Here is a 60,948-nt window from a genome sequence, read left to right as displayed (position 1 = left end):
TGAAACGACCAAGTTTTTAAGAAAGAAAGAAAAATTATAATTATAGTGGAATTTGTGATATATTTGTATAGTTCAGGGGTTCTGAAACTTTTTCGATCCACCGCCCGATAACTTTATGGAACAAAGGGGGCCCTTGTTCCATAAAGTTATACCCAACGCCCCCTAACCCATCTTTCTTTCTTTCTTTATTTGTTGTGTTCATCTGGAGCTGGCGCCTGGTGGTTAGAGAAAGCGGCCCGTTTGCCTTATGTCTCCTAACCCGTCAGTGATGCCAACTTTTGTCTTTGGTCACCGTTCAGTACCCTGCCTCCAGCGCCCCCTAGATTTACTCACCGCCCACAGGGAGCGGTAACGCCCACTTTGAAAACCCCTGGTATAGTTTAAAAAGACATTAAGACGCAGCGTACAGAAATAAATGCTCATATAAAAGAGATTTTTTAGAAAAAGAGAGTAGTGTTATAAGTAGAGAATTAGGACTTCGACGTCCAGTAAACAACTAACAATACGTTTCTTTTTCGTAATTTATTAAAGGCTAATCTTATTTCTGAACATGAATTATACAACTTGACTTTAGAGAAATATCAATTTACCTCTGAAAATGGTAAGTAATTTTCAATTAAATTTAGGGAAAAAATATGAGCGCTCCAATAGGGATACCAGGGAATCTTAAAACCAAATGTGAAACCCTGAAAGTACATTTATCGTACCAAGCTATCTTTTGTAAAATACAGGGTGTTTATAATTATTAAAGTTCCACTTTGAAATGGCCATAAAATGAAAACTACTGGACAGAATGTTATCAAACTTGGTAATAGTGTACAGGACATCATGGGATTTTATTTCCCGCCAAAAAAGTTCAGAAACTCACCACCAGCGGGGAATGGAGCTGTATAAAATATTATTAAACGAAATAAGACACGAAGACATCGGTTGAAAATGTTTTTAATCGTTTCTAAAACGTGATACAAAGCATGTTCAATGTGATGTCCACCATTTTCTGAAAGCAAGTTAAATCGCATTACTATGTTCTCAACAGTAGCTCTTAGCATATCAGGAGGAATTTATATAGTCTTTAAACATCCCGATAATCAAAGCATACTGGATATATTTCGCCAGAGAAGCTACGGGCGGTCTCAGCCAGCCAATGTGTTTCTGCAGCTAGACGCTTGTCGGCATGAGAGTATTGGTTGGACAGTTGTTGGTGCCATCTAATGGCGATAGTATTTAATATATTCTCGGAAGTAGTTGGTTAAGATTATGATGCATGGCAGAAAGGGTTGTAGATGTAGGCAATCACTTAATTTTTTGATGGGTTTGTGTTAGGTTGATTTCCTGCAGGTGATTCTGACGGGTGTCTTGAAAGATCGTGCAGTCGCCGATGTGGTATAGGGAGCTATCGATGCTATTTGAGTAGTACTCACGTTTGTCAGATTGTGTTAATTTGCGGCGGTAGAGGAATTGATTGGTTGTGAGGGTATTAGTCTGTGCTCTGTTAATTAGTTTGGTGGTTTGCCAATCATGGTTATCGAAGCTGTGTCTGATTTGTTGTTGGTTTAACCACGGGAACTCGTATTGTTTGTAGTACTGTCCACTGTTCTTCCATTGTCTTTTCGTTCTCTGTTTTTACGAGTTTGGTTAGGTCTTCCGGAGAGATAGTTTCGGAGGTTTGAGTCGCGGGCGGCTTTGTTTTTGACAGCTTGTCTGCGTGTTCGTTAATGTATATGTCCATATGAGTTGGAGTCCAGGTAAAGATGATTTCTGTGCCTGTTTGCTGACTCTGGAAGATGGTATAGCGTAGTTGAGTGATTATGGTCGGTGGGTTAGTGCAGTAAATTGTAATGCGGATTGATTGATAGATTATAAAGGCGTCAGTTTGGTGTTCTGATATCCGGTGGTAAGTGTTTAATGATGATGATGTGAATTGATTGTCGCTGGAACGGGAGCGAGCGGATATAAATTGTGGGTGTGATGGGGATGGTGTGGATATTTATAAATTTAAGTCTTTAGTTATAAGCAGCAGTCATCAAGTGACTATTTGGTGTCTCTAAAAAACCAATCATATGATACTACAGTGGTACCTCAGAACGCGAATTCAATTCGTTCCTAGAGGGCGTTCGAGTTCCAAAAAAGGAGCTTCCCACGAGGACTAATATAAAATGAATTTATTCTTAAGCACCAAACATACCCATTTTAATCTGAAGAGATTGTAATTTAATTAAACAAAAATAACAGAAGTAAATGTTTAATTAATGAATAAAACAATAATAATAACAACAAATAAAAGTAAATAATGCAATAGAATGAAAATACAGTACTATAACTTTAAATTGGTTAAGAGTGCACTCACGCGGCTTTCACGTTTAGCGACGAGTCCCTTTTTTTTTACCTCAATCGTCGTTCTTTCAAGCTTTCCTCCGAGATTTCTTAGCCTGAACACACTTTCAGGTGAATGCACTAGGATGTTATTTAAAACAGTGCCAAAAACAGCGAGTAAAATATCAAGTTATTTGAGGATGCTTTCGGAAAGAGAGCAGAGAGACTACTTGATGACTGCTGCTTATTGAGAGTGGTTAGACTCGTTCGTGTCCAGCCACTCTCAATTCTTCCGTGTTCCAAATTCGTATCAACGATGTTACAATTATCGTACGTAACATTGGCCACTATGGCTTTCTTTGTGTCCGAGTTCCAAGACAAGTTCGACTTTTGCGACAAAATTTTCTTCAAAAAAAGTGCTCGGATTCGAGTCTTGTTCGACCACAGTACGTTTGAGTTCCCAGGTACCACTGTGTTTAGTTTTACTTACAAGTAGCTCCATCAAGCGGCTATTTGCCCTTCCGAAAACCACATATATCATACTTTAGAAGTCGAATATCGTTATTCATACAATGCATTTGAAAAATTGGATGAAAGGCCTGCAACGAATGAACACTTTATTAAAGATTTTTAAAATTAAAAATATCCTATCGGCTCAAAAATTAAGCGAAAAGTCTAACGGAATCTTTGAATGAAACAAGCTATTTTACTATAGCTATTTCATTCGAAGTAGACTGCGTCTACTAAACGCAGCCAATGACAATAGTTAAGTATTTTTCTGCTGAACGCCCTCTACAGTAGTTATTTCGGGAAATGTTTGGTTTTGACATCCTTGTAAGAGACTAATGACATCATACATCAATATACGCCATTCTTAAGCATTTGAATAGTTATTATTGAAAAAATATCAGGAAAGATGTACTCATCCACTGCAGAATTGTCTTTCAACTTTTAACCTACGACAATTTAGGGCTCTAACTCAAACTTGCGTTTCTAAAAACAGGTTCAGGACTAAACCCGTGTTTCTAGAGCAAGATGGTATCAAAATGACGCCATCTTGTTGAGTATTTTGGCATGCGTACTCCACAAATGTCATTCTTACTCTAATGGAATGATTTTAAAATGGAAGATGGTGGATTGTACCCCAGTCAAAACAATTAGGGGTGCATGTCTGTTCTCATTAAATGGCAAGAAATTCTCCAACACCATCCATTCGGTAGCGCAGAAACGTGCAGCAGTTTTGGAACTTGTGAAAATCATATACCCTATTAAAGTTGGCAGAATGTATTGCAACATGCAACATCAGTACACTGCGTAACAATTTGGCACAATGCACATTTTTTTTTACATATTGCTGTATATTTTACTATATCTTACATAAAAACATGGTTTTCTACATGACATCTGCTTTTCTGTTTATACATCAAATTACATGGCATCTTCTAGCATGGTATACCATGTGAACCCACCAAACATTTCTTAGCTGGGTGATTGATTTCTCGACAAGAATTATTGAATCAACAAAATAAAGCAAAGCAACACATGGGCAATCTGCATATGGAAAACTGATCTCAGTTTAGTGGAGAAAACCTAGAAAATTCCATGTGTCCAATCTGTTGGCTCACGTGAACCTACGACCGACTAAGGTTGCCCCGCACTTTGATTTTAATAAAAATACATCAAATAATAAAAACTGTCTTTATTGTAAAAACCAATCGGAACGGCAACTCATACATTGTTCACAATGCGGATGGTATGAAACACGACACTGAATATTGTTAAAAATGGAATGAAGGACTGAATTGATTTCATGGGCATCTCTCTGTGATTGTCAATGGGATAAAGATTTCCTTCACTTCAGTCATAATGTATAACAGAAAACACCATAATCCAAGTCACCTGAAAAAATTCAAGTAGGAATTAAATACACATAAATAATATTACATAAAAATGTGTATGGGGTGATCGTAATCAGTGATTGCATTACCGATATATCGTAAAAATAGGAAAATTATACCCCGTAATGGGTCATTCCATTTGTAATTTAAGATTACTAAAAGCAATTCTCTAGTCTGTTTATAACTTGATTCCCTATATTATATTCCAAAATGGGTCTTGTTTTTGTTTTCAAAATAGCTGAGATACAAAAGGAAACTTTTTACAAAGTCTTGATAGTTCATAAATATGTGCTGACTGAAAACACGACTTACATAGTAAGTAATATTCTTGTTTATTGGTTTGTGCTTTATGAAGCTTGTGGCAGTACACCATATTATATATATATTTATTTATTTATTTTTAATTGAGTATATAGCTCCTATTATTTCTTCTTTGTTTCATTGTTCTATCCCTTTTAGAATGTTCCTTCTTAACTCACTTCTTGGGGCTGGTGACTAATCCATAAAACAAAAGAAAAGAAGAAGCCCCGAGGGCTAAGTTGGGAAAGAAACGATCACTTTTTGACTCGAGTGAAAATAGAGACTAATAGAAAACGCCACAGATTTTTGTAGTGAAGACAAGACAGCGATGATATTTTTGTGTAAGAAACAAGAATCAGGATTGTCACCACGCCCAGACTATCTATAAGAACGGGTACCCACTTTCCTATAGATTTAACTCTTAATCCTCTTTACGTCTATCATTTCCCTTCTTACTTAGTATTTAATTAGTTTTAAGGCCCTAGAATTAAATCTTTTCTTTGTGTTATCGCAGTCCCGAAGGTATCGATATATATTCTTTGTCGCAAACCTAATATAAGTTGTGGATTTTTCTAAATCAAATTTTGTAGTTAGCGTAATCTGTAAAAATTAATTTTTTGACTGAGGAGAGTTACAATTCAAAAAACCTCGTTCATCATGTGAAATAACGACATTTTTTTTTGTATATGTATCTGTGTGTGCACCCTTTTGCGACGAACATCACACATTGGATTCAGATTTTGTAAAATTCAGTTATTGGAATCTTTATTGTGAAATTAATTAAAACAGAAACAAAAGAACGCATTAATATAAATATAAAAATAGTTATAGATAAAAAGATAAATAAAAATATAAAATACCATTTTCCCTAATACAATATGTTTTACATTTATTGTAGTAATGAGTAAAAATTCGCCGTGGGATTACTTCAATCGCACGACAGAAAGAGATGCTGGAGTGTGCAAAATGTGCTTTAAAACAATCAAAGCAGTCGAAGGAAGTACTAGCGGGCTGCATAATCACCTCATACGACGTCATGATATAAACTTACTGAAAAGAAAATCTGAGGAGACAGCTGGAAAAAGTGCACAAAATGAATATAATAAAAAAAACAACTACGTTTTTCAAGAAAGAAAATGAGTCTTTGCCTATAGTATTATCTCGTATGGCTTCAGTTGACGGACTGCCATTCTCCAAATTTTGCACGTCGAAAGACCTAAGACGACTTTTCTCTGCAAGCGGATATGTGAATCTTCCTAAATCTCCTCATTCGATTAAAAAAATGATCACTGAATTTGGAAAATAAATTTATGATAAGATTATTAAAGACATCGGAACGAAAAGTTCGAGGAGAATCTTTCAGTATATCTTGTGACGAATGAACATCACTTAACAACCGTCGATATATGAATGTCAATCTCCATGCAAGTAACAAATTTTGGAATCTTGGTTTGATTCGCATACGCGGATCTATGTGTGCTGAAAAATGTGTTGAAATTTTAAATGTCAGATTAAAAGAATTCAATGTCGATTATAACAACCTAATTTCAATTGTCACGGACAGAGCTGCAGTGATGAAAAAAGTGTCAAGATTAATCAATGTAAACAGCCAAGTGCGCTTTGCTCACGGCTTACACTTAGCAGTAGCGAAAGTTCTATACAAAAAAGGCCATGTTAAAGAAAACAATCCTGAACCCATACATTCGAAACTGGATGAGGAAGATTCCGAAACCTCAGACAACGAATCTGATTATGGAGGATTTGAAGTAATACAGGAAAGCCTTGATGACACTATGTTTCGCAGGGATGTTTTTCAAAATGAAACTTTAAATCTTTTAATTAAGAAAATACGAAACGTAGTTAAAATGTTTCGAAAATCACCACTCAAAAATGACATTCTTCAGAAGCATATTAAAGTTGAATTAGAAAAAGAATTCTCTCTACTATTAGACTCAAAAACACGTTGGAACAGTATGTTGACCATGCTGGAATGTTTTTCAGAGGTCCGAAATTTTGTCAGAAAAAGTCTAATTGATATTCGTTCAGATATAACCTTTTCTGAAGATGAACTTGAATTGCTGTCTAATACAATACACTCATTACAACCTATAAAAGTAGCAGTCGAATCATTGTGTTGCGAAAACACAAATTTGTACGTTGCAGATCTAACATTAAAATTTCTGATAGAAGAACTATCAAAGCAGGATTTCTTTCTGTGTAACGAACTGGAGATAGAAATTATTTTTCATGTGAGAGACGAACCATTTACTCTGATATTTTAATGTGTCTACATAACCCAGAAAAATTAAACATAAGTCACACGAAATATTCAACGATGTTGACAAAAATACAATTTTAAATGGAATTGTAGAGATAATTAAGCACTTATCAGAAAATAAAAACGAATCAAGACCTGTCAATGTCGCTGAAATTAGTTCAGACTCAGATGCTGGTGAGAGGTGTTCATTGCTTACCACACCATCAACTTCTCACGTCGACACGAGAACAAAATCTACAATAAAGAACTCAAATTTAACAATGAAAGAGAAATTGGATTTATTCATTAAACATCAAACAAGCGTAGACACTGATAACAGTAATATTAGTAAATTTAAAAGTGTGAGAGATATAGTTAAAAAAGAAATGAATTATTTCGTAGAGCAAAAAATACAAGGAACGCATCTTAAAAAGGTTTTCAATGCTCTAATGATAGTACATCCGACTAGTATTGATTCCGAGAGAGCTTTCTCCAACGCAGCTGACATTTGTACGAAAATTAGATCTAGATTAGATGACGAGAGCCTAAATGTATTATGTTTTTTAAGAGCCTACTTTCAAAATAAAGAAAAACATGATTAATAATTAACATTATTTCAATGTCTATTATGTCATAATAATTACTATTATAAGAATATTGTTTGTGTAAACCAGCGGTTCCCAACCCTTTTTTGACCAGGGATTTCATTGTTGTTAGCAGGGACCACAAGGTTTAAGAAAAATAAACTTTAATCAAAACTTTTAACATAAGTAATCGTTAAACTCAAGAGTAACATGCTTTAACAGTACTATTATAATAGAAAACATAACATTTTTAGTAAAAATTAAATTCAGTTTGTATCAATGTGGGAATAATAATTTAAAATGAATAAAAGTTTTAAATCTTTCGCGGACCATATTTTAGCTTTGCGGACCACTGGTTGGGAACCGCTGGTCTAAACTGATAGAAAACTTAAAAATAAATGGTTGTTCAATAATTCTGTCAGTAATTCAGTTTTGTTTTAAATCATTTCTTAATACGATTTTACCGGTAAATTATTGATAAACCGGTAATTCCGAATATAATTACCGAATTACCGGTAACGTAATATCCAGTAAATTTGCAATCACTAATCGTAATTGAAGAGTAGGTGTTCGGAGTTCTCTGTTTGGGACGAATCTCAACCAAATTTAAGTTACATTAACTTACTCACAGCCCCGAGTATGAGATTTCAATTTTCGAATACAATTATACTTTAAAATTCAGCCACTAGTGCCAAATTTGGTACTGCTGTTCTCTTAATGTACACGTTGTTTGTTTTCTAAGCAATTTCTGGTTTAAAGAGTTGCAAAACATTCATAATTACTCTACAGTAAACAGTCGTAGTGCTCACTTTGCTTGATCATGCATTATGCTTACTTGTTAAGCAGTGGTGGCCTTAGGGGGTGGCGAGCAGGGCAATTGCCCAGGGCCTCGTGCAACAACTCAAGTAGAAGAAAGTTGATATTTAAAACTTTTTATTTTATCCTTAGCTATTAGTTATAAGCTGCAAACATCATTTTTAAATCCCTGCATATATCTTTTAAGGCATTTATGTACCTTAGTTTATCATCATTACTAATTTGTCGTCTTTATGATTGTTAACTTTTATAAATCTTCTAATATAATATTTTAAAACTCTAAATTCATTTATTTATAACTTTTGCATTTCTCGTCAATCATCAGAAATATCTATTTTCAATTCACATACTTTGCACAAAGAACAAGGGCCTCGCAAAGATCTGCCGCCCAGGACCTCGCAATCATTAAGGCCGCCGCTGTTGTTAAGGACACAAACATGGTACAATTTCCTTAGAAAATGTATTGCATTTTCACTTGTAGCTGAGAAAATCAGAGGAGATTCAAATTGACCAGTCAGAATCAGTATATTCTGTACTTGTGCTTAACAAGATGTTTGCACCCATATTTTAGTGGAAGCAAGTCAACGAGTAATGAAAATGGTAACCGAACCAACAATTATTTGAATATTGCATTAGAGAAACCATGATTTTTGCAGAAATTAATTTCAATGTACGAGAGCGTATATGGTCACACATAAATTGTTTCATTTCTTCTTTGCAACCAAGGGTTGTGTCAATGTTTCCAACAGTTCTACCTACAGAATGCTCTGAACACATACATGTTGATCATTATTGAAGAGTAGATGTTAATCAATACTTAGTGATTACATTCTAATTAGAATAATGTTTACTATAAATTAAGATAAATACAATATTTTTTTTTGATGAAAATCAGTTTTGTATGTGAGCCATGCAGTCAGGTTCGATTCACTCTCCACGACATGGTTCAACAGGATGTGGCAATGCAATACGTGGGCAATCTGCCGAGAGGGGGTGCTTCTTGGGTGGTCTTGTCTGATGGGAAACTGCTGTTAGATGCAGGTACCAATCATTTAAGTAATAGCAGCATTTTTTGGGTTAATGGCAGCTAAATTCTGAAATGCAATGTGTTGAAGGCAAAGCGTCGAAAATCGGAACATAAAAGATCAGAATTCGGCCATCAAAAAATGGATATAATACCTTTGATGACTGGTAATTTTGTTGTTGTGTTCTTTTGACCTTGCATTGTTTGGATTCTAAAATTCATTTGAAAATTGGAATTTTTAATTTTGAGATTACAAATAATGTATTTTTTTCTTTAAATATTGTAATTCTGAAATTTTTATTTTGAATCTTTGTAAGTACTTCTATGACGAAATACTGGCTTGAACTCAGAACACCTACACTTGAATTACAGTGTATTTGAAGTTTACAGTACTTAAAATGCTAATTTATAAATATATTTTAAAATAAGTATAGGGTATGGCCCCAGTTGGTCTGGATTTTACAATGCTTTGCTGTGGTTACAATAATTAATTGATTTGATATTTTTATAGGATAGATTCATTCTGCAAATAGGCTGAGGCAGACAAGAGATGAAAACTGCTATTTTGACTGAAATTATATGTGAAAAATAACACAAAAATCCAGAATTTGAACTAAGTACTCAGTACAACAAGAGACTAATTCATTGTACAGTAGACCCCCCTATAACATGAGTTCATATAACACGGATTCGTATAACATGCTAAAAGACTCATATAACACGATAAAACGTCATTGCCGACTCGTGTCATGACAGGATTGGTTGAATCTCGACCAATAGCGGATATTGTACAAACCGTTGAGTTTAAATGAGCACTGGACCTACTAAAAAACATTTATTATTCAACGGCCATAAAATTACATTTGTATTAATGATGTCTCCAAAGTTAATTTATTTTACTGCGAAAAATTCGCTGATCAGGAAACACGCGTCCGCCATTCGACGAGCCACTCCACGACAAAAACAAGCTTAAGCAATGGCGTCGTCAAACGCTGTACACTCGGTAAGTAATCCTACAATTTTTTGTTTATAGCATAGTTTATATGGATTATTCCCAAAAAATTATATGTGATTTGGAAATGTTGAGTCAAATTAGTCTAGAATCAATTAATTTTATGGAAGAAAACCTTACAAACAGCCATAGCCCCTAAACTGCACACGTGCCGGGCTGTGATTGGCTCATGTATTTAAGTGACTCGTACAACACGAATTCATATAACACGGAACGTATCTACCATGTTATAGGGGGGTCTACTGTACAACCAAACCAATAAATTTTTGTTTTTCTTTCAACTTCTTCCATTCCATAAGCACTAAGGGTCCCTTTTTCATAAGCCCAACACAATTTCATTCAGATTGTACCAGAAATGGCCAAGTTACAAGGACAGATCATAAATGTTCAGGCAAACTTATCTGTAAAAACTTCCAACTCAAATTTAAACCCTCCAGCATGGTCGACTGATGCCATTAGCGTGCTTGTTACAACTGATTACCAATTTATCCTAAGGCTAATCTACAAGAAGTATCTAGTTTCATTAAAAATAAATCAATGACGTATGACTTTATGCTTCTTTCTTTTTCTAGATCTGATATGTAGGCTTCTGACAGGACACATGCACATTTTTTACGGAGCTGCAAGTTTTAAGCCTATCAAGTATCAATATACACTGTAACTACTGGTACACCAAGTGCTAAATTAATACATACTAATGATACCCAAACTAGTAACATTTAGTTAATTCTCATCTCTTTACAGGTCAAACTTAGTTTGAATGTTCTTTGTCACGAATATTGGCTTAATTAGGCTTGCATAATGGCACGAGGCAAAAAAATAAGAAAACGAATTACATTGCCAAAGCTCTGGGGAGACCAATTAAGACCTCATGGGCCACGTGTCCAGGGATTGCTTGCGACTGCTCTAAGGAATCTGAATTTGAGTCTTGGTCATTCTCAAATTTCTCTAGAATGTCCAAACTGATCAAACCCCATCTCTTGCCACTTAGTTACTCCACTGAATGCCTAGCTGAACCCAAAACAGTTAAGCCAGAAACCTCTCTTAGTGCTGAGAGGACACAATTTAAATTATAATGATAAAATAAATTTTCCAACTTTTCTAACTTTAAAGACAGAAGATCCAAAACAAATTAAATCACAATAAATAAATCTTGTAGTCGAGCTTAAAAAATTAGTGTCAAAAGATACGTAAGACGTTTAATTGTTTATTAAATCTGTCTCTATATTATATTTATTATTTTTATAAATAAATTGTAAAAGATAAGTAAGAGAAAACTACATTATGTTCAATTAAATGCTATCCTTTGTCACAATGAAAATGACCTTGTGCTAATACGAGAATGAACAACGAACATTTTTACCTTCCCAAATAAAATTTAACTTTGTTTACGTCAATGTATTAACTTCTTTTTGGCATTTATGACATTTCAACAAAGAAAAACTGCACAAACCGAATTTTTCATTGAAGCTAGATGATCTGCCAAGTTATTGGAGTATAATTATAGCCCAATAATTCAGCAGATTGCCCAGTTTTAACGTTTACTCACATTAAAATACAATTATTTTATATTGAATCTGTTATTTGGAACATCAATCAAAATAAAAATTTTGTTTTTAAATTGCAAATGGAATTCTTACCAGAAAACCGGCAAATGATGTCATAAATCCTTCTTTGATTAGTTCCCAGATGCCTCCGTATTCTTCGGCGTCCACTTTTTGAAAGTTACTCGAATATACATAGACGCAGATCGCATTTACAATGCAGAATCTATTGGAAAAAAAGGCACCAAATTTACACATTTAAGAGTACTGAAATAAACTAACAAAGATTACAAATATACCTTTTCGACAATGATTTTGTCTGAGAAAAAATTCACTCTTTTGGCACAATTTAAACAACCAAGCCACTCACAGTGCCATCAAATACTTAACAATCGTGTACAACGTAAATATTTCTGCTATGAGTAACATTTAAGTCTCGGTCTGGCATGTCACATGCAACTGCTAAATATATGACAAAACCGTGAGCGGCTTGGCCCTTATACTATACAAATTATGCTATATAGAATTTACAGCTCAGAAAAACATGCAGAATTTATTATTATACATTCATACCATTTATATATTTTTATATATCAATTGATCAGTTACATTGTCATAAATGATGAAATGTTCTTCTATACAAAGAAGGAAGAATATTTCAATTTGTTAAAGTATAATCAATTTTTACAAAATTATCGATTATCTTTTGTCTAGAAAGTTCTGGAGTGCATGAACACAAGAAACCAAGAGGTAAGGCTAAATAGAGTGGAACGATATCAATGGGTACACTCAGGCATGCATCAGTCTCGTCCACATCAGTGAATATGGTTTAATAAGCTTTATCCAGAACGTCTGGCAACTTAAAAATATGGTGGAAGCAAACATCTGTGGACTTATTTTGTCAAAAGAACTTTGAGTTAATACATGTGTAGTAAAAATGCCAATAATGTAGCCGTGGATGCAGCCGTATTGCTCTGTCAGAGCTCACCCAACGAGTGCTACGTGCATCAGTTATTGCAGCGACAAAGTCATCGGTGAATATCGGAACAATTTAGTACACTGCAATTCACCGATGCACAATTTGACACACATCATAATGTAACCTAATATCACAGCTAATTCTTTGGATGGAGAAACTATAGTATTGAGAAAATTCTAAGGTAAGGATACAGTAAACTATTAAACTAATAGCTATTACACAATAACAACATTAACAACCAGCTAAATATTGTTTGCATAACCTTTTTGGCTTGTATCCAGCCATCTTCAGACTACAATACTGCAGGCAAATCATGTCTGAATTTCAAGTTCTTTTCTTGCATTCGTTTGAATGCATTTCCCTCAAGTTCTTTCCAAGTTCAAATGCGTTAAAATAATGTAATATTTGAAACTTAAGCATGATTCGCCATGGAATGATGTGGCTTTTAGATGACCAGATTTAAAACTGGAGATATTTCTAACTATTAAAACATTTAGGCTATTATTAAAACTATTAGTGTTTATTACTGCAATTTGCATCAGTTAAAATTATTACCCGTAAGTTCAAGAAAGCTAACGCAAAAAGGTTGGGGTTTATACATTTATGCAAACTGGACAACTATGCAACATACTAGAAGAATGTGATGCTAGAAACAGTAAAGGAATCCTCTTTTTTATTTGTCATCTTTGTGTGTGTGTTTTTCTGTAATTATTTCTTTTATTGTTTACTGGAATACATGTATTTAACCAAAACCCTCTTCGTTCATGATGCGATACTCATTCCTCTACATCGAGTGCTTATTTTTGAACTTTCCATTGTGTGGCAGAACTCAAACAATTATTTGATCTTTCAAGCAATTGAATGTTCAATTGTTTGAATGCATTAGAAGACATTAGTGATGTTCACGTCCCATTTTTTAATGTCTGTGGATGTGGATTTTGGTCCTGAAAAACATTTCAGTCAGAATGAAAATCGATTCCTTATCGTTTCTTATATTTTCTTCCTGTCAGAGTTTAATTAGATGAAATATTTTTCAAAATCAAACTCTTGTCACCAGCAGATTGAATGCACATATATTTACTGTATATACAATATATATCACACATACACAAACAGGTACATTTACTACTCACATCAACCACATGATGTAACACACCTATTAGTATTTTTGTATCTGAACACAAATAAACAATTTTTCAGCTCCTTTATAATCTTAAGGATATTGTATATGTGATCCAAGCTTTGTTAAGCAGTGAATAGTTGGTGTATATAAATATATATTATACATGTACTTAATCATGCACATTTGGTAATCAAAACTACACGATTATGCAAAAACTAAGTATAGTGGTGTTTAAACAACATTATAAAATTAATCAGATAAAATAATTTATACAGAATACTTACAACGCTATTCCAAAAAAACCTTTAAGTGGTAATAATCCCCACGCAAGACCAAGTAAAATTCCTATTATCTGTCGCGCCCAATAAATAACATCCAGAAACTCATCCTATTAAAAGAAAACAATGTTAATAACCATATTATTTATCATTTTTTTGCCATGCTGGCTTTATTTTTAAGTTTATTGACATGAAACGTACATCCAATATGGTATAAACAAAGTAAAATATAATTTATTGAGTGCATAATAAATTTAAATGATTAATTTTGTTAAATTGGATCATACTTATTAATAATACAATTTATAATCTTAAAATATAATTTTTGATATTTAACAGTTGCTGCCTCAAGAAGTGGATGCAATAAGCCGACTTACAGTAATACTAGAAGTAACATATGTATATCGGCATCACTTTCTCTTCTACGCTACTCACTTATTTAAAAAAGGACCGAAGAGATCCCATGTCTAGTATCAAAGAAAATGATATTTGACAATTGAATGCCATTCTGGAAGTCAGTATGGAAAAAGATTAGACTAAATATAATTGTATTTGAATAAGCGTGTTATCTTCTCTGTATAATCATTGTTCATTTATATGACGACGATGATTGAGAATAAAGAAAGGGGCAATTTATATCATTGCTATATATCAGAGGTTCTCAACCAGTGTGCCAACCAGTGTATTGTGAAGTGAATAAAAAAATAAAATGTATTTCTATGTGTTATCAACTGTAGTTTGAAAGTATGTTACAGTAAACTATCATAAAAAAGTATTGGAGAGAGTCCTTCTGTTGGCCCATTCACAAGTAACATTTAATAACAAAGTGTGGAGCAATGATTGTTTGAGTAAGCGGCAAGTCCCAAAACAATAGGAAACCACTGCCATAGACTAATGCTTGCTCCCAGATCCACAATGTTTTTGTTTTCATAGAGCCCATTTGCAACCGATCGACAAAGCACAATTGGAATTACAGTTCTACCATAAGATTTTTATAAGAATTAAACTCTCATTTAACATTTTGTCCGGGTCGTGTTTCAGAAAACACTTGTCGTTACAAGCTTTACAAGTTACAAAATTACAAAAAGCAAATATAAACTTTCGTAACAAGTTACAAGATAGCAGTTGTAAGCAATTTCGGTTTCATAAAATTACTTATAATCAGCAACAAGCTATTCTAAGTCTTAGGTTTATGACCTGTATTTTCTATGCAACAGGGTCTTGTACTGTGTAAGAATTAACAAGAGAAGTGAGTAAGTAAGGAGACGAAAGCGGGCACATGCCCATCTTCATGTCGGCTCTCCACTTAGCATGATTTTGAGGCAATTCAATCACTTTTAGGTTAGAATCTCTTTCAAGTACTTTGGCGACAGAGCACTGAAAAAATGTAATTTTTGCACGGCGATTCCCGTCGCAGCTAATCGGCATGTAGCATTCATAATTCAAAGTGTATACGACATCATATTTTTACCCATAATCTTTAGCACTATATACAGCATAATGTGAAACTTATGAAAAGGTGGATCAAATAGCAATTATTATATTTTACAAATTAAATTAAAAAACATAAAACTAAGTTAAAAAAAATTTGCATAAATCATTGTAAATTGTCTTCCATTTCACACAAAGCCCAAAGGCAAATACAGCCAAAACTGCTTCGCTTTACGAATCATTAGGTAAAAGAGAGGAGATAGTGCCAAGCGAAGGGGCAGCATCACTCCCTTAAAACTTTCTGGGTTAATGTTACCTTAGGTAGCCAAGATGGCGGCTCATCTCTAATTCCAGCAAGGAAACAGTGGGATGCACGTTGTAACCTAACCTATTCTAATAAATTACCATAATTATTAGCAACCAAATTATTAAAATAGGTTAAGTTAGGTTAGAATGTGCGTCCCACTGTTTCCTTGCTGGAATTAGAGACGAGCCGCCATCTTGGCTACCTAAGGTAACATTAACCACTTTTTGTAATTAACACGGACTGAGAGGTACCAGATATGAGGTTTGTCTCGGGTACCAAAACAGTTTGGTACAGCTCTGGACGAGAGCATTGGGAACGAGCATCAGTACCGGTTATCGGTAAAAACGGAACCGGAGGCAAACATCCCGCAAGGGGGTACGGTTCCATCAGGTCATACAGGTGGGTCTACAATTTAAGAGGTGGGCAGGAAACCCCTCAATCAGAGTTCACATCTTACCAAACTGTTTGGCATAGCTTTGGATGAGAGAACAGCTGTAAAATGATGAGAGAAGATGAGTCAGCTCCTGCCACCGACGACGAGAGATCTACGCGTTTGTCATTGAAATTCGCAGGAAATCATCGACAAGTTTCCGTCTCCGGATCATTAACCCACATCTCGAATTTTCCAAGCCAAGAATTGCGAAACCGCACAAAAAACTAGCAGGACTCGTGCCAAGTGTGTTACACCTTCACCAAAAAAAAGCAGCCAAAGATAACTCTATCGTCTACCGAAGAGTTCAATGTCTTTAATGGAGAAAATTCGGCCGTCTCCTTCATTACTTTTAACCATTTAATGATTGTCCACTTACCTTATCCGGCCATTTAGAACTAGGGGCGAATGCGCGTAACCAGACGGATGCCAGACCGTTTTTGGCCACTCCGTTCCTGTCTCCGTGCTTCTTTTTCTGGTTCATTCTTAATAAATATGTCCTTTAAATAATTCTGCGGCCCGACCGATCTTTTCCTCGTGCACTTTTACATCTGGTTAGGCGAAGATTAACTAACTTGTGACGACGGAGCGCCCCCTGCTACCATCGGAATAATTTACTAATTTTAAGAAAGACTTTACTTATTTTTTCTAATTTTAGAGTAATTGTATTTAATTATAATTTTATATTAATTATAATAATTAATCTTGTATTTGTTTACTTTAATTTAATTAATTAAAATGTTAATATTTTGAATGAAGGCCGAGCGCCTCCTGCTACGACTAGATTAATTTATTTATTTTGAAAAATAATTTATGTCGTTTTGATAATTTTAAAGTAATTGCATACAATTTTAATTTTATATTAATATTATAATTTATATTGTGTTAATTTTTTTAGTTAAGACAATTTTTGTAAAGTATTCCGATCATTTCTGAACGATAACTGGTGGCCGAGGGGTTAAGGTGTCGGCCTACCGCTATGAGAGATCCGGAATCAAATCCGTACCAGTCGAAAAACTTCAGAACTTTTTCTTCTTGATATATCCGTCTCTATTGTGGAAATTTACACAGGTTAGTCAGTCCTAATATGTCGGGTTCATCTCTCATCATCTGGCCATCCCGTCGTAGGCCTGGCCGAACCCGTAGCAGGCTCTCTAGAAAAGGCCCTCTTAGGCGAAAGGGGTTAATAGTTAAACACTTTAACTTTGCATCTCCATCCAAATTTATTTTCAACTTATCCTTAGGCTAAGAGTGACAGAAAATTACTTTTAAAATCCGAACTCGCAAATATCTCTGGCAAATATTAGGTCTGTTCCAACACAAGTCTTTAACTGGTTTAAAACTGGCATATGCATTATTCACTTCTTGGATGTAAAATGACATTGCGCATGCCTCGTACGGTTTCAAATTAAAACCAGTCAGGGACTTGTGTTGGAACAAACCTATTGTCTGGGTCAGCAATTTTAAAAAGCTAGCAACACTACATATAACACTTATTGGCCAATGTTGTAGGCTATATATAGTAAAACCCGACTGAACTGGACTCGCTAAATACAAAATATTTATTCCTGTTTGACAGGTTACTCGAGAAGTAGTACAGGTTTTCCTGTACTACTTCTTGAGTAGTCATGTCTAGAATAAATAATTCATAAAAGTGATAATTCAAAATTTCCATTTAATACAGAATTGGAATTATAAATTGATTTAAATATGAAAATAAACACGGCATGCACATATTTCGAATATTTCAAATGCAAGGACAAAGGAAATTCGTATAAGATTACCTTCATCGATCGCTGTATCAAACCATTACATCTGCAATGCGTTGTTTCGTAGTTCTACATTAACGAATCAGAAATTAAGAACTGAAATATATTTGAAGATTATTCTATTATTTTGTCAGTGGAAGCAACAGCGTACCAAACGAACAGCTAAGATTTTCGCTGGTTACAAATATGAATTATCCCGAAGAGCAAGACACGTGTCCAGGAGCCATCTTGAGTCCACTTTTAGATTCTGCAAAAGTATTCGGACTCGATTTTGTGGTTCCGTGTCAATGCATGATCGAAAGAAGGTACAATTTGAGTTCCAAACTTGAAAAACTATTCAAAATATATTGTAATTTCATCGAAGTATTATACTGGACAGTGATTACTGTTATTATTTATTGGATATTCAATTTAGACCTTTATTGCTTTCGAATCGTCCGTTTTCTGAAAGTTTATGCCTTGCAGGGTGCAATCGTCAATGCATGTCTAATGATGTTCACTGCAACACAGTTTAGTATTTTGAGAAGAAAGAAAATCTCTTTCCATTTTGTCAGAAGTTGCTACAGAGAAGAGTACAAAGTGATTGATAAAATCGAAACCTTTCAACTCATTTTCTTCATTGCGTTATTTGTCGTACTTTTAGTTCTTTCGATTTTTTGTCAGATTGTCATATATTCCGAAGTAAAACGACAAAATGGGTCGGACACAGAAGCACTGGTTTGCTCCGTTTACATTCAATTTGTATATACTTACTTTGCTACACACATTTTATCAGATGTCATTATTATTTTCTGTTTATTTTTCATCATGGTGAAGAGATTCATAAAACTTTCTCAAGATTTAACAAACATGAACACCAGAAGTTATAATTTGAAAGAGAAATTGCAGGCATTTATCGAAAAACATGTAGAAATATGGGGCATTTTCGACTTTTTGAACGACCAGTGGAAAGAGCTGTTACCTCTGGTGTACACGTTGACTACATACGTAACCTGCTTGATTTTATATGCTGCGATATTTCTGAAGGTAGAACTGGATTTGAAATTAGCCATGATAGCTGCTTCCTTGGCATTTGTTATAGCTTGTCCGGCACTAAGTGCATTGATGTCATATTTCGTTTCCTGCGTAAGTGTAATGTCTTTTTAATTACTATTATAATAAATAACATTCCAGTATTAAGTCAACAGAATATGGGAAAGAGTATCTGACAATTGCTGGAGATGAGGGATGGAAGGCAAGTGTTTAATGATGTAAGATTACACTAGTTGTTTATTCTTTTCTCCAGTCATCAGAAATTTGTTAGAAAATACGTCCCATGTACTGTACATGTACTTGTAAATTGTTTTAACCTCTGATCTAATAACCAAATCAGAGAAGACAGAAATACTGATTTCTGATAAATGGTTCAGAATATTCAAGAAAAGAAAAATGTTTGCTGTTGAACTAGTTAAACGTTCTTATATAAATGCATTTTTCATAATTATTAATTGGATTTTTATTTAACTGAATACTGTACATTTCTGCTATAAGTTTCATTACTTATACTACTTCTCTAATATTTTAAGCATATTTTTCAGATTATGCATATTTGTGTTATTACATTTTATTTATTTGTAATAACCAGAATTACCTTGTTTATAGTAATACATTCACATACCACTGTACAAATATGGAACACTAAAAGAAATAAAAGTCTGTTTTTTTTCAGATGTACGATGACTTTGTATCGATGTATAGACTTTCTCCAGCAGACCTACCAGTAGAATTTAAACTGAAGGTAAAGGCTGATTCTATCTGATGATCTATTTTTAAAACTTCTTTCTCAACATATTGTTAATAATAATAATGATAGTGAAAGATCTGTACGATATTCACAGTTTGTTGAACATTTTAACACAACTTAAAATTTCAATAATTCTAAAATTTATAAATGGATATATAAAATAATTAGAAATTTGAATGATGTATTTATATTTAGATGGTTTCCTTCATGAAGAGATTCGGTAAAATACCCTTGGGCATCTCTGTTGGCGGTTTCTTCTATATAAAACAGGACTTTTTTATCAAGGTATTCGTCTACACTTAAAAATTCTTATGAAATTTACGAAACATAATACTTTAATTAAAACCGATTTCACATTTTATCCCTTTTTTGCACCTCGGGAACCTAAATTTAGAAGTCGAAATTTATATTGAGGGTGTGAACCGCCAAAATGTACAAAACGTTTAAAACTTTGCTCTGGCGATAGAAGTGTTGAAAGTTTATAAATAAATTTGCCAGTGACATAAGTACATACGCAAAATCCTATACAGTTTTCAATGGATTTTTCATATAGAGGCGAATGAAAATTCTAATATAAAAATTTACTTACTTGTAAACCCTTAGGTTCCAGAATTGTCATAAAAAGGGAGAAATGTGATGGAAATGAATGTCAGTTTTATTATCTTTACTTAATGATTTGATTGCATGATTTTCTTATTTCTCTGCAGATGATGAGCGGATTATATTCTATATTTTCTACAATCCTCGATTTAACAGGGGTGTTGGAAAACGAGAAGAAATGTACTCAAGTTAACCGTAATATGTCTCAACAAAATCAGAGCATTATGTCCTAAATTCCGGGTCTTGGATATATTTTTAGAAAACTGCGAGTCGAGTCACCATTAGTTTCTATTAAGCACTTTCAATTTTAATAAACACGTTAATTTTCACTCATTTCACTAAACACTAGCGTCAATACTTTGTAAGAAGTACCCACCAGTGGCCAAGTGGATGTAACCACTGAACACTGGTAATTGGTCTTGGGTTAGCGCCTGGCCAACGAGCTGGCTGCGTGGAGTTTTCCGGGTTTTCTTCACGTTTGTAATACCTAAATAGGGGCCAGTTTTTCTTACAACACGTCCCGGTAGGCATTTTTACCATTTGCAGATCTCCCAAGTGTCCCGCTGCAGTAAAGGAATAAAAATCAAAATGGTATATGGAATAAATAAGTTCCTACTGTAACGCACAAAATATTTCTGATACTTGCGAACGGAAGTGGTCCGGACTTCTGGATTTTTCGGTGTTCTAGACAGAGGCTAATTTTGTATTTAAAATTTAAAATAAACGGTTAATGTTACTTTAGGTAGTCAAGATGGCGGCTCGTCTGCGATCCCAGCAATCAGAAGACAGGGGACAGTGGGGACGCACGTTCTAACCTAACCTAACCTATTCTAATAAATTACCATAATAATTAGCAACCAAATTATTAGAATAGATTAGGTTAAGTTAGAACGTGCGTTCCGCTGTTTTCTTGCTGGAATCAGAGACAAGCCGCCATCTCGGCTACCTAAGGTAACATTAACCAAATAAACAATGTAATGTTAAAAACTAGTTGTACTTAAGACATGGTATGCCAGCAGTGGTAGTATAAATGGCACCCTGTGAGGCATACCACACAAAAAACAAAAATGTCAAAAACTGTGTTACCGCCAGCCAAATTAGGAAAGTAGCTTTCCTCATAAGTAGCCAGATTTCTGAAAACTGAACAATTGTTTCGTTATTTTCACTTTTGATTCTTTTTACCCTGTGGGCACTGAGTGCACGTTTTTATCATATTATCATATATCATATATTTCACAGGTTGGGCCAGGCTTACAATGACTTACAAGTCACTTACAAGTCAAAAATGGGTTCGAGTAGTCTGAGACAAATCATCTCAGAAATTTTTGCACTTTTGGATTTTGTCCAAGGGCGGGAGCGCTGCACCTCATCGTCCACTCGCCTGTCATATAATTGTGTGTTTACATTAGAATGAAAAATTTTAGGAATTTGCTGAATTTATTCATAAATATTCTGTTTTAGATAAAATCTTGTATAGACCTTTTAATTACTTCTTTATGTTGCAGCATAGTTTTATAAGTATGAAAACATTTCAGTTTTACGTAGTTTGTCTGTTTTCAATTGTAATGTTCATTGTAATTTGTGTTTTAGAGATTTCCAGTAATAAAGTAACAATTTTATCTGTAAGTTTCGTCTTTATTATTTTTACGTTTTCATTATTTAATTTATGAAATGATAAAACTGGTTTTCAGGCCGAGACCACCTGACATAAATACGTTATTAACCAAACGTCATCAAATAAGTTTCAATAAAAACAAAAATTAGAATGCGCAATACAGTAATTCACATAAGCATGTTTAATTACATGAAATGGACTAATATTCAGAGGTGTCAAACTTTTAAACCGTACTGTTAAAATTTCAAATTCGTACGCTAACTAATACTACTAAAAATGTCCACGTTGTGAGTTCTTTGACTCTTTCACGCTCGAACTTGCACCATGATGTACTGTGTTTATACTTTACGAAACCATTCTTTCTATTTGTTAATCTGTATACCCAGTTAATTGGGCTGCGCCTCACTACAACAAACAAATTATATAATGCCACCTAGAGTTATCTTTATACCGTTAGATAATACCCTATTAATTCATAATGTATTAAATGTGAGACGAAAAGCTTGCCGTTTGTCCCATATTTAATACTAAGATCTTTCGTAGGTTGTCTGACGACGGTGATTTAAATTTGCACTAGGGCATCGTCATCTAGGAACATTCAGAAGAACTAATGCCAAAAGTAAAGAAAACACACCGTGACTCCAATTCTATATTTTTACCATCTCAATAATAATTTTTTTAGTGTATAATGGGAAATTGTAAGAATAATAATCTATATTATAAGAGCTGTGAAGAAGATTATTTATAACCAAATTTATTTACTTTGAAAATTAAACGCCAATTCTCCAATCAATGCAGTTGCATTAGTTGAATCACTTAAATACATGAGCCAATCACAGCCCGTGTGCCGGGCTGTGATTGGCTCATGTATTTAAGTGACTCGTACAACACGGATTCATATAACAAGAAACGTATTTACCGTGTTATAGGGAATCTACTGTATTTAACACCTTTTATGAATAAATGTTTGAATTAAAATAATGTGACTTCCAGTATAAACCAAAAGTCATGGTTAAACCAGAAGTATGGATGTAGTTACTCGGGACTCTTGCCTGTACGGTGTCCAAATCTGCTATTGGCTTTCTTCTAGTTTGACATTGTGACAATGTCACAATAAGTAATTGTTCATATTATATATAACGTATAGCATTTGATACATCCCACCAAGGCCGAATCATCTCATAGACAAATGAGACAAATGTGTAGGGCCCGGTTTTTTGAAGAGCTCGGTCAAACCGTCTATTTTGAAAAGATTTGCAAATAAAATAGTTTACTTTTCTGTTGGAAAACTGTAGATAATAAACAAATAAACAAAAATTTATTGGTTTTTATATGGTTATTGTCAATTCTAATATCTAAAGAAAATTTGTTATCTTTCTTCTCCTTGGAGAGGGAAGGAGTGAAGATCTTTATGTAATCTGTTACGATCTTTACGATGATCTGTCTCGAGTTTGTTCTTACAACTCGAAAATGTCCGTACGATGGTTCGAGGAAAGCTACACCTCCACACTCAGTCCAGTGAATATTTACAGTTTATTTACAAAACAAATATTTACAGGATGTACAAGTTTGACAACATTACACAGACGATGCAACAAAGGTGTGGTGCGTCGCGTAACAGCTTGTCTGTTGGGGATTATTAGACTCTGGGGAAACTCCGATCGGTTTGCAAAGTTGGCTCAACCGCGTGGCCGTCCAGTCTCTACACTAACCCTTCTCAGAGGAATTCCTAAGAGGAGAAAACTCTCTCTACACCTCACGGGCTTCCTAAGTGTCAGAGACTACTACATATCAGATCTCTCGCCCTTCTCCCCGTTCCTCTCGCCACTCTTACAATTTAAAGAGTTTCACGGCGACCACTTGCGACCAATCAGGTCCTGCTTTTCCCCTGGGAGACTGCCCTCCTCCCGACGACGTAGCTCACAGTCGTGTCCGTCCCTTGTTTACATTTCTCAAACCGAGCAACACGTGGCAAACACATTGATGTGTACCCATAAACGGAGACGCTACCCCTTTGTTCTTCCCGGCCGTTTATAGCCCCAACGCCAGGTGAGACCAATTATCCCGGTCGCGTGGCTTTTCGACCTGCTACGCTAAAAGCGGACCTTTACAGAAGGGACTGCAAGAAGAAAATGTCTAGGGCCCCAAACTGGTTAATCCGACCCTGCACACGACCCCATTATGTCCCTCACCCCTCGACACCTACTAAAGAATTTAACAGCAACAATCTCGTAATAATCAGTTTCTTATCGGATATTTATATATTACTCGTATATCGAACAATTAATTTCATAACTCTTTTAAATAACTGTTAATTACATTTATATTAAACTATGATATGATGTGTATAATGACTATAAGAGAGTAGAAGTGCTGGTGTGTTTGAGGTTTTAATTACTACTGCGGCAATTAATGCCAAATTCATTATTAATGAAGATCAAGGTTTCCTGCGTAAGCATTGCTTCAAGGCTATTCATGGAAAAGCAGTTATATATAGTTGAAAACTATTATTGGAATTTAAAAGTAAACAATGATTTTCTGAATATTTGAAGCTTTATAGCTTTGATATTGCAAATATGAGCAATAAAATCTGCGTAATGCATAAATTCGTGATATTTAATGATGAAATTTCAATCTTTGGAACGTAGAGCCACTTTATTGCTAATTTGCGTGACACACGTGTAATTTCAAATCTTGTATTCTTCAACGTCGGTAAATACGTTTCAATGTAATGTAATTTAATTCGCTCCGTTAAACATTCTTCTCAGTAAATTTATGTTGCCCGGAAACACATGGTTATCTAATATATTCCTCGTGCCAAACTGCAGAAAATAACAAGTTAAAGGAATTAAATATATCTGAATATTTAAATTACTTTATAAATAGTCTCTAACGAATAATTGCAATTTTTATAATTGCGAATCAGATGAACATGGGTCTGCAGAGAGGGACAAACGGACTCAAATACACACACACACACACAACACACACACATATATATATAATCTGTATATCAACTTAATTAACGTTAAGTTTCGTTTATTAAAAAAATTATTCTGTTGTTTCTGCATGCAAAAGAGTATGAAAGAAACGCTAAATTAGTTTATAAAAAAAATCTATAGTATAATTTTGCTTTAAATGTTGTTTCATGTTTGCAGCGTAATGCATTTAATAAAAATTTACCCCAAAAAATATATATTTTTTTACCCACAATGGGGTGACTGGGTGGTGAGGGACTGGGCCCGACATATCCAAACAAACCAACCCCCGAAAAATTCCTGGGGATTATTCGACCCGTCCGGATTGGATCCCAAATTCCCCAGAGCAGTAGGCTGCCACCTTGACCGCTCGGCCATTTGGCCGTAACCCAAAAATTATATGTCACTATATGAAATTGTTCTCTATTACGAAATAATTGTTTGAAAATAATATCTAGGATTGTTTGGTGTAATTGTATAAAACAATACCATACATAGGTGGTAGTTCGTTGTAGTTTCATGAGGCTCACGCAAATTTGAATTACATGCACCACGCGCATTGTTCAATTCAGAATTTTTTTCTACGCTGTCCATAAAAGAAAAATCTTAAGAATTTTAAATAAAATTGCACTAAAAGAATTACATATATTACATTTACAGACAATTAAATGTAATCCACAAAAATGATTCGAAAATATTATACTTAATTAAATTAATATATATGTACTGTACAAGACATTTATTGTACTGAATAGCAAATTACATTGATTAATGTATTGACCATGACCGAAATAGATTTACATCTTACAAATACGGAACATTTATGATGCAACTGCATTTTAATAGTGTGTAGAATAGTACCTCCTGCTGTTATAATATATGATTATTTCATGAGCTATTTTTGTGGATGGCTACTTTCTCAATTTGGCGGGCGGTAATACAGTTTTTGACATTTTTGGTTTTGTGTGGTATGCCTCATAGGGTGCTATTTATACTACCACTGCTGGCATACCATGTCTTAAATACAACTAGTTTTTAACATTACATTGTTTATTTTAAATTTTAAATACAAAATTAGCCTCTGTCTAGAAAACCGAAAATACCAGAAGTCCGGACCACTTCCGTTCGCAAGTATCAGAAATATTTTGTGCGTTACAGTATGATCTTATTTATTCCATATAACATTTTGATTTTTATTTTTTTACGGCAGCGGGACACTTGGGAGAACTGCAAATGGTGAAAATGCCTACCGGGACGTGTTGTAAGAAAAACTGGCTCCTATTTAGGTATTACCAACGTGAAGAAAATCCGGAAAACTCCACGTAGCTAGCTCGTTGGCCAGGCGCTAACCCAAGACCAATTACCAGTGATCAGTGGTTACATCGAATTGGCTACTGGTGGGTACTTCTTACAAAGTATTGACGCTAGTGTTTAGTAAAATGAATGAAAATTAACGTGTTTATTAAATTTGAAAGTGCTTAATAGAAACTAATGGTGACTCGACTCGCAGTTTTCTGAAAATATACCCAAGACCTGGAATTTAGAATATAATGCTTATATAATTTTAATTTTTGGAACGTAAGAGCAACTTTATTGCTAATTTGCGTGACACATATATGTAATTTCAAATCTTGTATTTTTCAAAATCGGTAAATACGTTTCAATGGGATGTAATTCACTCCGTTAAACGTTCTCCTTAGTGAATTTATGTTGCCTGAAAACACATGGTTATCTAACATATTTCTCGTGCCAAACTGCTAAAAATAACAATTTAAAGGAATTAAATATATCTGAATATTTAAATTACTTTATAAATAGTCTGTAACAAATAATTGCGACTTACAACGATTATTAGAATTGCAAATAAGATGAAGTTGGGTCTTCACAGAGGGAAAACGGTTTCAAATACACACATATATAAGATTTGTATATTCACTTATTGAATTATTTCGTTTATTTAAAGAATTATTCTGGTGTTTCAGTACGCAAAAGTGTATAAAAGAAACACTAAACTAGTTCGTAGAAAAAATCTATGATTCAATTTTTCTTTAAATTTGTTTCGTGTTTGCAGAGTAATGCATTTAATGAAAATTACCCCAAAATATTTGTCACCGTTTGAAATTGTTCTCTATTACAAAATTATTCTTTGAAAATAATATCTAGGATTGTTTGGTGTAATTGTATAAAACAATACGACGTATGGGTGATGGTGTGTTGAAGTTACATGAGGCCAGTGAAATTTGAATTACATGCCCCATGTACATTGTTCAATTCAGAATTTTTTTGTAGGAAATTTTCTGGAAATGATCTTCTATTAACTTCTAAGCTTCAACGCTGTCAATGAAAGAAAAATCTTAAGAATTTCAGATACAAATTTATTTAAAAGAATTTTATATATTACATTTACAGACAATTAAATATAATCCACAAGAATAATTCGTAAATATTTCAGTTAATTGAATTAGTATATATGTACAAGTACATTAATTGTACTGAATAGCAAATTACATTTATTAGTGTATTGACCATGACCGAGATGGATTTACATCTTACAAATATGGAACATTTGTGATGCAACTGCGTTTTAATAGTGTGTAGAATAGTACCTCGTGACGTTATAATATATGCTTTATTTTATTTTTCACTACTTTTTTACGTGCAGAATTTGATTACTATTGCACGAGGGAGTTATCGTGGTTTGATTTACTTACAGAACAGTCAACGTTTAGTTTGTACAGTACTTTAGCCATTCACAATTTATATTTTGGAATTTCACTGTTTATCCTTTTCTTTCTAAACTCCGAAATATAGAATTTGTTATTTTTCAGCTATACAAGTGCAATTATTTTATGTGTCATCATCACAATGTCAAGATAGATGAAAGCCGATAGCATATTTGGACACCTTATAGGCAGGAGACCGAGTAACTATATCCGTACTTTTGGTTAACCGGAAAGGAGTTGAAATAACCACGATTTTCGGTTTATACCGGAAGTCACGCTATTTCAATTCAAACATTTTTTCCATGAAAGGTGTTAGATAGATGTCCGGCGCCATTCTATTGTTAACCGCAAACTATGATGTACAGGTGCAAGCCACTACTAATTTGCGCTGAAGAGCGTATATTTTAAATTAAATAAATTAAAAATTAAAAGTATCAGCCCAGTATTGTGACGGTTCGGTGTTGTCGGTATCGGTGTTGTCTAATACACAGTGAAACCTGCAAAATATGAATAGTGACGGGACTAACTAATAACTGTCACCTTATGCAGGTTTTACTATAGTAACTCTTATTTTGTGAAAAATTTCTTAAACAAATTCCAATTCAATTGTCTGCATTTTGCACATTTAGTTAACCAACTTTCCAATTAATGTGTACGTATTGTTAAATTAATACGCGAGTTGCTTTCCCACGATCGTTATATTTGTAATGCTATTAAGTTACAAAAACCATTTTAAAATCCTAAATTTTTCTTTAATTGTTAATATTACATGTATAATCTTCATAAGGGTTATTAACAGGATTGAATTATAAGTAATAATGTTTTGCGTGACTGGAAACGATCTACGACTGTTTCTATACTTGCACTTTAACGTGAGCACTAAAACGCATATCTCGGTTTTATATATCTCTTCTGTTTTTGGTAAATTAGTCAACCACACCAATAGAATAAATAATTACTAATTTATGATTTCTACATTTTTTTATTACTCTATAATATTACAATTGTGAAAATGTCTATACATAATAAGTTGAAATGAAATAAATCAACTTCAGTAAAATCACTTATTGTAATAGAATAAACACAAAATTAAATTAACTTCATTTTAATGTGTTCAACGTTTTCTCCATTGACATTAATTACGTGTTCAAAGCGCATTACAGCATGTTCAATGGTATCGCGAAGAAAGTGCTTGAGCTACCATTGAAAATCTCTCATCCATAAACATGATGTTTTAGGAATCCCCACAACCATACATTGCTCAAGCACTTGCTCCAGACAATTCTAAAGTGTAGGCTCCATCAATCTTAGCAACAGCGACTTCTTTGACAATTTCTTTCCGCCTTATTCTTGGCAGCATATCCAAGTTTCCAGTTTCTTCAAATTTCGTAATCGTTTTTCAAACTATTCTTTGGCATGGGCTTGTTTCTGGATTCCTTTAAACGCCATATTCTTGCACTGCAGCTAAGCCATTGTTGCCGTTCTAATAAAACAGCTTTTTCAGCGAAGTTTCTGTAAGGGCATGATTAATAATAAGATAAAAACGAGCAGAGTTATTTTCAGGCATTGAATGCAATCCTTTATATTGAGTCAGCCTACTTTGCATAAGGATTTTGTAAAAGGCGCAATCTGATGGTGATTTTTTATTGCAGAAATCTCTTATCTGTGGTCTACGTAATGCATATGAAAATGCGAAAAGCAGAACGGGCACTCGAAGGGTCTGAATAGGGTCAGTTTAATTATAACCTCCCTGTGTCTACTTAATGCTAGGGTGATATAAGTCATATTCAATTTCCGGATGGAGTGAATTTGATCTTGTGTTTTTTTTTTATCATGGTGATAATTGTTTATGAATGTTGTCCCTTTGTTAAAAAAACGTACAATTAATAAAACCCTATACTTTTTACACTCTTGTTTTAATCATGCTGATAGATACTCTTTTGCTCTGGTTTTTATTTAACAGATAAATTTAGATCATTTTATCATGCTTTGGAAATTTTTGTTTCTATTCCTTCCTGCCATTATATATAACAGAAAGAAAGTATTTTGTTCACCCACTTTAAAGCTCAATATCTTCCGTGAATTTTGTCAAAAAATGCATGGAATTTTGTAACGAGGTTTGTGTATTATCACATTGATGATATTCAATTTTGGTATTTAACTGTCAACGGGGTGGGAAAACAGAGGGAAGTTAATTGTATTTCGACTGGAGAAGCGTTAATAAAGATTTTATTCATTATTAGCTACCTTCAAATTTAAGCTTTTTGCCATTTCATAATAATTAATAGTATGAAGTTTTTTGTAAAATCTCATAACAGATAGCCCCAAACGCAATATTAAGACTTACCTTGGAACGTTACGCAACTCGTTGCTAAATTTTTTTTTTGCATTCTCAGGTTATTTTCTCTTATTATTTTAAACTAAATATATCCAATTTTTTTTAATTTCTGAATTTTTACTTCAATATTTCTTACTTTGTTTTTTGGAAAAAAACTCACTTTGGTTCTATTCAACTTACAATAATAAATAATATATGAACAATTTTAATTACTATTTTAATTTGAACAGAACAAAATTAGTTTATTTGGATTAATATTTTAACTGGATTATTTTAATAATTTTTATGCAACTGAGTTAACCTTCACTAAGTGGCTTAGTGATATAAATCATATCATTTGTCCTCCGCTGGTATTAGCAACTGGAATAATGACATAATTATATTCTGTCAATTTGCAGCCGGTATTAAAGTTACATATGACAAGATTTTATTCTGTATAAATACCGTCGTAACTTATTCTAGTTAATTCTATTTAACTTAATCGGGATAAATATTATTCCGATTAACTTCTGCCATAGTATAAAGCTAAGAATGACGGTGTAAGCAGTGGGTTATTCCAGAACTACCGAACAAGGCTAACTAAAATAGTTACAATATTTAAATACTTATAAGTACTTCTTATAGCCACGTGCAAGACTGTTGTATTGCGAATGGTTCGATAAACCATGCCTTATTTGCCATAATATATGTTTCTTAAAATAATGTTTTTAAGTTCGAATAAATAAATTTTATGTTTTTTTTTGTATTGAGGAGGAGGGATTAAGCCACTGTATGAATTACCTCCTGGACATTCTATTGTATGTATATAAATAGATTGATACATTTAGTGCAAATCAGATAAATAATGCATTTTGTTGGTAAAATATAATTATGTCAATTAACACTTTCATATATTGTACTTTAGACATTAAGAATGTTTATGGGAGAATTAGATAAAAGTAGTATTCTTGCACATTTTGCATCAATGACCTGACAACAATTGTTTCCGAATATTAATTTTTTTCAATAAAAGCAAAGAAAATGTTAATGATTTTTTCACTTTCGGAGTATGCTAAGCTTGCACAAACAGAAACGTCGATACTTTTTTGCTTTAATTCGAGATACGCACTTTTTCTCGAAGTATACGATAACCTCGATGAAGAAAACTGTCATCGAAATAGCATACCCGGCAATTAGTATATAAATAGATCCTGTAATATGTTCTAATTTTAGCTTATCTTCCTCTTCTATCTCTATGGTTTCGTAGAATTCTCTTTGTCTTCGAACATCTTCCTGTGAATCTCGAAGAAGTTTCTCAGCGATTCCAGATTGCTGAATGATGGTAATCCTATAAATACAATATACAGAATATGTAAAGTTATTCAGAAGTAACACCCAAAGGATCCTTTCCTGCAGAGCACGCATGGGTCTTATCAGAGAAAATGTAATTTACAACGTAGATCTTTATAACAATCAAGGCATACCGAACATTTAATTACGATTAATTTACACCAAATGAGTAACGTAGAAAACTGCCGTGTTTAATCATTTTATTAAAATACAACACAAACAGTACTGCTTATGGTACATACACACGTGCTATGCATGAAATCACCTCAAGCGAGTTACTTGCATTACCCTGTATAACTCGCTTCCCTGTACAGTATTAAAATATTCTTTATACTTACATTCTTTGGAATTCAAAGACATACGGAAAGTAGTCTTTCATGCAAATGAAATGATATTCGGTGTTCAAAATATCTGAAGATACGAAAAATTTGTTTCTCCCGAATTCTTCAATTCCCAGTTGAATATCATTATTGGATGAAACCAGGCAGCCATTTTCATTCAAAACATACTCCAATCCATGCGATACGTTCTGTATGTTTGCCAAACCGTATTTATAACCAACGTACTGCCTCAAATTTTCTAGAAGTTCATTAGGTTGTTTCTTCATTATTAAACCCTACAATTGTAAATTACAAAAAGATCAATTAGGATTTATATCTCTATAAAAAATACACGGCACTTCCAATGAACTTATTTCTGCTTAGAGATGACAGGAGCTCATTGTAAAGCTCGAGGTGTAATTTAGACTTCAGGCATTCTAGAACAAGGGAAAGACAGTTACTTAGATAATAGTTCAAAATTGTATAACCTAACCATTATTGGTTGCACCAGCCTGTATTAGGAGAATGACATTCTCAACAGCAAAAGGTAACATCTCAAATGAGATAAAGAACAGATACCGTTTATTAACGCAGTTATTTGAATTTCTCAAATTACAACGATCCTTTGAAAACACATGGTTCTTTAGGTTGCTCTACTAACAAAAACGACATGGTGAGCTTAGGTGATAAGAGTGGCCATAATGTTTGAAGAGTTGTATTTAAAATGACGTTCTTCCAATGGAAACTGCTATCACCTATAATGGAGAACATATTGAACACTACGAATGCATTATATCTTATCGTATCAGCTAGTTTGGTATGAGCTTTTAGACTTTATCACCCAGTGGTAAAGTGTGACGTAATTGTCGTGTAATAGTAGTTGGTTGTGTTTATGATGGTCGTTACGCAAAAAATAATGTCTTTCAGGAGGTCTTTTAAAGGTAACTGACCCACAATCAAACGATACAGACGTAGAGAAAACCCGGAAAACTCCACGTGGCCAGCCTGTCTGGGCAAGGCGAAAACGAACGACCGAACTCCCAGTGTTCAAGAAACGAAATTGCTTCGCACTGGTGGGCCACGAATGCATTGAGGAATGCAATGTGTACTACGCTATCTAGTAATATAAGTTGCAGTTAGTTTTCTAAATAAATGTTATTTCCGTGTATCTAAAATGCCAGTATTCCAGACTGAATGCATGGCGAGGATCCCGACATCTTTAAGTAGAAATTCCCTAATTAAAATTGCCATGTGTACTCAGTAACAAATTGTCATCTGTCCATATTTAACTTACCCAGAGTGACATATACTGCATGGAAAAAATTATGACACCCATGTAATAATTGTTTTTCGTAGAAACAGCTAGTAATTCTTGAAAAGTTTGAGGAATTTTCTCTTCTCCAGGAAAGATCATATAAGATGGAAGTATTCCAAGATATGCAGAAGTTAAAACGAAAGCCATCATCATCCAAATTCCGAAAGTGATTCGGGAGGTGTACAAAGAAACGGAATCAATATCCACATCTGTAAATCATTTCATTAATAGAATATAATATAATATTTTGTAGTAATAAAAGTATTTTAAATGTAAGATAAATAGAAAATCTGTACCGAATTTAAATAGATTTAATAATATTATTATATTATTAAGTCTATTACTACTGTTGAAATTCAAATTATTGATACAGCTTATTGCTTTTACATAAGACATAAGATTTAAAGTAATTGGCCGAACTCAAAGGTATAGCCAAGGAAGTAATAGGATAAAGAGAAAGAAGTGAGTGAGGGAAGAGAGGAAAGACAGGGGGTAAGTGTGGAGAGGGTGGAGGGAAAGGAAAGGGAGATGAGAGGGGATTATTGCTTTTACAAGAGAAACCAAAAATATATCATAACGAGGTCAGAACTCCCTGCAGGCCATTTCATAGTATTCACATTTTGTTTCTGAAGCCATTTTTTGGATATATTTGAACAATGAATGAGAGCGTTGTCCTGTTGAAATGTCCAATTTGTACTACCTATCACTTTTGCTATAGGAAGATGTTGTTCTAAGATTGTTTTGATAATGTTGAAAAGTCTGACGTCTAAAAAGTGATGCTAAACTAGAAAATCTATTAAAACTAAATGTTCCCCACACCATTTGAGAGCCGCCTCTATGTTATTTGCTGTAAAACACTCAATTTTCTTTTCTTAGATCTAGCCAGTAGTAATTCCCGCCGTGAGGACCATCTCAATTTTGCTTTTTTATAACTGGAAAATGTATTTAACCATTCATCTTTCTACTGCATGTAGATTTTTCGCCCATTTTAAACCTGCTTTAAGATGTTCAGGTTTTTTACACATCCTTGTTAGTTTAATATAATGATTTTTACTTATTATTCTTTCCACAGTATTTTAAAAAAATATTTAAGTTAGACTTTTCTAAAACTGAAAAATTTTGTTTGGATACCAGTGTAAGGCCGCGACTCCACTAGCCGTAAAAGGGCCGTAAAACCCCTCACCGTAAAAACTTTTACGCCCGAGCAGGTCGTAAAACCAACGTAAAAGCGAGTTGAGCAGTGTTCAACTCGCTTTTACGTGTGTTTTACCACCTGCTCAGGCGTAAAATATCATGGTCACGTGATTAAAAGCTTTTACGGTGAGGGGTTTTACGGCGCTTTTATGGCTAGTGGAGTCGCGGCCTAATAATACATTTTTTATTTGTGGGTGATATTACTCTAGGTCGAGTCATAACTGATGTCATTATGAATTTTATGAAAAAATTTTTTTAGAAACAAATAAAATATTATTATTAGGCCTACCTAAACTTTTGAGACAGCAAAATGTAACAAAATTTCTATTATTCTATGCAATTTAACCCAGCGTGGATGAGGTGCGAAATTGTTACACAAGCTTTGAGGCAGGTAGGAGATACCCGAAATTTTGATGCCGAATTTTTGATACTATAATTGTGTATATTAAGTATTTTTTTTACTTGAGATAATAATAATAGTATCTATTCAACAAGATGAGTGAATCAAATACTATGCTCAAGGTTGAAAAGCATGTTTTGTTATTGAAATAACAAAGTGTCTATATTTTCTTTGAAAAAGTACAAGTTGTGGTAGTTAACATTTCTTCGTGTAAAATTCTAACAAAATTACAATTTTTTTGATTAATTAACATAACTATAGTATCTTCTAATTATAAAAATAGAAAAAAAACTAAAATGTCTTATGAGATCAATTAGCACAGCACCGTCATTACACCTACAAATCAGCACAATCTTTACACAAAAATTTCGTGCTCTACACACATTGGCTTCTCACACTTCGAACAGCAATGTTCTGTTTTCCTATTTTTCTTTTTTAGTACAGTCACCACACCTGATGTATTTACCAGCCATGTTTAAGAGAATTGGTAAAGAAGGTTCTCCCAGTTGATCAGCAATCCTCTTCCGAGTTTCCCTTAAAAGATGTACGTTTTGTTGTCTGATGCGAAGACTATCATTTATCAGATCCAAAGCGAAATTACGAATGAACTCTGGGCGCTTCATGCATGTTTCGTCACCTATGTAGATTATGTTACCATTTATGGCAACCATATTGAGTACACTGTAAAAAATCGTCATAGGCCAACGTTTGCTGTTGCACGAAACATCATAAGTGGCACTCAGTTCATCTGCGACGTCGACATTGGCTTTAGTAGTGTTATAATAAGTAACCATTTCTGGTTTTTTTATTACCTGTCGATTTGTTTATATGTTTATCATGGTGTAAAGTTAACGTAACCAGCACAACTTTATTTTATTTAGGTACATAGGATACCAATGTAAAGCACTTGAACAGTTTTCTAATAATTCTTGTAGCCGACGTTTATTTTCTTCATAAGACATCTTGATAAATATAAAAATAAATCTAAGAATACTATAAATAACTATAACTCATAAATTTACTGTCGACTCAAAAATGTAACACCGACTACGAGGTCGGGTGGGACGTACTTCAGCCACTTTTGCGCTTGTGTATCTCCCGCTGAACCCGGCGTGACACTAAACTCAACACTGCTGCTTGCCCACACTCCCTTACCTCCAGCTACTGTAACGACGGGATTTGCATGGCAACAATAACATTAAATAATCTGCGTTGAAAAACTTTTCGGGTATGACATACCCCCCTCCATCGAACCTTTGTACTTTTAGTGTTATCTACCTTGGGTCACTGTGTTCCTAAGTTTTACTTAACAAGATCTTCATTGGTCAACCCAACTCGGGTGAGTGCTGCTGTTTTTTTTTAAAGCCAACCAGTTTTATCTTTCTCCTCTGTTCCTGTTAGACAAAGTCTGCTGGAACAGAGTTATCTGGTCGTTTGGCCCACTTTACTCTTAAACTATACTCTCCACTCTTCACTGGTTGGTTCATACACTACACAACTAGTTTTGTTTTCAACCTGCGACACTTCCACAAGCACTTGAGACTAAGCTCTATCTCAACGGACTTATTTCAACTGAGTTCTTCAGCCTTCATTCATCATCTGGCAGCATGGCGAGTAAGAAGTCTTCCTCCTCAACGTCACCCTTTGAAGACCACGATGAGATACCTACCGCTAATAGTGTATCTGATTTCCGTGTGTTGGTGAATTCCCTCGAAAACACAATACTTAATGAAGCCAATCAACACTATATGAGAATTATGGATCTTCTCCCAGAAAAATGTACAAATCTGAAAACTGATGAGCGTAAGGAAGTCAGAGACAGGATCACACACTTATTTTCATGTCTTGGACAGTTCCACGGTATTCTGAAAAAAGTCAGATCAAGCCGACCCCAATGTTCTTCACCACCTACTACATCTGCTCCTGCAACTACTTACGCTGAAGTCACGAAACTGAACACTCAGCCCAGTTTGACCACTAAGACCATCAATAAATCTCTCAGAAACAAAGTAAATAATGAGGGCACTGGAGGAAGTTATGCCTTGATCTTATATCCCAATACCGAAGACCAGGGCAGTAGCACTAATATGCAACATATTGAGAATGAAATTAAGCAAAAAGTAAAACCGCAAGAGCTCAAAATAAAAGTCAAATCTGTTAGGAAAGTAAATGGAAACGGAATTTGTTTTAGAACAGACAGCCACAGAGAGGCGGAAATCCTTGCCAATGCTATTGAAAACCTTCCAGAAATATCAAGCAAAGTTATAAGCAGAATCTCTGAAGGAAGAAGGCCAAGAATCATCTTAAACAATGTGCCCATCTCAGTAGATGAAGCAGAAATCATTCCAATCATTTATGACCAAAACCAAGTTTTTCAGAATATCACTAAGGAAGAATTTGTGGAAAATACCAGAGTAAGCACAATATTATATAGGAACAACAATAGAGAAAATTGCCGACACATTGTCCTCTCTACAACACCGAAACTTAGGGATATACTGATCCGTACTAAACATATCGCTGTGCAATGGGCCAACATTTTTGTTAATGATTACATCCCACTGGTGAGGTGTTACCAGTGTTGTGGGTACAACCACATCTCTACTAATTGCCCAAACAGGCAGAAATGTAGTCACTGTGCAAAAGGGCATAGGTTTGGAGAATGCCAAAGGCTTGAACATACCCCCTGCTGCACCAATTGTAAAACTGCCAACAAACACATACCTTCTTTTGACCGATATGCCACAGACCACAATGCTTTCAGCCCTCAGTGCCCTGTTACATTAAGAATGAAGACTCAAACAATACGACAGACCAATTATGGACTATGATCATATAACGATAAACACAAGGATACCTCATGTACAAGACTCGATCAACACCTCTCCTACTCCGACTATGGCTATTACTAGTACCAGTAATAACTGTAAAAAGAAAACCTTATCCATCTTACAGATCAACCTTCAAAGGGGTAAGGCCCCTTCGTCCTTAATCATCAAGACAGCTGAGGACTGGGACTCTGATATTATTGTTGCCCAAGAACCCTATCTCTTCAAAGGAGAGCTTACAAACTATAGTGGCTGGAAGACTTTTCCTCCCAGGGGCTCAAAAACTAACACCAAGACTGCCATCCATGTCAGGAACACCCACCTCACAGTGCAATACATGCCGCACTTGTCCACCTATTATGTCACGACCTGTTCCATCAATATTAACTGTGAAAACATCTTCATCTCATCTGTTTATTGCTCGCCCTTTGAAGACATTGAACCAATGATTTCTGACCTGGACCAGATCAGTCAGATCATTGCTGACAGGCCATGGCTTATTTGTGGTGACACAAATGCAAAATCCTTCTTATGGCACAGTCCCATAGAGGATGTTAGGGGCTATAGAATGCAAGAATTCATAGCAGCTTTATTTCTTACTTCATGCAATACCAGCCCCCTTGCTACTTACCACTCTTCTAGAGGTGAGAGCTGGATTGATGTCTCACTGGCCAACGTCCACATGGCACCTAGGATAACTTCTTGCTCAACAATGACTGAGCCGAGCGCCAGTGACCATCGATATATTAAGACTGAAATTCAAATTGAAGAAGAAAATTCTCATAACACCACCTTTTACCACCATACCCACTGGCCAACTTTCCGACAAATTATCCGGGACAACTGGTATTTCAACACCCCGATTATTAATATGGATGAAACTGAAATTGACACCTGCATCAAGAACCTTACAAACCTCTTACTACACAGCTATCAACGGGTGAGCAAGAGAAAAATGAGATCAAAGACAAGAGCCCCTTGGTGGGACAATGATTTGTCAAATCACCGCAAGAAAGTCCGCTGGCTTCGCAAACGTTACCAGCGCCAAAATGATGAGCAGGTCAGGATCACCCAAAAGGCTGAGTATATTGCCAGCTTCAATGATTATAAGACACTTATTAACAAGAAAAGGCACCAAGCATGGAGGAGTTTCTGTAGTAGGTTCAATGATCCTTGGTGCGAACCATACTACGTTGCTTTCAAAAAGAGAGAAAAGGTAGACATTCCTGCACCTGTGAAGTCTAGCGATGATTCATACACAACCAACCTGAATAATACTCTCAATGAACTCTTTAACTATCACTTTCCTTTTGACGACCCTGGCAGTGATACAGAAGCCCAGAGTGAATTACGTAACAGGACCGCTCAACCCACTAACCAAGACGATGATCGCCCCTTCACGTATAATGATGTCAATCATGCAATAAAACTGATCAACAACAGGAAGGCCCCTGGCCTAGATCAAATCACAGGCAAGATGATTAAAGAGGCATTCATAACTATTCCAACAACATTTATTACTTTGTTCAACCGTTGCCTCTCTTTGGGATACTTCCCAAAAGACTGGAAAGTTGCATCGGTCAAGTTTATTAGGAAACGCTCTAACGAGACACCGAAATATGCGAAGGATTATAGGCCTATCTGCCTGCTTCCGGTTATTGGCAAGGTTCTCGACAGACTTGTTATTACTAGAATCCTTTCCTTCCTTAGGAAGAACGATCTCCTTAGCCCACACCAGCATGGCTTTACGCCCGGAAGGTCTACATCAACTGCTCTAACAAAAATCATCGATTATATTAAACAAGCCAAAGCGGAGGGTAAACACACACTCCTTGCCTCAATTGACTTTCGTGGGGCTTTTGATAACCTGTGGTGGCCTGCTATTCTGTATCAACTCCAAATCCATCGCTGCCCAAGGAACTTATATGGTCTCATAAAAAGCTTTATCAGTGATAGAAAAGCTGGCCTTTATATTAATAACGTCAACTACACCCACCACGTTACCATGGGTTGCCCGCAGGGCTCTATAGCGGGGCCTGGCCTCTGGACCATTGTACATAATGATTTGCTCACTAGTATCAACAGCACCAATAATAACAACAACCACCTTTTACAAGGTTACGCAGATGATACGGTCATCCTCGTATCGGACAAAAACAGTGATAATCTACCTATTCTCTGTAATAGCCTCCTCACCAAGATCTCGAACTGGAGTGCCAAAGTTAAATTACCTATTAACTATTCGAAATGCTCCTACATAATTTTCTCAAAAGCCACCCCGCTTCAGAGGAGTCCACGTATAGAAATTGATGGTATCCGTATCTCTCGGGTCAGAGAATTCACCTACCTTGGAGTCAGACTAGAGCAACGGCTGCAGTGGACCAGCCACATTGATATGATGGTTGCTAGGGCCACAAAAGCATCAAACGCCCTCACCAGCATTGCTAAAAATACCTGGGGCATCGGCTTTAAAGCGGCCAAACATATCTACCTTGGGGCCATCGAGCCAATTCTATTATATGCAGCCCCTGTCTGGGCTGATGCCACGTCAAAGATGTATATCCAAAGAAAACTTCTGAAGGCCCAGAGAGTTGCTGCTCTTAGAATATGCAGAGCGTATCGGACAGCTCCGACCTCTGCTCTATTGGTTATTGCTGGCCTGATCCCTATTCACATTAAGGCCAGAATGATGTTGAGAAACTGGAAGGCCAATAACCTCTTTCTTGATGATTGCCCTATCAACAATATTGGTAACAGTGACATCCTCTCAGAACTACCTAATAACCTCAAGGAAGACATTTTCTTCTATGGAACAGAACTAAAGAGCACTGCCTCAAACATTCTCCAGGATTATCCTTCAACCATCAACGAATTATCTGACCATAATGATACCAACGATATATCCATTTTCACTGATGGATCTAAAAACAATGACAAGGTGGGTGCTGCTTTTGTTCTCTACGACCACCAGACAGGGAAGACTCACCGCTCTGCCTTCAAACTTGGCCCACATTGTTCTGTTCCTCAAGCAGAGATCCTTGCCATCACTAAGGCAATGGATCATGTTTTTGCCGACTGGTTCCCACATTCTAAATCCATCACAATCTATTCGGACTGCATGACTGCAATTTGCTCCATTACTGGCCTAGGAAAAAGGGGAGATAATGTTCTTCGTATTCATCGTTACCTCACGCACAATACTCACGGACATAACATACATTTTAAGTGGGTGCGTGGGCACTCAGGTGTCATTGGTAACGAAGCCGCTGACCACCTTGCAAAATCTGCAGCCATCTCCTCACTCCCCTCCTGCTACAATAAAATTCCTTTCTCCAAGATCAAGTACTGGAACTATCAAATTGCCATTCAACAGTGGCAAGAGGAATGGAATAGCAGCAATACTGGTAGACTGACTTTTGATTTTATTCCCAGCATCACTCGCCGTCTGGAATGGAAACACTTTTCACCATCCTTTGCCATGACCCAGCTCCTCACTGGCCATGGCAATTTTCATGCATATCTGAAACGCTTCCGCATTCGTGATGATGATGTGTGCACTTGTGACAATTCATCTGTCCAAGACAGTAAACATCTTCTTTTTGACTGTTGCCTATTTGACAGCAAAAGAAACAATCTCCTTGGAAGTGTTCTCCATGCTGGTTACAACTGGCCTTGCCCTCTCAAGGTTCTCATTGAAAACAAAGACATCTACCATAATCTTAGCGACTTCTTGTTGGCAACAGAAGCACTAAACCCATCGAGGCATCTGCCCAACACCGATGGTAGGCGTGACACTGCATGAATGATCTGTTTTTTTTTTTTGGTAGTGTGTCTGCCTCGTGCTGTATGTGTTCCCCATGCCTCTTTGCATAACCCTTGGTTGTGTTTACACTCATGCTGTGTCAGGTACCTCCTGTTGTTTTCATGCTCTTAAGAGGTATTCTTCTGTATCTTACTGCTGTAACATAATTTAACCCTTATGTTTGTACTACCTCCCATGTGTTTTCGCGTTCGGCAAATCTTGCCGTCCTTTACTATTGTAATCCTAATTACTGTCGGTTCCTCCTATGTATATTGTGCTCGCTGTGTATCTTGTTTATGCTTGTCGCGCCATCTTGTTCATAGTTTTATATTTTATCTCTGTTTTTATCCTTATACTCCTTTTGTATTCATGATATATTTTGTATTTTTGTTATTGTGATAAATGCGATGCAGGCGCCCTGAGCTCTCACCTGTACCCTGACCTTATCTTCATCCACTTCTCTTCACCACTCTCCCATCCTTCTTTCACCACCTTTCTTACCTCCAGGTCGTACCTCTGAGTGAAACCTAGAGCCCCTCTTTTCCAATTATTATTAGAGTAGAGCGTCGAAAATTGGCGTCAATTGGGGACTGGGGTTGTTCCAATTAGTCATTTGTTCCAATTTCCGACTTTGTACGAAAAAATATATTAACCTGTCCGATGTTCAAATTTTTCCCCGTTGCGTTCGCTTCGTGTTGAATTTTTCCCGTTGCGTCGCTTCGTGTTGAATTTTCGTCGATTTTAAGCCTAACGAAAATTTTTATAATAATCATCGAGGCTATCGTATGGTTAAAAATTATTTCTGCATTTTGTACAAACAAAATAAATATATTGAAGAATATAAAAAAACATGAAAATTATACTTTAGAAGTAAATCTAGTATCAAAAACGTTCGATTCAGCACGACACAGTCCGACTGAAAATCGTTCCAATTTCTGGCCATTTCAATTACCGACGTTCCAATTAACGACGCTCTACTGTATTATGTTAAGTTAAGTGAGATATACTCGGTTAACACCGGTGGCTGTGTACTATGCCGGACCAAAGTCAAGGCATAGTAACCAAAACAGAAATTAAAGAAGTGTATCAGTGTGTGTGTCTGTATTCAGGAATTTTCTCACAATATGACATGTATTCAATATAGTGGCCTTCTGCAGTGTGATGTATGTGTTTCTATTCAATTGCAATGTGCCCAGGCTTTTGTGTAGTATGTGTGGTATGACACCTGTAGAGGAGAGAACAACAGGTACAATAAGCACCCTATCCATCCTCCACAGATGCCTTATTTCCTGGGCGAGTTCTGTGTACTTGCTAATTTTTTCAGTGCATGCGTTTTGTATATTGTGAGTGTTTGGAATAAATATGTCTATAATGTATGTGATTTTATTGTGTTTGTCAATGAGTGTGATGTCTGGTCTGTTGTGGTAAATTGTTTTATCTGTAATTATGGCTCTGTCGTAGTACATTTTGTGCGTGTTGTTTTCCAATACTGTCTGTGAAATGTATTTGTAGTATGGTTCGTGGATGTCTGCTAATTTGTGTTTCTTTGCAAGCTCTTGGTGTATCATATTTGCTACTTGATTATGTCTGTGTAAATAATCTGTCTGTGCCAAGAGCTTGCAACCAGAAGTGATGTGTTGTATAGTTTCTGGCATGATGTGACATTTTCTGCACGTGTCATTCGTGAGTGTTGTATCTTTGAGTATGTGTTTTCTGTAGTTTTTAGTATTTATGACCTGATCCTGTATGACAATCATGAATCCTTCCGTCTCCCCAAAGAGGCATCCCCGAGCTAACCAGCTGTTTGACGCAGTTTTGTCAACAAAATCCTGGGCCAGATCATAAGGATGCCTGCCATGGAGTGCCTTTCGAGCCCACGATTGCTTAATGGTGTCTATGCTTTTTATATGTTGTGTTGTGTCCATATGATGTGAGTGTAAGCTTAATAGTGTGTTATTTGAGTCTGTTAGAGTTACTGCTTTATGTAATTGTGATGTTTCTTGTTTCTTGTAGAAAAACTCTCGCAGTGACTGTATTTGTTTGTAGTGAAGGTTAACTATGTCAATCAGGCCACGTCCGCCATCTTTACGTGGAAGGGTTAATCTTTCTGTGGCGGATTTAGGATGATGTTGTTTATGCTTAGTAAGTGTTGTTCTTGTTTTCCTTTGGAGTTGCTCAAGATCTGTGTGAGTCCAATGTATAACTCCAAAAGAATATGTGAGTACTGGGATGACATATGTGTTTATTGCTTTAACTGTGTGTTTTGCATTTAACTGTGTTCTGAGAATAGCATTTAACCTACTTTGGTATTCTTTAATTAATCTTTGCTTTATTTGTGCATGTTCTGTTAGTTTGGCCTGTTGGAATCCTAAATACTTGTAGAACTCGCCCTCTTCCATGGATTCTATAATGTCTCCATTTCCAAGTGCAAAATCTTCTTTCTTCAGGATTCCTTTTTCTATGTGAAGTGTTTTGCATTTGTCTAGGCCAAATTCCATTTGTATGTCCTTGGTGTATGAATGTGTGATTTGTAGGAGTTGATGAAGTTGTTTTTGTGTGGATGCATAAAGTTTCATGTCATCCATGTACATGAGATGTGACAGTGTATACTGTGTTGTTTTTTCATGTCTAATATTGTAATCATATTGCGTGTTGTTTAACATGTTTGATAATGGATTCAGGGCTAGGCAGAACCAGAAAGGACTCAAGGAATCTCCTTGAAAAATTCTTCGCATAATAAAAATTTGTCTTGTTTGTATGGAAGTGTTATTAACCCTGAAATGTAGTGTTGTTCTCCAGTGCTGCATAGTGTTTTGAAAGAATGCAATGAGTGATGGATGTATTTTGTACATGTGTAGAATATGTAGCAGCCAACTGTGTGGAACACTGTCGAATGCTTTTCTGTAGTCTATATATGCCATGTGTATGTTTCTGTGTTGTTTGTGTGCTTGCCGTAGAATGACTGAATCTATGAGTAACTGTTCTTTGCATCCCCTGTGATTTCTACGACAACCTTTTTGTTGTTTCGTTAGAATGTCGTGTTCTTCAATATCTCTGTATATTTTGTTTGCGATGCAGGATGTCAATAGTTTGTAGAGTGTTGGAAGACAGGTAATTGGTCTGTATTGTGTGGGGTCTGTGGTATTGTTGTTTTTGGGTTTCATGTAGGTGATGCCCTGAGTAAGAAAATTTGGCATGTTTTGTGGATTGATGATGATGTGTGTTAGATGTTTAGCTAGTTCCTGGTGCAGTGATGTAAACTTTTTGTACCAGAAATTGTGAATGTTGTCTACACCAGGTGTCTTCCAGTTGTGTGTTCTGTTAACAGTGTATTGGAAATCATGTATGCTTATTTCAGCACAGGGCATAGTTGGTATGTTGTGCAAGTTTCTGTTCTCCTCCTCGATCCAGCCTGCATCAGCATTGTGTGTGACAGCACTGGACCAAAGAGAAGACCAATATGTTGTGAGTTCTTCTTCTGTTGGTGTGCCACTGTGCTGTGTATCAGTGTTTGCTTTGTTATTAATTTGTCTGTAAAAGAGTTTTTCATTGTTTGTAAATAATTTATTTTGTTGTTTTCGTAGTGTACATGTTTTGTATCGTTTGAGTCTACGTGCTTTGGCAGCAAGTTTTTGTTTTAGTCTATCAATGTATTCTGTAATGCGTGTGTTGTGATGTTCGTGTTTTGTGTGTGTTTTTATTTTCTTGAAAATGTTTTTGAGCTGTTTCCTTAATTTGGGTGTTATGTTGTTTTTAGTGTATTGTGTCAGCCTGCCTAATTGCTGTCTAATGTCATTTATTTGTGTTTCTATTCTTCTCTGCCAGGCAGGCTTGTGATGGAATTGTGTTTTCTGTGTATTTGTCTGTGATTGTACTTTCAGTCCATGGTGTGTCACTACTGTGACTGCTCCAGCATAAACTAATGTATGAATGTCTGCGAGTGTAGAAATTGGATGAATGTAGTGTGGTATTAATTGAGTGTTTACATAATTTAGTGTTTTTCCTACTTCCTTTGACGTGTTGATTTTTGGTATTCGTGGTCGTTGTGTGGGATCTGTGCCTGTATATTTAGTGAGTGTTTCCTGAAATATAAGTGAGAGCGTATTAACTAAATCCATGTCTATGTTATCAGTGATGGATGAGGAAGTGTCTGTAGTATCATTAGTGGTAATTGTTGTATGTGTGTTATTATCAATGCTTGTTGCTGGATTATCCTGACAGGTTACGTGATCTTCATTAATGTTAGATGTTTCTGTCTGTTGATGTATTTGATCAGCAACCTGTTGTTTGATAAAGTTCAAGTGTTTTTTGTGAATAAGGTTGTTGTGTATAATTGTTCTTTTTTGATCAACAACCCTTTGTTCGGTGACAGTGAGATGAGGATACTGTTGTGTGAATCTATGGTGTAGTTGTTGTCTGTATGCTGTCATGTTTGTTTCGAGTTTTGTGATGGTGTAGCAAGTACGGATGATAAACTCGTTCATTTCTACTGTCCATTTCATCCGTTGGCGTGGTTTTCCAGCCTTTGTGGTCTGTGGATGCATTGCCACAGAAACACCAAGGCTGGGTTGGTTCCTCACATCTGTTGAGGGCATTGCAGTAGCCATGCTTGGGCCGGTGCTGTTTTCGCCACCGGTAACCAAGGGAGACTGTGGCCTATTTTTCGAACGTGAGCCTCTGCCTAACCCACGAACGCGGAACTTGTTAACCCGGGCGACGTCCGAGCCGGTATCACATATATATCATGGTAGTACCAGATATAAATCTCCACAGAATGTGGGTGTGTGGTCACTCTTAGCTTCATTTCTCCCCATAGACCTTACTGGCATGGGTGTCCCTACCAGGAGCTTGTGCTCCAGCCTGCATTGCCCTATGGATCAGTAAAATTACTGGGCTCTCCCACCACGACCAGGTGGTGATCACGGGAGAGTTATAATTATTATTATTATTATGACATACCCGACCTCACTCACGCCGAGTTAATAACTATTAAATTTTTAAATTTATCATTTTAATGACATATAGTATGACGCATTGTGATTTCATTTGTCTTATTGTTGTCAATCGAAAGTTTAGTATTTTAAAAGTTTTTCATGAAAAATCATTTTACCTAACGTTTTGGGACAGACCTTAGGTGAATTTCAATTAATTTTGTCCAGAATCGAAGTAAGTTTAATACGAGAGTTAGTGAGAGAGGTGGTCTACCTATCTCATGTCTAATCAGCGGTCCAGGAACTGAGAGATTTAGATGATAAATGTGTTTAATGAAACAGGGCTGTATTTTTATCCATTTTTTTACTACTAGACCTCCCAGATTGAGAATGTAAACAATACACCTCGCAATACAAACGCATAAAATAGCCTGAAATAATTATCCAGAAAGCATATTTTTATTTCGATAAATGACTTAATAAGGTTTAAAATCTTAACTTTAATCTCAGTTATTATATATTCGAGGTTATATAAATAAGCCAAGTGGGGTAATGTAGACTTGAAATTTGAGTTGATTTTCGTAGGTTTTCTCCTCTACGAAAAATCAAAATTTTTATTTTGCCTGAATTAATTATTAGTCGATTATTCAGGCAATATTCTACAATCGAATTCAGCATTGCTTCAAGAGCGTAGAACCTGCCATCAAAAGTATATCATCGAAGTATATCAGACAGTTGATTTCCAATAAGGAAGATAATGCTATGCTAGGCATCACTCTATCTTGTATAAACTCTGAATTATCATTTACATAAAGCTAATTATATACTACACCAGTATAATAAGTTTTATTAATAAACAATATCCAGGTAGACAGTATATACACAAAAACGTAAAACTGCAAGGACATAGAAGATAAAAAAAATTAATAGTTTACTTTATGTACTTTCAGCGCTTTAATTAAGCTGAAATTCTCTTTTCAGTTGTATGAATAACAGTATAATATGAATAATATTACAATTATCAATTGTATGTAAAGCCATGTTAACTGACTTTTGAAATTTGCATTATTGTGTTTGGTGATATGTAACGTCTACAATTTATAAATAATATTGTTGTCTGAAAAACACGAATTAATTATAATAGTGAGAAACACAGCAACGTAACTAAATGTTAATTGGTGGAGAGTAATCAAAAATACATTTAAATTTCTGTTACGCAGTATTTTAAACTCTTGGAATTCATTTCATTTTCAGTAAAGGTATCTCATACACTATGTGGCGGAGTTATGTTATACGGGTGATACGTACCTTGACGTAACAAACAACGTAATATCGTCGAAAATATTGTTGAGAAATGCAATGGTTTCTTCTGACTTATTCTTGCTTCCATTTTAAAAATGATAAATGATAATAATACTAGTAACGGAATGGTTGCACTAATGAAAATCCAGAGCTAAAATGAAAATAATTAAAATTGATTAATGAAAACAACATACAAAAGCTTTTCTTTTATAAAAATGCAAGAAATACTCACTAAAACCTGGAAAGGTTTTAGGAGAGCAACAGATTTATCGAGTGGCTGTGCTGCCTTGATGACGAATATGGCTGAAACTTCCGTAATTGCTGGAGATAAATAATAACCCCAAACCTGTTTGTTTCGACAAGGAAGATCAATCGGAGCCTAATTTATAAACATTAAATAGATATTTAATATCAAGTATACTTAATTAGTATTTTATCAATACCATATAGAATCACATACCCCTTGTAGGGAATCCACTGTTTCAACTCTGTGAATAAGCAATTTTGTAAACATTATATATTATCTGATATTGACATTAATTTTACATAATATATTAATTCGACTAACTTAAAAGCATAAATTTCTTGTAAAAGTTGGAAATATTTCACCACAAGTGAGGTATCTCGAAGTAAAATATTGTCATCTTCATCGAATTCGTATACAGTTGTGTCCTACGAAATATTTAATAAATTCTGTAATAAGGTTAATTTTGAAATTGATATTAGGAAGTTTCTGTAAACATACAACAATGTCAATCTCTGTCTATTTTTTTTCTATGCAGACTTTGATCGCATTGCATATTAGACCTACCATTAATTGAACAAAATTGAAATTATTACCATTATAACCTGGATTGCCAAAGTTATACTCCACGTAGGGAAGAAAGATCTGAATCACTTTATAGGATATACTGTATAGTGTTAGGTGTTATCCACTTACACAGAAATTACATATAAATTGGATTAATATTGGATAACACCTTTTGTCGGTATGTTTTTGCTCTGTTTGAATAAACTAATACCCGTCCACTTTAACGGAAATAAACATAATTACTGAAAAATTAAATTGTTATATACCTATGGAAGATAACAATACAGAAATCTAATTTTAATATGTACTATTATATGATATCACCGAAGAGGAATTGGAAGCATAAGCCAACCCGAAATGCATTTGAGTTCAAATTTTTAAAATAAAACCGTAATTTTCTAACCAAAATGCTGTAAGATCGTCTACCAAGAATGAATAATTTGGATTAAAAGGACGTTACACACAGAAATTGAACATACAGCAACCATACTACATTAAGAAAAAGATTGCATTTGATGAGCATCTGTCTAACTTAGTCGATTTGGCTCTGGCTGATTTTGCTCTGTTACCGAAGATACAGTTGGCCTCGAAGAGAAAACACAGTGGCTTTAGGGTATAAAGATTATCATTATTAGTATCAAACTTGCAATGGATTTCTGAAAATGTTTGACTGGTCGTGTGATTGCTACAGAAATGTATGGATTCTGGATGGGCACATGTTGAATAAAAAACAATCTTGTTCAAATATGTATCTGCTTTGTAATTAGAAAAGTCAAGTTGATGCACAATAGCATGATGTACAGCCAAGATTTTAAGTATACATCGTATAAATAATTAAACGTTAGTCAATTGAAAATACTATCCTTTTGTAATATGACAGACAGGAAACTAATCAAGGTAAAATATATACAATGAAGTGTTTTCTTCAACAATTCCTTGTGCAGGTTACACTTATTGAATATTTTAAATCCTATCAATTTTAAGAAAATTGTGTTAAGTTAGATAGATATGTTTCAAGAAAAATTAAACACTAATCGATATCCATGTAGATGTTACTCTTAAAATTATAGAATAAAATAAGACATCACTGAAAGGGAGCTATAAAGTCGCAAGTAGCAATACATATGATGTACAATCTGTGTAAAAATATGCTACAATAAAGTCTTGAGTCATCTAACCGGAGTTGCTGTGAGAAAATCAACCGATACGGATTAAAAGTGATTTTAAATACTTCATATGGAATAAAATGTAAATGATTAGGACCAACGTAGACTCGACATCCCCATAATCAGATGACTGGGTGGTGAGAGACAGGGCTCAATATTTCAAGATGGACTACCCACAAACAATGGTGCGATTTTTTGATCCATCCGGATTCGTTTTTCGTACCAAAAGTGTTATTCGACACCTTAACTACTTCGCTTATTATTACATGTTTTTATTTTAAATTACGTGAATCTCCAATCCTACTCAAAAAATAAAAAATAAAAAGTAAGTGTTGCAAACAAATATGCATAACAAGTAAATTGCTTCATTTAAATAAATAGTGGTAGTTGTTTCCATTTGCATCCATTATGTCGAGGCCATGGCAACTCCCTAAGTGTTCATTAGCTCTTCTTCTATTCAATGCTCTTCTTTGTTTGGATAGAAGTGGATAGGTGCCACATGTTCTCTCAGTCAATCATGATCACAGTGAGCAAACTGGAGTGGTCGAATCTGTGTTTCCAAATGAGGTGACAATGAAAACGCCAGTCAACTGATTTCCCAAACCCATGATCAATGGAAATACAAAAAAATCTAAAAACTTGACGAATGAAAGGGAGTTTCTGTTGAGTGCAGAAAAATTACAATGTTTAAACTCGAAGGTGATTGCAAAAGAAAAAAATAATATAATTTCAAAATGGGAGACACTATAAAATTTAAAAAAAAAAACAGCCCCAGGATTTCAGCAGAAAACAGATGAAGAACCAAACTCAGGGACTTTCTGACACAGAAGAAAAGGAAAGGAAAGACGTGGACCAGACAAAAAGACTCGTCGAAAATGTATCTCCATCTGATTAATACACATCACGATAAACCCATTGAAGTTCATCTGGTGTTCTTTTGCAGTTTTTTTGATCTGCGGTTATTTTCGAATATTAGTCCTTTCAAGAATCCTTAAAAGTAAAAGTCACGTGTGCTGAAGTAAGGAAATGCGATGGTCACAAGGTCATGGATTCTCCGTTTGAACTAATCAGTGCATTTAGGTATATTTTTAGAAGCTTCATACGGCGCAGGAATGTTAAATTTAGGTTTACAAGAATTGTTTAAAGTTATGTTAGAAGTTACTTTAATAATTAGATAATATATGAAACTTGTTATTATACAACATGCTTTTAAAAATCACGTTCGTATCAATTACATGTCTGTAAGCTGAAGTAAATGTACTTACCCCTAACGGATCTACCCTAACTGTAAGGTTTTCTTGTATCTGAGTTTTATACTTAAATTTGTATAGATGAGTTTCGCAGATGTCATGTACAGAACACTAGAAAAAAAAAGAAAAATTATAAATGTTAAAAGGTAAATATATAAATTAATTAGCAACTTACAATTTTCAACATTTTCTTTCCAATTTCAGCAGTTGAGGATTTGTCAATTGTTATAGAAATAGGATGCTGTTTAGACCAAAGGGGTGGCAAATAAAACATTTTGATCCTGGCCGTTTCGTTGTTTTCATTGTTTCTACTCTCCTCGCATTTAATCTGTGTGGCGATTCCTCTTTCGTTCAGTTTTAGCGGAATATCTCCTAGTAATATGTAATGAATAAATAAACTTCACTGAAAAATACTCTGACAAAAATGTTAGAAAATGATTTTAATTTTATAAGGAATAGTTCACTAAAAATATGTTATTTGACGATTTTGCTGTCGTTTATTTTGACTTTAATACCATGGACATGTTACAACTACAGTAAAATATGTATTTATCTCATATGAGAGATTTTATAAATACGGTAAACATTCGTAATTTCGTGATACTTTATAAATTAATCTTCATTAAATAATTAGTGTAAGATGAAATTTGAAACTGCTGGCAGGTCGAATATACATAACAAGGGCAATTATGGAAATTGTGTGAAACTTGACGCTTCGAGTTTTTCGCGAATGTCCACGTTTTCAGACCTAAAACCAAAAAAGTCAATGAAAGTGCAAAAAAAACAAAATCTGTGTAAATGTATGTATGTATGTTGGCAACTATTTCGTTTAACCTGAGGATGGCCTATCGAATAGGCCAAAAACGTTAGTTAGGTTTAAATAAATTGTTTCAGCAACATAGGTGTAATATTATTTTCTGAGTGAGTTTTGTTAATTGATATATTTAACCACGACACAATCATTTTTTACTGTATTGTGAGTTTAAATTTTTTTTAACTATTTGGACAACATTCTTGGCTTTTGCTGTGAAATTTTAGAGACAACAAACATCGAACACAAAGACTACTCAATAATTAATCATAAACCTATCACGAAATTACTACTTAAGTTGCTATCAAAATATTGTCAATATAATACATATACTTTTTAAAGTCACCAGGGTGGCGAGTAAAAGAAATTGTCGAACATACAAAGCATCTAAATAGTGTGTGTAACAATTTTAATTAAGTTTTTTAAAAAACAGTGTTTTTTTTAAAAACTTGATTAAAATTGTTGCACACACTAATTACAAACCAAATTACAAACTAAATTACAAACCTAACTACAAACCAAATGCTAATCATTATAGGAACACGAAGAAAATGTGCTATCGATTCACATAAAGATTTTAGGTTATTTTGTGTACGCACGTACGCATCCACATTTATGTATGCTAGCAGATAAAGTGTGTTAGGGAAAACATCATATTTACTAGAATAAAAATTATTTAATTTACAATACATCGGCTAAAGTATCCTCTCACGAAATTATCAATGTATTATTACGAACTTACCCACGATATCATCTGTACTCAACATACGAATTATATACGTAGAAAACTAAGATATAAATAAATTCACTCTGATCCCTGTACTCCCAAGTTCTTTGAGTTTTCCTATGTAAAATTTAGTAGATCAATGACTCTTATATACGAAACTTACCGTGATAAATTTCGTTTTTTAATCGTTATCCCATTCTGAGATTAAACCAAATATACATCAAAACATGCAAACCAAAATTTGTCCTCTTTTTTGACTTTTTTGGGTTCAAAAGATCTTAAAACATTTATATTTGCTAATACCCAGAGGATCAAATTTGACACGAGTACAATTACTTTCCAGTGTTGTTACAACAGCCAGGAGAGTAAAAAACAACGAGCAATTATTTATTGTGTCATCGTCTCAATTTCAGACTGAAATTTTTTATCAAATTATTTACTTTTTTAACTTAATATATATGCTCTCCATCTCAAATTAGTAGTGGTTTGCATCTTTACATCATACTTTTCCTTTAACTTCCGAGTCATGCTGGTCATCTATCTAACACCTCTCAGAAAAAATTTATGAATTAAAATAACATGACTTCGATTCTAATCGGAAGTTTTTCTGGACAGCCAGTCCCTAAGAGTTCCCTATACTTGTTCTTGTCTTTTATCTATTTAATTCGGTTCTTGAGATAAACACAGAAAGACAGAAGTGAGAATATATAGGTGTACAATTTTTGAAAATTGCAGCCAAATAAAAATAAACTAAATTTAATGAAGCGAATTAACTAATATCAATATTTATTTTTATATTTAATTAAAGTTAAATTTAAAAAAATGATAACTTATTTATACAGGGTTAGTTTTTTATCTTCAGAAAATAAAATAACTTATTCGGATCTCATTATTTTGGAAATATGTATTCTCAATGAAATAAACAGACGTTACCTTCAAATGACCTTGATGGTCAAAGTCACCAATTGATTGCCCCTTTGGAACCCTACAACTTTTGTTTAAATCTTTTTCCAAAATAATGAGATCCAATTAAATTATTTCATTATCTCAAAATAAAAAACTCACCCTGTATAGATACTTACTCATTATTGTTTCTTCACAAATAAATGTGATAACAACATAAGACAATACGATATACATTCTTCTCTCAGCAGAATGACCTAATAAAAGTAAAAAAAATTAAATAGTTTATTTTTTAATTAAGCTTGTTAATTACTATGAAATTGATTATTAACTTTGAATATTGTTTCTAGTTTCAGCATGTAAATGCAACTATATTTGTCATGAAAAGAAAGAAATTTTCAATTACTATTCTCTAATTGTAACAATGAAACTTTGTTCTTTCATATATAAACATTAAACCTCAATATAGCTTTCACGTGTAATAGCAACTTCAAAATTACTTACCCTATTGGTTTGAACCCTAAATAAACAATTTTATCGAGTGTCGTTACATTGAGGATAAATCTCATGCTGCGTTTTCATATAAAAGAAAGTGTATTAAATGTTCCTTCCTAATTTTACATCAATTACTTTCATCAATAGCTTTACAATGGTGCTGAAACTTCTATAAAGTGTTAATTTAACAACGAATTGGAAGAAATTTGCTGAAAAATTGATTTTCATTTAGTGGTAAGACTGTTTTGAAAATTTATACGAAGTTTCTAATTAATAAAAATATGCAAAAACTTTCCATTCAAATTTCAATAAAATTACTGTAATACAAAAGTCATATTATGATACTCTGTATAACCCGAGATATCTTGGGCTGCGTGTCAAATGCGCAGAACTTAACCCGAGATATCTCGGGCATAGGCCCTAAGGGCTTCAAAAGGGCCTTGACTTATAACTTTTCCGAAAATGTATCTATTACATTTACTATGTAATAGCGTAAAAATCGAAAATATTGTGTTATATTGTAACAGATTATATTGTATTGAAAATATTGTAACAGATGGGGCTACCAAAATTTTAAATGTTGCCGGGAACGTTAAATAACTCGTTTCTGGTTTATTTATAGTATTTTCGGAGATATCGAACATATTTACTTTATATTTTATATACTTTTTTAAATCGTAAAAATGATAATATTTAATATGGAATAATGGTCTGTAAGCTTCTAACTTTTTGTGTCTTAACTGTAATGTTAAGCTTGAGTACGCTAATATTATATTCTATGATAATTTGAAAATTACTCTTATTGAACTTGTTTACTGGAAGCAACTTTTTGGCCTGTCTTCACGATTTTTAACATCATTAGTATGACCCTTGTAAAGTTGAATGTACTTACCAGTTCAAGTGCTATCTGCTTTAATTCCATTGAGTTTATTCATTTTTAAAATAACTATTTGTTTTTATTTATTAGCTCAAACAATACTAAAACTAGTGCTTTTAAAGTATACTTTAATTGCTTTAACATAATTTTTAAATTAACATATCTTCTTTTGTTAAAACTGCTCATACGCTAATTTTAGTATCTATATGTATTCTTAAATTAATATTCAATATTCTTACTATACTATTAATTAATTTTTGTTCAACCTAACTCGGACTATTATAATATAAACTGAATTTTATAATATTAAGGATACTTTCTAATATAATAGTATTAGATTTATTAATGGCTAGATCTTTCGCCTACTGTAATTGTTTTTTTGCAGTTGGTGTATTTAATTTCTTTCCTAATTTGTTTAATCTTTCCTCAGCATACGGGTTTTGAAGATCTACTCAACTAAAAATCAAGCTTAGAAAACATATTAGCAGAATAAATGTATAACTTATACAGCATAATATTGATTTAATTTCTAAATTTAAACAAAAAGGTATTTTCTTAAAATTTTGTATTTTTATCCTTTTCATTTGGAGTATTATTTATTTAATTTTATCTAAAAATATGTATTAAATCATTAAACATGTTTTACATATTACAATAATTTTAAATAATTTTATTTGCCATGTTTTAGTTTTTCATATTAACTAACTGAGGAGGTGGGAGCTGAGTTAGGGTAGTGAAAGAACGCTCATTGCTTGATATCGAGTTAGTTATTATAGAAATGACCAATGGGAGCGTAGAAGGCGCATAAACAAGGTTTTTTTTAAAGCCAGTTAACGGCAAGAAGGTCTCCCATAGGCTTAGTATTGAAAAGTTGAAAGATAGAGTTTCCCAGGAATATTTATTGCTAAATTGTTTTGAAAACATGTTTATTCGTTTATATACTGTTAAACAAGTTTTCATTAGCAAATTAGAAGTAAAAAAACAATTAAAACAAGAGATTTTATAGCAATTGTTTACATAATTCAAAGTGGTAATCTGAAGGGACGCGGCATTTCGCAGGAATTTTTCCAGCAATTATTTTTACAGGTGGATGATCCGTAGATCTAATAACAGGCAAAGAAATTAACCAATTACAGTGTAATAGAAGTTTACTATCGATGTCATCTGCCAATAATCTGTTTTTTTACCTCTAGTTGCTGTAGAATTTTAGGGGGTGTATTTTTGGAAATACTGAAATATTTTTGGCCCGGAGTTTGTGACAAAGCATTTATTGGTTGAGATAGTTAAAAGACACATACAAGAAAGCGAATCAGAGCTTAGATAGCAGCAGACTTGTTTACAGTTTCTAAAAAACGCTTCTAAAGTTGATAACTTTTCCTGAAAAAATTTTAGAACGTAATACTTTTTTGTTTTCGTTATAAATAAATAAAAACGATATATTTTGAGTAGTTTTATTGATTATGACTTCAAAAACACATTCCCACAAGCACCTAACATCACAACACCACGAAAGAAACTATGATTTTTACAAAATTGATTTTTGAAACTGGCTAACGAGTGTTCCCCAGGCGCCAGACACCAGAAGCGGGCGCTGTTGCGTCTGACTCAGTGTTCATAAGAAATTTTTAAAACTCTGGAAAGTTTTAAATTAGTAAGAAATTTATTATATTTACTTAATATTTTTTTTTATTCCTTTAGTTTCTTTTTCTCTTATTTTAATTCATATTTTTACCTTTTAGATGATATTTAAATATTTACAAGCAATTATTTATTGTGACATGTTCACAATGCCGGGGTAGCAAATTTTTACCATATTTGTACGTTATAGAATTAAAAATACAGTGGGTGAACGGTTAACGAACAAATCAGATAACGAATACTTTCGCAAAAGATTTTTGTGATCAGACAACGAACACATGTTCAGCTAACGAACACCTCACTGAAGAAACAAGAAAAGAAGCAACGGAAATAACAAATACCAATTGATTTTCCCTTGTCTTCAGGTAACAATTCGAAACTTTTCGGAGCGCGGGAGACATTGACATCGACGGTCAATCCGATATATACTGATCAGATAGTATTTTTTCAACTTTGAAATACTCCTTTGTAATACCAGCCTTTTATTTTTCTGACAGAAACAATTTTTTTATAGTATTCGCGAGACTGTCAGGCGGGCACTCGTTAAGTTTTGAGTCGGTTTTTATTTTCGAAAGGTGAGAGTATAATAGCAAAGGTAGAGAGTGGGCAGAAGATGTCTGATGTTGCTGGACAGTATAGCTTAAACAAATCTACAGTTCAATCTTATCTAAGAAAGATACAGTATAATCAAGAAGACTCAAGCAGCTAAAGGAGTAACAAAAATCACATCTGAGAAATAAAGAACATTGAAGAGCTCATATCGGAACCTGAAACGGATCTAACGACAGAAGAGGGCCAAGAAACTCGGCGAGATATGTTTTCTTCTGAAAAAGAGGATTAATGTCGATATTTACTATTAATTAAAGATTTTTCGAAGAAGTGGGGATGTCAGATCAACGGTCTTAAAAGGCATACAAATCAGGTTGAGGTTAATAGGCTTGGAGATCTCTGCAATTGCAATGCTATTAATCACTTCTGAAAATCCTGAAGAGAGAAAAGCAATCGGCATTAGGCAGATTCTTTATCCCCTACCAACGGGAAAAACATGACTAATAAAAATGCAAAACTGTGTATATATGTATTTTTATTATTATTAGGAAATATGATTAACATTATATATAAAAACGGCTGATTATTTAACCCAATAATTTGTTGTTCAAACAAACAAAACAATAGCTTTTTTATTTTTTATAAAAGTCTTGAAATAAAATTTAATTAAAATTGTACAATATAATTTGAATATTTTTCGATTAATTAAAAGAAAACATTAATGTTATTTCTGTAAAAAGTACGTCGGTTGTGATAAAAAAATCAATTTGTTAGAATGTTACAACACACTACAGTGAAATTCATTTTAGTAATTCGAAGTCACCTATGCTGCATGTGAGTATTTTTCCAGTATTATACTTAAAATAATAACTTCTAATACTTACACGTTTTCATATATGTGTGTGTGTATACAGAGACATAACTATTACACAAGATATATTCCGAAATCTAGCTATCTCGATACAGTGAGAAAAAATTTCAGTTAAAATTTTAAGTTGAGTTATGGAGGATAGAAAAACTTTTTACACTTGTTAATCACTGATCCATAATAAACCGCCCATACGTTATTTCAGTTGGTCTTATTACACAGAATCTTTCTGTCAATGTAAAGTTTCTGTTCAGTTAGTTAGAAAAGGTACCGAGAAGTAATTGACAAATAGTGCCTCCGTTCACTATTAAGTGCATTTTTAAAAAAAGTAATTATCTAGTGTATTTAAATTTATTATTTTGTATTTGATGAGACTACAATTTCTTTAAACACTGTTCTTTACTATTTATTGTGCTGTTTATACACATGTAATAAATGAAATGATTTACTGTGTGAAGGAAAATTTAACTTAATTTAACTTTAATTTCATTTTCTCTACGGCAACCGTCTAAATCTAGTTACTTCTTTGAAAAAGGAGGTACCTCTAGGCAACATCAACTTGCAAAACATATTATTTTACAGGTTACATTATACTATACTAGACCATTTCTATACTGACCATTTTTTCCACAGAAAGGTGCAAGATTTTAACAAATCTTGCACCTTTCTGTGGAAACCTTCTCCGTAAAAGACGAACATAGGCTAACCATGTGGTTACCTTCTCTGTAAAAGAAAATGCATAAGTTGTGCGTTAGGAGAATCAATTAGATTAGATTGACATAATAAAGCAATGCAACACATAGGCAATTTGCCTATGGGTGGTGCCAGCAAAAAGAAATTTCTGTGGGAATCTGATCCCAGTAGATACAATACACATGCGAACAACGAATAATCAAAGCATGATTTATTCGTTGTTCACGTTTCAATAAATCCCAGTATAGTTACATTTTGTGTATATGTATTGTACAGTACATATCTGTTAGTAAGGTGAGTGCAGGATGTCTCCTCTGCTCTTATTACTGAGGTAAATTTCTCATGTAAAGTTCGTTGGGCATTAACTACAATTTAGATTCAAAAATTAATAATGCTTTTCAATGAATAGTAGAGAGAACTAATAAATTTATTAGAAATGGATCAGGTTAGGTAATATTCGAAATAATGCAAATTAATTTGTATGTTGGTAGACACAACTTATGAATTAGTGGTTGGTGTGGAAATATTGAACTTTCAATAAATTTCAACCACAATTTGAACCATGGGGTCGAATCCGTATGGGGACTCCGGGTCCCCCATAGTGGTAGAATGCCAACTTGGCTACACTTGTCTATTCATCCGGCCGTCGATGGCAATATACTTAAAACTTTATATTGCCATATTGCGTACAAAAAATTATCTCCTAAAAATTACGTTGCATTGATAGATAGTGAACACGTGATTTAATTTTAGATTTTAACGTTATGTAATGTAAAAATTTATGAAGCTATAAAAAAACAAGTTTATATTTAACCTTACGATTTGTTTCTGAAAATGTGAACAATAACACTTAGAGTTTTCATCAAACAATTTAAGTAAAATATAATTAAAGTTGTAAAATATAATTTAAAAAATTTTCGATTTGTTAAAAGTCAACATTAATATTTTTTTATGACCACATACCGTATATTCCGGCGTATAATACGAGTTTTTAACCCTGGAAAATCTACTCAAAAGTCGGGGGTCGTCTTATACGCAGGAATATACGGTATATGCGGGTTGTCATTAAGAAAATTAATTTGTTACAATCTTAGAACACGCTACACTGAAATTCATTTAAGTTATTCGAGACCTCCTATGCAGTACGTGAAAATTTTTACAGTATTATATTTAAAATGTATAATAATGATATTTTATAGTTATATATTATAAACACAATATAACAATTAAAAATTATACAGTAGATAATACGGTTAATGTTACCTATGGTTCCAAGATGGTGTCTCGCCTCCGATCCCAGCAATCAAAACACAGGGAACAGTGGAGATGTACGTTCTAACCTAACCTAACTTATTCTAATAAATTACCATAATTATTACCAACAAAATTATTAGAATAAATTATATTAGGTTAGAACGTGCATTCCCACTGTTTCCTGTCTTCTGATTACTGAGATCGGAGACGAGCCGCCATCTTGGAACCATAGGTAACATTAACCAATAATACTTATCTCGAATCGGTTAGGAGAAGAAATTCGAAATTTATGGAAGTTTCGTTTTAAACTGAACATTATGTGTAATGCTTTATGGCTGCGCAATGATAAACTATCCATACACTATTTCAGTTTCACTCATTAAACGAAATTCTTGTGACAATGTCAATGTGTCGGTGTTGTTCAGAATCTGAAAAATGCTTAATCGAATAGTTTAAAATGTTTTCGAGAAATGCGTTACTGAATGGTTGGTCCATTCACTTCTGAGTGAATGTTTGAAAAAAAGATATTTTTCATTGTCACATCTCTGGCCTAGAATCTATCTGATTTTTGAATTTTTTCATCACAAAAAGCAACTCTATGATCGTCGTGTGTAGGAAATTTTGCTGCATAAGCTTAAATTTTTACATAAACTGAGAATTTTTAATCACGTTATCAAAAGTCGATTCATTTGTTATTGGCGTTAGCTGGATTGAGAAATCCACAACCAATCAAATTAAACTAAAAAAATTGTTTGAAGATGACGGTTTTACAATAAATAATTGCTGGTTTGTTATAGAATTCAATGTAAACAATTATAAGAAATAATTTTATACTTACAAATTATTTTAATTTTTAAAATTAAATATATAGAAATTGTTCACCGACCTGAAATCTGGTAACTTCTTTGATGAAGCGAAGCAGAAATAAAAACGACGTAAAATGAAAAAAACAAATGAAGTAATTATATGTTACAGCTCATTAACAAGTGAAGATTTATGAGTACTTTCAATTAATGTTCTTAATTAGATATATGTTGCATGTCATTTGCAATTAAAATAATAACCGAGTTCATTAGTAGTTGCGTGATGACATCAATTTTTTTCATTTGTTCAAGAATAAATATTTTTAAAATTTTCTTTAGTTACGTGGATTAAAGGGACACTACGAGTCACGTGGTGTCTCAGAGAGCCACAGTGTTTTGCTAAAATGTGAAATTATTTGTATCAAATTATAAACTATTATTTCATGCATCTTTTCTACTATCTAACAAAGCAGAAAATGCATTTTAACTTTGATTTTCATGTAATTTGATCTGGAAACGAAAAAATTACTATATCAAATTTTAATACCGTAAAAATTATCTCGATTTACACCAATTCACA

General features: G+C 34.1%; 1 protein-coding gene and 1 long non-coding RNA gene across 2 annotated transcripts; both read right to left on the bottom strand.

Annotated features, from left to right (window-relative positions):
- Positions 1-3,997: 3,997 nt before the first annotated feature.
- LOC136984526 (GEL complex subunit OPTI) lies at positions 3,998-16,890 on the bottom strand. Its single transcript, XM_067281541.1, has 4 exons — positions 16,676-16,890; positions 14,135-14,238; positions 11,845-11,974; positions 3,998-4,212 (listed from the first exon to the last, which is right to left on the bottom strand). Exons 1-4 carry the CDS (start codon positions 16,778-16,780, stop codon positions 4,171-4,173), a joined length of 381 nt encoding a protein of 126 aa, XP_067137642.1. The 5' UTR covers positions 16,781-16,890; the 3' UTR covers positions 3,998-4,170.
- Positions 16,891-33,051: 16,161 nt separating this feature from the next.
- On the bottom strand, positions 33,052-47,867 carry LOC136984510 (uncharacterized). Its single transcript, XR_010882199.1, has 3 exons — positions 47,756-47,867; positions 47,530-47,674; positions 33,052-33,275 (listed from the first exon to the last, which is right to left on the bottom strand). It is a non-coding gene; the product is annotated as an uncharacterized lncRNA (long non-coding RNA).
- Positions 47,868-60,948: the final 13,081 nt, after the last annotated feature.

The sequence above is a fragment of the Centruroides vittatus genome, unplaced genomic scaffold (genome assembly GCF_030686945.1).
Source record: "Centruroides vittatus isolate TY-2023 unplaced genomic scaffold, ASM3068694v2 contig_921, whole genome shotgun sequence".
NCBI lineage: Eukaryota > Metazoa > Arthropoda > Arachnida > Scorpiones > Buthidae > Centruroides > Centruroides vittatus.
The sequence above is the reverse complement of the archived record's forward strand: the minus strand, read 5'-3'. Positions and strand labels throughout refer to the sequence as shown.

Coding starts and splice junctions, on each gene's coding strand:
- LOC136984526 (XM_067281541.1), bottom strand. CDS start 16,780: ATGAACCAGAAAAAGAAGCACGGAGACAGGAACGGAGTGGCCAAAAAC. Junction 14,239..16,675: donor GTTCTAAATGGCCGGATAAG/GTAAGTGGACAA, acceptor TTCTTTTAATAG/GATGAGTTTCTGGATGTTAT. Junction 4,213..11,844: donor CATCATTTGCCGGTTTTCTG/GTAAGAATTCCA, acceptor GAATTTTTTCAG/GTGACTTGGATTATGGTGTT.